This window comes from Spodoptera frugiperda, chromosome 21 (genome assembly GCF_023101765.2).
Source record: "Spodoptera frugiperda isolate SF20-4 chromosome 21, AGI-APGP_CSIRO_Sfru_2.0, whole genome shotgun sequence".
In the NCBI taxonomy this organism is placed as follows: Eukaryota; Metazoa; Arthropoda; class Insecta; order Lepidoptera; family Noctuidae; genus Spodoptera; species Spodoptera frugiperda.
This window is the reverse complement of record NC_064232.1, coordinates 4,984,497-5,056,585: the sequence shown is the minus strand read 5'-3', so window position 1 is coordinate 5,056,585 and position 72,089 is coordinate 4,984,497. Positions and strand designations below refer to the sequence as shown.

Below are 72,089 nucleotides of genomic sequence, written 5' to 3'. Positions count from 1 at the left end.
ATGCACTGTTCCTCTATTGTTTAAGTAGCTTTACTTTTTGTTTGTTAATAGCCGTTATTGTTGTGACAACAAAAATATTTACCGATTAAAATAAACCAATCTTAACACCATGGAAGATACCGAGAAAAAATTACTTTAAAATATGGTATTATTTGAACATCACTCCTTTATATGAGAAACAAACCACTGATTAATAATGAATGAAATGGAAACAATTGCATAAAGTCAAGTTTGCAACGGATAATACAATATAAATTGATCAAATTAACGAATGAGGCGGCATAATTGATGATTTCCTAAATCATACCTACATTTGAAATCATCTGAAATTAAAATAATACTAGTACTAAGTTGTGACTTGTGACACGCACTCGCCACATTAATTAATGGGTGAAATTAATGGATCCGTTGTATGTCCCATTGCCCTGTACATAATTGAATGCTAATAAAACTATAAATAAGTAATTCATAAAAAAATCGGGTTAAACGCTTTTAATAAGTTCTAATCTAGCAACATTTGATATCCACAATGGAGACAGTGGTGATAAAAAAAAATTATATTACTTTCAGCAGAGATTATATTAGACAAATATATACATACAGGTCAAACTGAGAAACTACTTTGTTTTTTAAAGTCGGTTAAAATCATGAAAGATGGCACAGCGATCCTAGATATAGATCTACTGTTACAAATATGGTATAGGTAAGTAATACAGGATGTCACGTAACAAACTGTAAAACCACCACATATTCGAATAGTTACGACAATGTAATTACTACTAATAAACTTAAATAGTCAAAACAATAAAGGGTGTACGCACAAACAAATGTTTAAATGTATTGTTTTATGGTTCCCACGGCTGGTATTATGTCAACTCACTTAAAAGTTATCAGTACCTGGAAAATTACCACACGCACTATCTTGGCAGTGGCTATCCCCACTCCAATATTTATCATTGCCAAAGTTGACGGACCAAATCTCATTTACCGAAGAGTCAGTGCTTGACTTGTCGTTGTCCCGAACAGTCGTCCGTCGCTAGTAGATTACTACAACTATTATAAAGAACAAGTGCAAAATGGTGTCTAACAGTGGTTTTGGAAAGCCTGGCTTCGGCTGTGACAGAAAAGGCAGCAAGGAGAGCAAGATCTTACTTGGAAGAAGCAGTGGTCACGTATCCAAATCTAGACAATTCACCAAACATAAAACCATGGGTACAATACCTGTACCTTCGGTAAAGAAAGGTCCTGTGGTGCATTCAGAGTGGCACTTTAAATCAGAGGACACAGACAGAATAATTGAGTGGAGCTCAACTTCCTCTGAAGATATGGTTTTATCACAAGAGGTAATGGACTCCATGATATTTGCTTATTTGCAGGCAAAGAAGGAAGAAGAAGAAGAAAGAAGTCAATCATGATCATGAAGACGTACTCACTACGGGGGGTAAAACAAAAGGCCCTTTTCAGGGCCACAATATATTTCGTCGATAAACATTAGTTTACATGACAGTTTCTATTTAACAGATATAGTCAAAAACCTGATCATTAACGTAGCTAATCATACAAAATTTCGTTAAAATAGTAATGGCTTTAATTTCAGATCCACACCCTAAAGAAATTTTATTGAAAATCACATCTTCGCTTCGCCGTCCTGGCAGTATGCGGGTTGGTGGCCTAACGCAATCTTATCAACGTAAAAAACATTTTCAAACCAGGTCTCGCGCCCGCACTAATGCATATCCGTACAACCTCATTGTCAATAGAGGCTATCAATGATTGTCGCCAGACAGGTGTTATAGACACAGATTTGAGCGAGGCGTTTGAAAGGGTTTCGCTACGTAAGGGTAAGTTACAGTCGTTGTTGTCAATTTCCATTAGTGCTGACAATTTCTTCTCCATTACAGAATATTATTGCTGGTGCTGGTTTCCTTTCCCTACATAAAACATTCTTTAAGTATTGTCAAGCTTCAATCGCGTGGGCTGTTTGGTTGTCTACTTTTTGTAAAGTATGTACTGGTAAGACTTTAGTCTTTTTTTCAATTTATTGGTAATTTAACTAAGGGGGCGACGTGAGTGTTCCTGGCGGGCGCGTTCGTAGCGGGTGGTATGTGATCTACGTAACATGTCGCACGTACGCACGGACGTTTCACACGTACGCACGACGACGTATCGCACGTACGCACGCCGACGTTTCGCATGTGACGGTAGTGACAAGGCGCATAAGCTATGTGTTGAGTCTGTCAGCCTCTTCCATAGATGCTCATGAACCTTAAATTTGAAGGACAGTCGACTGGTCGCCGTCCTGAAATCCGTAGGCAGCGCATTCCATAACAAAATTGATTGTATGAAGAATTACTTGTGGTAAAAAAACCGCAAGTGAAAACTCATACGGTTAAAGCCGCGGTTTAATCCCTAAGCTAACTACAAGCATAAACCGCAGTGTTCAACAATCAACAATAATCTTTCTGACTAACTGATCAGTTAAAAAACTTGTACGGTTGTACGCAAGTACGGTTTTTATAAATATTACTCTTTTCCTATATTTACATCCATGGTAGTATGGCTATACACGGGACCTTAATACATATACATAAAGTCAAAGTCAAAGCATTTATTTCAATTAATTCTAAATTAGGCACTTTTGAAACGTCAAATTGAATTGTCCGTCAGTCTGTCTGTCAGTGAAGCTAGGCGCTCGTTCCAAAGTGTAGCTTCGAATGGAGAAGAACGAGCAAGAAACTCCATCGTTACTCTTTTCACAAAATGATTTTTAATAATGCATCTGAGAATTATTTGTTACAGATGGTGTACAGCGTTACTTTGAACTATAATCGAATATCTCTGAGTAGTTCTTGGCTTTTGATATGTAGCCACCGTTTGTTCCACGTAATACGCCTTCTTTGATGCCATTTTTTCTACGGCTGCGTCTAATTTCTGTATTACATTGATTTTCCGTCCTTTGCCTTTACGGAGTATTGTTTTCTTTAACATGGATAATAAGCCCGTATCGATCAGTTGACTTATGTAACGCACGATAGAAATTTCAGTTCGGTCACTCATCATTGATATCATTTTAACTAGAAAATGTCTCGAATATTATAAACTGTACAGCAATAATGTTCCTAGTGATAGACGTTTTCGTATCAACGACCGGTCAAGAATAAGGATTTATTTCGAAATGAGGATTGAATGATCGAATATTTCTTCTCCTTTTCTTTAAATTTTATTGATTTATTGGTCTCTACTTTCCTACTGATAACATTTAGTCTTTTGTCCCACGCTAACAATGCATGAATCCTCTATTGTTTAAGTAGCTTAACTTTTTGTTTGTTAATAGCCGTTATTGTTGTGACAACGAAAATATTTACCGATTAAAATAAACCAATCCTTAACACCATGGAAGATCACCGAGAAAAAATATACTTAAAAATATCGTATTATTTGAACAATCACTCCTTTATCTGAGAAACAAACCACTTCATTAATAATCAATGAAATGTTAACAATTGCACAAAGTCAAGTTTGCAACGGATATGCCAATATAAATTGGATCAAATTAACGATTGAGGCCCACATAATTGATGATTTCCTAAATCATACCTACATTTGAAATCATCTAAAATTAAAATAATACTAGTACTAAGTTGTGACTTGTTTTAATTCGAATGGAGCAGAACATAGCAATATTTGAACTCCATCGTTACTCCAACAATTTCAAAAATTATTTTACAATATTCTGATAATTATTAGATCATTTTATTTATATAATTTAGGAACAAGTAACGACAATACGATTCAAAACTATGGAATTAAAACCAATTTGTAAACGAATATAAAATAAAAAAGTCAAGTGGTTAATCAAACATAGTGCCCACAATGTAAACTTACAATTTTGAAATAATGCTTCTAATACAGAATAAAACCGGTTGAATCTTTAATGATAATTTTTTAAATACAAAAATAATAAATAACTGTTGATGCCAAGGATCCCTAGAAACATTTGAATAAATTAATAAAACGCATAATTTAAGTGTAACGTAGTGATCGTATTAGAGCATTGTCTAGTGTGAGCGAGTGTATTCAGTGGAGCCGGACCAACATGCTGCCACACATTTTTATCTTCAATATAATCTGACAGTTTAAATATGCCTGTTTACACAGTTCACGCTTTATACAAGATTTAAATTTTTTCTCGTTCAGATTCAGTATGGTGGTTGGTAGTTTATTGTAACACTTAACACAAAATCCCATGAAGGATTTCTGCACTTTGGACAATCGGAATTGCGGTATAGCTAACTTATTTTTACCTCTCGTATTAAAATTGTGTCTGTCGCTTCTTTTTTCAAACAATTGTTGATTTTTTCTCACGTACATAATATTTTCGTAAATGAATTGAGAATTGGCACTGTAAGAATGTTTATAGTTTTAAATAGTTCTCTCAAAGATTCGCGACGGGGCAAGTTATTATTGCTCGAATAGCTCGCTTTTGCAAAATAAAAATTGATATCTACATCCGCAGCTAGCCCCCACGCAAAATGCCTAAGACATTATGCTGTGAAAATAACTAAATTATAAAAAAGGAATTTCGAAAAACTAAAAAACCCCTGCGTTTCTTTAGGTAAATTAAAATTTAAGCAGTCGGGACCATAACAAAGTCTTTATATTTAGATGGGTCCCGACTGCTTAAATTTTAATAAATAAAGAAACGCAGTCACAGGTTTTTTAGTTTACATTGGAATTACCTTTTTTATTTTAATTTTTTTAGTTTTATTATTTTTTTATTTTGATATATCTAGTGTCACTCTCACAGTAAATACGAATCAAACAACCCCTATCAAGCGGAAATCCATCGAGTCTTCAGGTTAGAGAGTGAGAAATATTCGAATTTGGCGCTTTAAAAACCGCCATTTTGTTTTTTTTATTATTTTGATAGTATCCAGTGTCACTCTCACAGTAAATACGAATCTAACGACACCTCTGGACAAGTCAAAATCGATCTAAGTAGTTTAGGCTAGAGAGTGAGAAATATTCGAATTTGGCGCCAAAAATCCGCCATTTTGTTTTTTTTATTATTTTGATATATCCAGTGTCACTCTCACAGTAAATACGAATCTAACGACACCTCTCAAGTCAAAATCCATCAAGCCGTTTAGGCTCGCAGAGTGTGCCAAACAATTATACTACATACATACATACATACATACACTCAAAAACATAACCCATCCTTCTGGCGCAGTCGGGTAATAAACAAGCCTTGCCGTACCTACGTCCGTTAGCTGCCTAATCTGTCTAACTGCATAAGCAGCTGAGCTTAGTCTCCCCGAAAGTGCTTTTATATGGGGCCCCCATTGTAATCTGTCATCTAATGTGATACCCAAAAATATAGTCTCCTTAACAAATTCCAACTTTTGTCCGTTCAAAGCAACATAACATTCGTTATTTTGTACGTTTGGCAAGCAAAATTTAATACATTTGGTTTTTTTCTCATTAAGCGCCAAGTTATTAATAGTAAACCACTCATAGATTCGAAGAATGGAGCTGTTTACGTCGTCAAAATTATTCGTACGTCGACCTATTTTAAAAATCAGTGATGTATCATCTGCAAACAGAACCATTTTTGGTTCATTTTCGAATATGAGTGGCAAATCGTTTATGTACACTAAAAAGAGGAAAGGACCCAATATTGAACCTTGATAATTCTCGGAAACAAAATTTAACGAAAATGTTAGAGAGTAGCTCAGGCATTGAAATTCATTTATAACAAACTAAAATACCGAATTACTCTTTCGTAGAATTAAGAATAGGTAGTTAGCCCCCAGGTAAGTTGGTTACGTTTTTGACTATGTCTGTTAAATAGAAACTGTCATGTAAACGAATGTTTATTGACGAATCATATTGTGGCCCTGAAAAGGGCCTTTTGTTTTAAGAATAGATCCTTAGATCGTATCCAGAATCGAGTTTACCTCTGAGCACGCATTGCTTTGATGTAAGCTAGAAAGTCTTCCCGTAGTTGTTTAGGACACTTTCTACGATATTCCTCGATTCCTCCAACACTACTGCTGTGAGTAGCATCTTTCTTCTTGACTACTCTCGTCGTTGCTGGCACCGCGAACACGTGTTCTGTCTTTATCTCGATTTCACTTTTGTGATCCATCTTGATATATATCAGACTTGATAGCAATCACTAACCACCGACAGACGACTGTTCGTGTCAACGACTAGTTAAGCACTAACTCTTTGGCAAATAAGATTTCCCTTTATATAGGTATCCACGGCGACATAGCAAGTATTGTTTCTTATCAGCTTGTTAACACCTCCCCCCACTCGAAACATGTCTCCTGCATTGTTCAGCTTCAAACTCGTGCGCTGATTGGTTGTCTACTTTTTGCAAAGTATGTACTGATAAGACTTTGGTCTTTTGTCCCACGCTAACAATGCACGAGTCCTCTATTGTTTAAGTATTAGATACTTGTTTTCAATCACGTATCGAATTACGTGGCACTGTTTCTTCCAAGTAATATCTTGCTGTCCTTACTGCTATTTCTCCCACAGCCGTATCCAGGATGTCCAGTACCGCTGTGCCGGTTGCCATTTTTCATCCCCATGGAAACTCGGAAAATTCCTCGCCTAAAGATTCAAGCGATACATAAGCCAAGTAGTCGTATGTGATCTACGTGACCTGTCGCACGTACGCACGACGACGTTTCGACTGGGACAGTAACGACGTGGCTCTCAAACTATTTAGTCAACTCGAGATATTTTCAACCTTAACTCCTACCAATACTCTATGAATGAGGGACCGTTTAATTTGTTATGAAAATTAGTTGTGGTAAAAAAATCTGGTTTCAAAAACTCACACAGTTTACGGAGTTGCGGTTTAACCCTTGAGCTGACTACAGGGCCAAACCGCAATGGTCAACTATTTTCAACAATCTTTCAGAATTATTGATCAGTCAGAAAAAAAAATGCACGTATGTAAGTGCAGCCGCAGTACTTGGCTGCACTTTCGTACATACACACTTTCATATTTAACACTACTATTGGGATACACGGGGCCTAATTACATAATTCTCGTAAACAAACATTGTTAGAGAGTAGCTCAGGCATTAAAATTAATTTATAAGAAACTAAAATACCGAAATTGTCTTTCGAAGAATTAAGAATAGGTTACTAATTATTCTTAATTCTTCGAACTTCGGGGGCTAACTAGTCCCCAGGTAAGTTGATTACGTTTTTGACATGTCTTTGTCGGTTAAGTAGAAACTGTCATGTAAACTAATGTTTACGACGAATCATATTGTGGCCCTGAAAAGGGCCTTTTGTTTTACCCCCCGTAGTGAGTACGTCTTCATGATCATGTTTGACTTCTTTCTTCTTCTTCCTTCTTTGCCTGCAAATAAGCAAATATCATGGAGTCCATTACCTCTTCTGATAAATCCATATCTTCAGAAAAAGTTGAGCTCCACTCAATTATTCTGTCTGTGTCCTCTGATTTAAAGTGCCACTCTGAATGCACCACAGGACTTTTCTTTACCAAAGGTACTGGTATTGTACCCTTGTTTTATGTGTTATACATTTCTTTGAGGTGGATACGTGGCCACTGTTTCTCCCAAGTAATATCTTGCTGTCCTTGCTGCTATTACTTCCATAGCCGTGTCCAGGCTTTCCAAAACCACTGCTAGACATCATTTTGCACTTGTACTTTATAATAGTTGTAGTAATCTACTAGCGACAGACGACTGTTGTCAACGACTAATAAAGTCAAAAACAATAAAGTTACCAGCCATATTCAAAGTTTAAACCTAAATAAATTAAACATTGTTATTAAAGAAAAACTTTGTAGTATAGCATTTTATAAAATAAAAGTCTACTTGGATAATAGTCAGGGTTGGAAATGAGCTGCTATAATGCCCACACAAGTCTTATTGACATGTTTGTAACATACAATTAATTTTTAATTTGTTTCTTGTTAATTTCTTTACCTGAAATCCTGTATCACGTGTACCATCTGAGTATTGTCCTGCACGAAATAAAAAGTCTTCCTGTAGTTGTTTAGGACACTTTCTACGATATTCCTCGATTCCTCCAACATTACTGCTGCGAGTAGCATCTTTCTTCTTGACTACTCTCGTCGTTGCTGGCACCGCGAACACGTGTTCTGTCTTTATTTCGATTTCACTTTTGTGATCCATCTTGATATATATCAGACTTGACAGCAATCACCGACAGACGACTGCTTGTTCAAGTTTCATGTTTACACTATTATTATAGATACACGATACACATAGATACATAATTCTCGTAAACAAAATTTTACGAAAATACTAGAGAGTAGCTCAGGCATTAAAATTCATTTATAACACACTAAAATACTAAAATTACCTTTCGAAGTCAAAGTCAAAGAAAGCATTTAGTACAATTAGTTCCTAAATTAGGCATTTTTGAAACGTCTGTTAAATGTCAGTTTCTGTCAGTGTGCTAGGCGCTCGTTCCAATTAGTTTGCTTCGAATGGAGATGTCTGCAAGAAACTCCATCGTTACTTTTTCAAAAAATGTTTTTTAAAATATCTCTGATACATTACTTTGATCATAATATTGTTTATATATGAATGTAACTACATACGATTCGTCAAAACTAACAATAAAACCAATTTTAAAGAATATTGATAATTAAAAAAGCGGGTTGTTTAACGATGCTGCCCACATATCTTACAATTTTGAAATAATTTTACTATACAAAGGTAAAAAATAATCTTTAATTTAATTTTTCAAATAGAAAAAAAAATGCACTGCTTATGTCCCTAGTACATTGGAATAAATTATTGTTTTAATTTAACGTGCCCAGTGATCGTTTAGAGCATTTCTAGTGTGAGCTCGTGTGCAGTGGAGCCGGAAACATGCTGCCACGACATTTTTATCTTCAATACTCCTGCAGTGAGCACTTCTCCAGGATTCAGCTCAACCTTGACTTATTTCTTCTTCATCTTTATTTTCTCTATTCTTCGCGTCTAAGTAAGCCAATATTATCGCGTCCATCGTTTCCTCCGACAACATCATGTCTTCGGAGGAAGTTGAGCTCCACTCCATGATACTGCCTGTGTCCTCCGATTTTCAAACAATTCTGATGCTCAACATGATATTTTCGTAAATGAATTGGTAAGGCACTGTAAGCCATGTTTTAGTTTCGAAATATTTCTCTGGTTCGCGACGGGCCAAGTTATATATTGCTCGAAGTAGCTCGCTTTTGCAAAATACTTGATTCTACATCCGCAGCTCGCCCCCACAGCAAAATGCCGTAAGACTTCATGCTGTGAAAATAACTAAAATAAACAAGCCTTAGCGTACTTACGTCCGTTAGCTGCTAATCTGTCTAGTGCATAAGCAGCTAGCTTAGTCTCCCAAAGATGCTTTTATATGGGGCCCCCATTGTAATCTGTCATCTTATGTGATTGCCAAAAATACAGTCTCCTTAACAAATTCTCAACTTTTGTCCGTTCAAAGCAACATAACATTCGTGTTTTGTACTTTGGCAAGCATGTAATGATTAATACATTTGGTTTTTTATTAAGCGCCAAGTATTAATAGTAAACCACTCATAGACTCGAAGTCCTTGTTCACGTCGTCAAAATTATTCGTACGTCGACCTATTTTAAAAATCAGTGATGGCTCATCTCCAGTCAAACAGAACCATTTTTGGTTCATTTTCGAATATGAGTGGCAAATCGTTTATGTACACTAAAAAGAGGATTGGACCCAATATTGAACCTTGAGGATTTTTTTTCTCAATACGTGTTAACACCGTTAATATGAACTTTTGCTGCCTATCTCCTAGTAGACTTAATAGATACAGCAGTGTTTAATTAATGATTTAATTTCAGCAAAAGTGTTCGTGGTCAACGCAATCAAATTTTTGAGAGGTCACAAAAAGTGACATATGACATTTCCTGTAGCTTACCTCCCAGGCACAAAAATACTTTTTTGGTCTTTGTTGTAAAACCTTTTAGTGAAATAATAGCTTGTGATTGGAAGAAGGAGTTTTTATTATGATGAAGCATTTCTGAAAGTTATAACTTTTCAAACACTTTCTAAGGATGCCTACAGGCCTCATAGCTGTGGTGCCATTTTTAAATTGTGGGATAACCTTGCCAGACGGGTATATAAGGTCAGATAAAATTCACCGTCATCTATACTTTTATTAAAAATCATCGCCATTAGTTTACTATAGTTTGAATAACCTGTTTTGCAGACTTTCACTGATGTCCCCAGAAGATCTTCAGTTGATTTTATTTTAATTTCTTTTCTGTACCTTTACTGATTTGAGACTCTGGCGTGCTATCAAAAATAAAGTCATGTTGACATGATTTTACATACCGGTAAGCAAACTAGCTGAGAGTGTAGCTGAAGAATTTAAATCTCTAGTTGGATTTTAATAGGACTATTAGTAAAAAAATTTTCAAACTCCTGTGGCCTTGTTCATCATTTTGAAGAAATTTGTCCAATTTCAGTCTTCACTTAATTTCTGAATTATGTATTTTTTCGAAGAATTAGGAATAGTTATAGCCTCCAGGTAAGTTGATTAGTTTTGTGACATGCTGTTAAATTGAAACTGTTTCCCTTTATATAGGTAAACTACGGCGTTTATTGACGAAACATATTGTGCCCTGAAAAGTTCTTATCAGAATTGCTAACACGTTCCCCCTGAAGCTTGAAGTTTTACTTCTAACTCGTGCGCTGATTGGATGTCTCCATTGCCTGAAAGTATGTACTGATAAGCACTTTGGTCTTTTGATTCAGCTCAACCTTGACAATGCACGATTCTTCTTCATTTTAAGTATCTGGATACTTCGTTTTCTGTGTTAGCCATTATTATGGCGTTATCGTTTTCTCCGACAACATTGTTTCGGCTGAACGTTTGAGTCCATCTATGATACTAGTGTCCATTAGACATGTCCATTGGGTCGGTAATTGTAGTATTGTCATTAGTATTTATGTATTGGTTAGGAATATTATATTTTGATTGATTTATGTTTTAGTTTTCGACTTGTTCTTGGATTCGTGAATCTTGTGATTATTTTGCGCTTTTTGTGTGAGATTAATATTTTTTTATACAGTTTTGAGTAATTTAATTTATTACATTCGTTAGGGTTTAATCTTAGATACCACAAAAGTGACATCTTTTTCCTACTGCACAGCTCAACGCCGGGGGATAACCATTTCGGGGTAATAATAATACTTTGTTTGGTCACGATAATTGGGAAACATAATTCTTAAAATATTTTGAAAGTGTCAATAAAAGCATTGTAAGCTTTATTAGGGTCGTTGGTATCATATATTTCTGAAAAACTTATATTATTTCACATTTCGTAAATATTTTGCTATCATAATCCCATCGGGTTATGTACAATATTTTTGTCAATTGTGGCTGTCAATGCTTGTCACCAGACGGGTGTTATAGATAGAAATTCGGGCAAGGGGTTTGAAAGGGGTTCGCATTAGATCTTACTGAATATGGTGATAACCTATGGAATTACAGTATCCGTGTCGGAATGGCTCAGTTCCTACTTAAGTTACAGTCGTTGTTGTCAATATCCATAAGTTTCCCTTCCCTACATGAAACATTCTTTAAGTATTGTCAAGCTACAATCGCGTGCGGTGTTTGGTTGTCTACTTTTTTTAAGTATGTACTGATAAGACTTTAGTCTTTTGTTTAATTTATTGGTAATTTAACTAAGGGGGCGACGTGAGTGTTCCTGGTGGCGAGTTCGTAGCGGGTCTTATGTGATATACGTGACCTGTCGCATATACGAACGACGTTTACGCACGGATGTTTCGCACGTACGCACGACAACGTATCGCACGTACGCACGCCGACGTTTCGCATGTGACGGTAGTGATAAGGCGCGTAAACTATCAAGGCAATCATTATCAATCGCCTTAACCTTAACTCCTACCACTGAGTACTCTATGAATGAGTGGCAATTTCATAAAAATTGGTTGCCATAAAAATGAGAAGTGCGGCCGTTTGTATTCTATTTTATTATTATCACGCGGTTAAAGCCGCTACGGCTTAATCCCTGAGCGGACTACAAGCATAATCCGCAGCGTTGAACAATCTTTGTAACTAATTGATCAGTTAAAAAGTTTGTACTGATGTACGCAAGTACGGCAGCGGTACTTGGTTGCAATTTTGTTTTTATAAATAAAACTCTGTTCGTCTAGTATTGGAATTTTAATTACATATACATAATTCTCGGAAACAAAATTTAACGATAATGTTAGAGAGTTCATGTTCATGCATTAAAATTAATTTATATCAAACTAAAATACCGAATTTCTCTTTCGAAGAATTAAGAATAGGTAGTTAGCCCCCAGGTAAATTGGTAACGTTTTTGACTATGTCTGTTAAATAGAAACTGTCATGTAAACGAATGTTTATTGACGAATCATATTGTGGCCCTGAAAAGGGCCTTTTGTTTTAAGAATAGATCCTTAGATCGTATCCAGAATCGAGTTTACCTCTGAGCACGCATTGCTTTGATGTAAGCTAGAAAGTCTTCCTGTAGTTGTTTAGGACACTTTCTACGATATTCCTCGATTCCTCCAACACTACTGTTGCGAGTAGCATCTTTCTTCTTGACTACTCTCGTCGTTGCTGGCACCGCGAACACGTGTTCTGTCTTTATCTCGATTTCACTTTTGTGATCCATCTTGATATATATCAGACTTGATAGCAATCACTGACTACCGACAGACGACTGTTCGTGTCAACGACTAGTTAAGCACTAACTCTTTGGCAAATAAGGTTTCCCTTTATATAGGTATCCACGGCGACATAGCAAGTATTGTTTCTTATCAACTTGCTAACACCTCCCCCCACTCGAAACATGTCTCCTGCATTGTTCAGCTTCAAACTCGTGCGCTGATTGGTTGTCTACTTTTTGCAAAGTATGTACTGATAAGACTTTGGTCTTTTGTCCCACGCTAACAATGCACGAGTCCTCTATTGTTTAAGTATTGGATACTTGTTTCTGCGTTAGGGTTGTAATAGTTTAAACTTATTTGATACATCACAAAGAATAGTCGCACTGTAGTTGACTTCGTACGCATCAAAAATAATATTCGCACTGGAGTTGACTTCGTACGCATAAATTGGCGGTTGCCGTTTTTCCCGTTCCCATGGAAACTCGGGAAAATCATCTATTAGAGGTGCAAGCGTTACATAATCCAAGTATTCGCATGTGATGTACGTGACCTGTCGCACGTACGCACGACGTCTCTTCGAGTGAGACAGTAACGACATGGCCCTCAAATTATTGTATTTTATGAGCTTGTTAAAGTCTTTTCATAGATCAATATCACCACATTGTTTACTCAATCAAAATTTATAAAATTTCCGGCAAAATTTAAGCGCTGTTCCTGGTGCATCGTAGACAGCAATACCTTTTATTTATTTATCAAAAGGTACATACAGTTTTTGATAAATAGTTTTTTGGTTGGCTTCCTGCACTTTAAGCCAGCAGAATGCAGGTGCCGCCTTACTGTTTACATAGAAACATCGAGTGCCGTTGCTGTAGTGCGCGTTGATAAAAACGGATCAGCCTTGTGCCTGGCTACGATTTCGTAGTGCCGAGCTGTGGAATTTGCCTTTGGTTTCGGCCCAGGTCGGCAATGTTCAACATTACCAGTCTCCGCAAATCTGTGCACCCATAACTGCACGGATTTCCTCTGTTAATACAAAAATAAAAATGTTATTTAAAACACTTTTCACTGATTGACATTTATTGTTGTGCAAAACAATTACTTCTGCCTTTATAAAATTTGTGAAATATTCAGACATGGTGGACTTTAAAAAACTTTGCACAAGAATTATGTGTTACTCATAAATTGACAACTAAGAATGCAATTATTTTGTAAGTTGGGTGATTTGGAAAACACGTTTTAAAAATTGTCGGTAGTTACTTCATAAACGGGCTAAATTAAATAACCTGAAAGTTCCATGGTCGCCACAAACTTAACGAATTTCAGGTATAGAATAATTAGGAATTTAGAATTAAATATTAGTTAAATATTATTGTGTAGCTCGAATAATTGTGTAGCTCGATCGTTCGGTGTTCGATTTATTTAATGTTCATTAAGTGTTATTTTTATCTCTACCCTCGTTTTTATTTATAAAAACTTACAAAATTCTTGCGTATACCGACACAAAAATTATAGTATGTACCAAGGGGTGCGTAATGGACAAACTTTTTAATACACATTAGTATTAAATTGCCCACACATGTATATTGTATAACTCTGTAAATGATAGTTGTGTCGATGTGTTGCCTGTATACCAGATAATGTTACTTCGTGTATGAAGTGCGGCCGCGGTAGTTAGTTGTTATTTCGTTTTTATAAATATATCTCTTTTCCTATACATAGTATGTATATCTAAAATATATCTCTTTTCCTATACATACTTTTATGGTAGTATTAGAATACACGGGACCTAATTACATATACATAATTCTGGGAAACAAAATTTACGAAAATGTTAGAGAGTAGCTCAGGCATTAAAATTTCTTTTATAACAAACTAAAATACCGAATTTCTCTTTTGAAGAATTAAGAATAAGTAGTTATCCCCCAGGCAAGTTGGTAACGTTTTTGACTATGTCTGTTAAATAGAAACTGTCATGTAAACTAATGTTTATTGACGAATCATATTGTGGCCCTGAAAAGGGCCTTTTGTTTTAAGAATAGATCCTTAGATCGTATCCAGAATCGAGTTTACCTCTGATGCACGCATGCAGTGCTTTGATGTAAGCTAGAACTTAGTCGTCCATGTAGTTGTTTAGGACACTTTCTACGATATTCCTCGATTCCTCCAACACTGTCTTTGCGAAGTAGCATCTTTCCTTCTGCCACTACTCTCGTCGTTGCTGGCACCGCGAACACGTGTTCTGTCTTTATCTCGATTTCACTTTTGTGATACATCTTGATATATATATCAGACTTGATAGCAATCACTGACCACCGACAGACGACTGTTCGTGTCAACGACTAGTTAAGCACTAACTCTTTTGCAAATAAGATTTGGTTTGAGAACGTTGACAAAGATAAAAATTGTAGTGGGGATAGCCACTACCGAAGAAATGCGTGTGGTAATTTACCAGTTACCGATAACTCTGAAGTGAAATAACTTAAAATACCAGCCGTGGGCACCATGAAACAATACGTTTAAACATTCGTATGTGCTCACACCCTTTATTGTTTCGAGTTTTGAAGTTTCTTATCAATTATACTTATTTGACTTATTGTCCTGGCTCAGTCAAATAATAGTGACAATATTTTAAAACAGTTTTGGTACCGGGAAATGAGTAAAGGCATTATGATTTTATCGTCGTTTTACAGTAGTTTGTGTGTAATTTTGTATTGAACTTGTACCATATTTGTAGAATGTATTTCTAGGATCGTTTCCCTGTACCGTGAATTTATAACATTGTTTCATTAATTTTTATTGAGTTGTTGGTAATTCTAAAATGTAGGTAAACCTAATATTTGTTTATCGTTAAATGTCGTTGTATGAGATAAAACATTTATTTCATACTCTTTTAATTGTATTAACTAAATAAAAAGGTTACAAAGTCAAAGTCAAAATTATTTATTTCCAATAGACCAGAAAGGCACTTTTGAACGTCAAAGCAAATATTAATGACGTCTGTCTGTCGGTCAGTCCTCTAGTGAAGCTATTTGCTCCAAAGTGTAGATTCCTATGGAGACGAACGAACAAGAAACTCCATTTACTCTTTTTCAGTCAGATTTACAATACAATTCTTGGTTAAATTGTTTCGATTGCTTCAACTCTGTGAGAACAATGTAAAACTAATATTCAGTCAAAGTGCAAAAATAAATAAGTAAAAAAACTGTCTGTGTATTTTCTACTCACAAAATCTTAAACTGTCGCACGTAACATATGAGATACGGCATCCATTGAGTCCGCAGGCACGAGCCCGCTGCGAGCTATTCGCAGGCTGTTCGTAGCGAGGCACGCTTAAATTACAACAGTTATATGTAACAAAATAAATGTATTTTACTGTGCACCGCCGTTATGAAGCATATTAGGTAGATGACTAATTATTATTTGAATGTAGACAACCTTAAAATATTAGACAGAACGACAAACTTATATTTGCGTTTTTTGAAAATGTATTATTTCTTAAAAACTAATAATGATATCTGGTTCAAACCAATTTTCGTTGTAAGTTTCTAATGAAATCTACAGCATATATTTGCTTGAGCTTTCTCATTCTCTTATTTTAAAGGTTAGAGGGGGAGGGGGATACTTTTTTCCACTTTGGAAGCGTCTAACTTTCAAACGATTGATTTGGACGAAATATCTTTTTTAAATCCTTTCCATAGACAACCGTCACGGATAGGTTAGGTGTTTTTTTTTTCAAAAAAATATTATTTTTTATTCAAAATTCGAATAGTGTTTACCGGAATACATCAACCTACAAAGTTTCAACTATGTAGGTCTAACAGTTTCGGAAATAAATGGCTGTGACATACGGACGAACGGACGGACGGACAGACAGACAGACATGACGAATCTATAAGGGTTCCGTTTTTTTGCCATTTGACTACAGAACCCTAAAAATACTTACTACAGAACGCGAGCTCAACAGCAGTAGCTCAATAGAGGGATCTCCTTAATGATTATGGGCCTAGCCGTATTTGGGTCTAATAGATATTTATAATATGTCATTGTCAGAGAAATAAAACATACACGCGAAGACCGACATCCGCGCGGACAGAGTCGCGGGAGGAAGCTAATGTCAAAAATAAATCAGTGAAACATAAAAATATTAATAAATCCTTAATTATGATGACCAATTTACGAGGAAAACAGAATCTAAATATTTTGTAACAATTTGTCCTGTTACCATATTTGTTAATTACGGTGTCTGCTGTAGCTAAGTAATTTATATCCTTCCCTCATTAATCGTTGACGTGTAATGCCAGTATGAGGTATAAAATTAATAATAGTGTAAAAGTATTGATTTTTTTCATAATATCAATATTACAATGTGATACTACAGGTAAGTTAATATTATCTTTTTAAATTTTATTCTCAGTGTGGCCTGCATCTACATATATGCATGTCTGTATGTTGGTCTGCACCCATCTCGCGATTGGCTCGAACGATTTTGATGAAGTTCTGTTGCATTCTAGTTTGTGGTGAACATAATATGTATAAATATTAAGTATCTTATGGCTAATAAGATGACCCACGAAATGATGAGTACACGTCACGGCGTTTTATTAACTTGGAGACAATATAAAAAGGCTGTAAGCGCGCTGCAAGCGCGCGGCCCGTGTGCTCATAGTCCTATTGTATTGACATTATGAAATATAACATACGACATAAGATTTAATGTTCAAATTTAAATGACAAGGTTGCTTGGTGGAGCGGTGACGTTTAAATGATATACATATGTCCTTTACACCGCACTTGCGCTGTGTACGCGAACACTTGCGTGTCGTGTCATGTGATGTTTCATATTCTGCAACCACGCCCGCGAGTTGCTGTACATAACGTCTCTGCCAATTTCCGATCCGATAAACCGATCAGTATACTGGATCCGCTATACTGTATTATGTGTGTACTGGCTCATACAACTACATACGCTAATAACACATACGTTTTAACGGACCCGTAAAACGGATTGCTGTTATTTTGTCGAATCGAATTTTGATTGGATACGGAATACTGTATTGTATGTGTACTGGCTCATACAACTACATACGCTAATAACACACACGTTTAAACGGACCTGTAAAACGGACGTTATAATTATGTGAACGCGCCCTTACCCGGCGCGAGTAGCCAGTACATTATAATTATATTATTCTGAGTTCTTTACAGTTGGTGTTTATATTACGTTTAAAATTGAAATATATGAAGTACTTGGAAAGCTGAGGCCGATGTGCGATCATGACATACAAGATATGAAAAGCTATACAGTTAGGGAAGGAGAGAATATCATAATTATGACGAACTACGACAAAGTAATTACTGATGCAAGGTAATAATTACTTGTTTTACATTCTACTCTATTTACACTCTATATGCTTTTGATAATAGTCATAATATTGGGTGGTGATAGGCGTTAAGTTGACAAACAGACTATGTAAATTGAAAATCTATTTAATCCATCCATGGACGTCGATTGTGATGATGACGATGAGGCCTCCAGTACTCTCGCTCACACGGCGAACCACAACATTGAAGAAATTTCACAACTCTGGCCGTGGTATCACTCCGGTCGAGCCGGCCCATTCGTGAGCGAATGGAATATCTTCTTAGGCGATCAATATTTTGTGAAACATTGTTGTCACATTGTATTTATTTACACAGAATATAAAGGTAGGTTTTGTACTGTTTGAAGATAGATCTGTAAGGACTAGTGCAGAAGCAGCTCCGTTTGCTAAGCCAGACAAGTAGATAGTCCAAGCACGGAGCAAAGCTCGCATAGAGAACTGGTATCAGTACTGTGTAGTATAACTAATATCATTTACGATGATTGTTTTATGATGTTTTTTTTTGCAGATGTTATAGTAAATACACTGATTATTCTTTTGGAACTGAAAGCCAGAATTTTTACAGGAATGAATCGATTGTAAGTAAAAATTATAATATTTGTTTTGCAACATATCTTAGTAGCCGGAATGTAGATCTATTTTTATTTATTTTGTTTATTTGGAGTCCCAAGGAAGGAAACACTTGCATCCTAAAATATAATTTACTACTCGTATACAGGGTGTCCCTGAAGTCGACGGTCAAATGGCACCAGATGATCGGCAAAGTTCAAACTGTTATCAGAAAAATATAAAAAAATCTGAGTCTCACAGTGTTTTTAAATTACAGTGACTTATGTGCTATCCACGAAAAAGTACATCCTGTGCCAATCTTTTGACTCTTGTTGCTATAAATCTTTATTTTTTCGTCTGTATTTTTGCAAACGTTATCCTGAAATAGTGCTTCAGTAATATGGAATGATACATTTTGAGCCAACTGCTTTAGTTTGGAAAATTATGTTATTTTAAGTCGAACCGAGTAAATGTTCTCTGGCGCATTTATTATTAAAGATTCTAAAACGGTATTTTACTTTTAATTTCTTGTCTAGGTGTTTACTCAAACATACAAGTTATCCTGAATAGTGCTTCAGTAAGATTGGTGCGGGATATCATTTTGAGCCAACCCAGCCACCGCGCCCCGTTTAGTTTGTCTTGATAAATTATGTTATTTTAAAACGTTATCGTAACCTGCTTTAGTACTCTCTGAATAAAAATGTCACCTTACTTTAATTGACTGTACTGAAATTACTGTATTGGCGCATTTATTATTAAAGATTCTAAAACGGTACATCATATAGCACATAATTTCTTACATTCGGCACAAATAAATATTTTTCAACGAAACTCCGTTTCGATCAATTTGTTTGGACTTGCTCTAATTTCTTCTAGTATACTCAAAGCATACCGAATAACCTCGTATGTACTAGACAACACTTAGCACTCGACTTGTCATCATCATGTTGACAATCAGCGAGGATTTCTTATCAAACAAAATCGTCTGTCTTCTTATGATTTCGCTAGTAGCATTCGTCGACATTATTATGTGTTTATATTTTTTCGACAGTATAAAGCGAAGAAAGAAATGGGAACGGTATGGGAGTGTAGTATTACTTCTTTGAAGAATGACCTAAATATATTATTTCATGAAATATTGTATACCAAAGGAGAGGACACTTATGCAAGAACTATTTGTACCATGAATATCCACGTTCGACGAGAGAGTAAGTATTTAAAGTTTTTTTACGAGCATTTATTTAACTTTCAATGTATGTGTGTAATGTGTATGTGTTTATTTTGTATATACGTTTAGTTTACATTACCGTACGTACTTAGCTTGTCGATTTAGTTAGACATATAATAAAATATATATAAAATAATAATATAGAAGTGTGGCTATTTTATTTTCGGAAAGCCCGACAAACAAGCTGACAGATCACCTGATGGTAAGCAATTGACACCGTTCTTAGACACCAGAGGAGTTACAAGTGCGTTGTCCATTTTTGGTATGAGCATTTGAGAGTTGGAGTTAGGGGAAGATTTGGTCTTAACATATGCAGCCGATATAACGCAAGCGTTGTTTCAAGGCGGTTTCCTCCGTGGTATGATTAGTGGTAGTATTCGTACTGAAACATGGCTTTCCTACTTCGGGGTTGGACATGAAGCAAAATAAGTAACTATAAATGCGAAAGCTTGTGAGGATGTATGGATCAACACTAGAGACATATACGCTGTGGGTCATGTAAGAAATTATCGGAGATTGAGTGTGGGAGGATTATGCTCCAGTGCGAAAGGGCCGGCTCGACTGGAGTGACACCACAGCTTCATGGAAAACCGGTGTGGTTCCCGGTGTCTCGGAACCCCCGAGTTATCAAACCACAAATTCCTGACCCGCAAAAAGGTCGGCAACGCACTTGAAACTCTGTCTGGTGTTTCGGTAGCAATCGGTGCGGCGCTGATTGCTCACCATCACGTGATCCGTCTGATCGTTTGTCGGCTTATTACATAAAAATGTCACAATCAAATAGCCGTTTTGATGTTATTCAAATAATTGATTTGACTTGTTACAGAGGCTCCTATGGTCATCCTCGTTAACAATATGCAGATGGCACTAAAACAAACACAACTGTCGGATGAAGAAGCCGACTTTACTGCCATCTACCATTATAAAGTTGGAGACAAAGTAAACATTACTTGCGTGACTGAAAACTACAATGAGCATGATACAATTAGCATGCAAAGTCCTAATGTTGGCAAAGTAACCCGTAAGTTACGTTTACCTGAAATAAGTAGAGGTGTACAAATTTAATGTTATTTTAATACAATTATCACTATCTAATGTCACGTAAAAATAACAAGAACCGCTAATTTATACAATTTCCTAAGAAAATAAACTTTTGTAGAATTCTAAACGAGAGATAGATTGGATAATTTTACGCACAAATTTTCACACCAATATCGCATAAAATAGTAAGCATACGCAAGAACGCGCTCTGATTGGTTGTATAAGCCACCTGTTCCTTATCCTTCCTCTCCTTGATAGCTTAGGGTGTATGTAAAAAGTACTTGCAGCATCTCGTTGCGGATGGGTTAGATTAGGTTAGAGCTGTACGTAGGAATCGTGCGATCCATGGCTTGGCCTCTGTTTGGGCAATGGACCCGACGGCCAACACTCTCGCCATTCTGCGCAAACCGCACCCTAGCGCCGGCCTCGCTACCGTCGAGGCGATTCGGCCAGTACTCGACGACTGGCTCGGGAGGAAGCACGGCTCCCTGTCGTTCAGGGTGACGCAGGTGCTATCGGGGCACGGGTGCTTCGGCAAGTACCTGTATAGACAGGGCGCCGGACGCTCGGTGCCACCACAAAAAGGTTAGAGCTGTAGCTCTTACTGAATTTGCATAATTATTATGTTGTAGATTCTAAACCATTTCAGGTAAGTTTTGAGTGACACAAGCATTGCCAATATCAACATTGTCCATTTAGACAGCAAGTGTCAACATCAACCAATCAGAGAGCATTATGTTATTTGCGGAAGTTTTCAAAGGGGCGTAAAGTGCAACTTATTTTACGATTTTTCGATCCGTTTAGAATCTTACGAAACGAATCCGTAAGTTTGTAAAATTACCACAAGTCGTCACAAATTGATTTTGTGATGTCCTAGCTGTAAAATAACACAATTTATATTATGTATTACAGATCCGGATTTACAATCAAGCAGAAGGCTTGGTATTAAAACGACGTTGACTTCATTGCATGGTGGCAAATACTATTTGTTCACACTCAAAAATCAGTCAGATTATACCTCAGTAAGACTAAGATTCATTGAAACATCGGGTGAGATGTCCATACTTGATTTGTAATTTTATTAAACAATCTAATCTGTTTCCACCAACTACCCATTATCTAAACTAAGAGTACTTCTCGAGATGCACCTAAACTAACTAAATTTGAATCATTAGGGGTAACTTATAGGTTAGTGAACACCAAAATCTCGTTAAGAATGACAAATTTTAGCTTAGGGAATCCTTAAAATTTAGGAGTGGTTTATGAAAACAGGCACTTCTTTTAAGTTCTGTGATAATTTTCACCTAGTTATTAAATCAGATTCATTCATTCATTAATGCATTCATTAATTGCTGATATTCTATCTTCATTAAAACTTTTCATTTTACAGATGATCCATTGAATATTACAATAAATGGAATACTAATGCGACCACAACTTAATAACATAATCAACAATCAATACACATTAACCTACGTACACAAGAGCAATAGTAGAATAGATGTCATTTGTGAAACCTCTCCAAATTACAAACTACTTATTTTGAATAAAGCGTTTAGGGGTATCAGATATTATCAAAATGGTAAGATTTTAGAGATTTATTTCAGTTTTAGGCTTAGATCACAACGCTAACGGCTAACGAGCAGATGGCAAGTAACCGGCATCGCTCATGCACACCCGCAACAACGGAGGAGTTATGAGTGCGTTGCTGGCTTTTCGGCCGTCTAGTTCTTCTCATTCACACGATTCTCGGACAAGATATTAATAAGTATGTTTTAATCTTTACTTGTTTCAGAATTAACACCCGAACAAAAAATTAACATACATTTTACTCCGTCACCAAATAAAACTCCAAATTTCAGATGTTCCGCAGACAATAGACGAAATGGGTATGTCGCACAGGCTTGTGATATAATGATTAAATCTGACGATAAATTACTGAATGGTAAGTAAACGAATCGAAATTAAATTGTACCCTGTCGCCAGAATACAGTGTTTTCCTTTAAGCGTTTAATATTGTTTGTGTAAATATTTTCAGATTCTAAAATAATGGAAATGGTGTTACCAGCAAACCGGACCGTGTTGGAAGTATCCAATGACACTTTGCAGGTTATCTACTACAAGGTCGATGTTGACGAAGATTTGGAAATAAAATGTTCTGTAGGCCAGCGACAACTTGACGTGGTGTACATGCACTTCCAAAATAATCGTAAGTAATGAGACAGTACAATGGTGGCTCTCCAGCCATACTTTGCCGCGAATGGGTCGGCGCGACCGGAGCGATACGCTTGCAACGCTTGCATTGTGTGAGTGCGGCTACCGGAGGCCCAATTACCCCCCTTTCCAATACCCAGTTCCCCAACAACCCTCAAATTCCTAACCCCCGAAACGCCGGTAACGCATTTGTAATGCCTCTGGTGTTTCGGATGTCTATAGGCGGCGGCGATCTATGAGCTCGTTTACCGGTTCATATCATAAAAAACATAAGTTGGTTGTTGGTGTTACGTCACCTAAGTAAGTTTAAGTATCTATAAACTGCTGAATGGCCATATCGAGTGTCCGGAACTATTAAGTAAAATAAAATTTCATATACCTAACAGGGTCCCACGCAAAGCCAAGCCATTACTGCATATGCCGAGAGTTCGAACTAATTTGGGTAAACATTCACCAATAGCTAGACTTACTTTGCAATATAACAGAATGTCAGAATCGTGTGATGATATCGATATCTTCCACAACTCTCTCCGAAAGTTTAAAAAAATAATTGCAGGTAGTTTCGATTGTTGACGCATCGAAAATTATCACAAATATGTAACTGTTAATGTGCATCGGGTGTGATTATTTTTAATTGATTATTTGCCTATATGTGTTTGATTATTTATTTGGTTATTTTTTGGATCATTATATTATTATTGTGATTTCAGATATTGTTATTTGTTTAAGTTGATTATTTTTCTGATATTATTTTGACTGTGATTGCATTTGTCCGATTATGTTTTTTTTTTTTGATGTGCCATATTTCACCTTACTAATTGTTCTATGAAAGTACTTTTCTATGTTGTATTTTTTTAGTTTTCGATATTGTGTATGTTTTTATATATTTTTTTTGCATGATGTGGCCTCCTATAATTGAGGAAGCACATAGTTTTAATATTGGTTGTATTGTTATTCGTGTTTTCAATGTGTATTCCTTGTTGGAGACCCTTAAATAAATAAATAAATAAGTCAACCGACAATTTAGTGGTGATTGGAGGAAATGGCAATAATTAATTAACTCTTCCTGAATTAATCCTTCCTAATGTTTGTTTATTTGCAGATACAACTGATGAAAATATGATTTCCAAAATAGTTACATTGAAATATAGTTCTACGAACCCTCCAGTTATATGCTATTTAAGAGATCAGGTGAACGACGTACAGTCTTTAAAACGTGATGAAATAATGTATCAGATTGAAGTAATATTTGTAAATAAAGATGTTTCTCCTCGACTTGGCGGGGGCACTGCCGTGTCCCCAGATTTAACATTTGAACCTGATCCTACTACTACTATTGCAAACCAGGAAACACGTAAGTTGTCTTAGTAAAGTTATTATAAATGCGAAAGTTTATCAATGAGATTGTTTGTGTGTATGTTTGTTACTCAATTACATCGAAACGGCTGAAGGGATTAGAATAAAATTTGGGACAGGGGTAGATTATGGTCTGGAATAACACATAGGGAGTGTCCGACCTGAAGGTCTATTTTTGGCCGAAGCCAAAGGAATATGATCTCTCAACTCTCAGTAATTATTTTTCTTCAATGTTGTCTACAAGCTACAATCAATATTAGAATTATTTCAAAACTTCAATACTACAGGTTTATATTGTCTGTCTCATAGAGAACCTGATGTAAAGACGGCAATAAAAGTTATTTATTTATGTAAGATAGTCTGTCCGCATATATTTGCAGTACTGAACAATTGGTCACTAGGAACACTGCTGGGAGTAATGTCCTTTTCACTTGTTCACTTGTAAATCATCACTATGTATTACAATTTAATTGATAAACTCAAAATCTTTTGAATATTATTAATATTAATATTCTTTTTCAGATACGTCGAACCTAGTCATCATATTTGGATGTATCTCTAGTCTTGTATTAACGATCACTGTTGTGGGCATAGTCTACTGGCGTAAACGAACGCAAAGACCAAAAAATACTAGCAATAGTGAGGTATGTTATCTTTCTTTTTATTTCCGAAGGGATACACAGAGGTGCATATTATAGGTACTGTTATATCGGAATAACTATTACCTAGAATATAAAATAAAATTGCTGAGTTTTCCATTGCATTGACGTCAATACAATAGGAAACCGCTGCTGTTGTCATAAGCAATTGTAATCGTATTTCGGGCAGATTGGATTGGACTTCCGTCGGGCATGGTAACTTGTAAAACGTGTGTCAATTACTCAATATACCTTACTTTTTAAAAACCATCGTCCGACCCGCTCCGTAACAGTTCGATGCCGACTGTAGACGTGTTGAGGAGTGAAAGCATGCGGCATACTTGGCATGGGCGGATGCCAGGCGCCGTAAGGCTGGCGACACTCTTCAGAAGAAGAGAGCCTTCAACCGGTCTGGTTCAACCACATTGGCCGAATAGGGAACAAACTGGTTTCTTACCCAGCGGGTAGTAAAGCGTTTTGATCCCTGGCCAAGACGGTTGAATCGAACTTCTGCCGCCCCTCACTTCGACCTCTCTTGGGGCCTCACAGGACGCTGGCTCACACCGCAGTAGAGAAAGCGAACCTGTTTGCCACCGCTTCATGGTCAGCCATTCGCACGAAGCGTTGGCTTCAAACTTCCTTGTGCGAACTGCTAGGGAGTGAAATTCTTTGCCGGAGTCTGTGTTTCCTGATGGCTATAATCTGGGTATATTCAAAGCCCGAGTGAATAGGTTGCTTATGGGCAGACGTGCCCCATTGTAGGCCGCATCATCACTTACCATCAAGCGTCTTAACATTCTTTGGCGCCGACACCACTCCATGTGCAGTTGGGTACGAATGTCTGCGGCGCCCTGTCTGTCTGTCTGTCTGTAATCTGGCGCCCTAGGCACTTGCCTAGTTGGCCTTAACAACAATAATACGGCTCTGCTAATAGTTAGTAATCAGATACCAAGTCGTGAGTCATTGAATATTCAGCGGAACCTAGTATACACAGAGTATCAAGCTATTTCTGTCTAATAATTTAGATTTTTTGTTTATATTCAGGTTCCTACATCGGAGCCATTTTACGGTAACAAAATGTTCCAAAACGACCCAAACAGGGGAATTTATGTTCTTCCAGAAAATAATGATCCTAAATACGAAAAAGCATCACAGGTAACACACATCTTATTTTGCTAAGCAAACCTGTTTTATTTCCAATGGCGGTTGATTAATTATTATTGCGACAGTAAAACATGGACAGTAATAAAAAAATGAATTAGTTGGGTTATTAATTATTATGTTATCGGCTTACTCACGTATTGTTTTGATGAGGAACTCGACTAGTTTCAAGCCATGCTAGAGGCTCATATTCATGAGCAGCATTACGCGACACACGTAGCAGTGCGACAATCGCCGCGTCGTGTGTCACTCATAGTTGGGTTATTTTATCATACAATGTCAATTCTAAAAGTAATTAAGCCGTTCAATAATCGAATGAGCGGTAAAAGTGACGGAATGAGCGTTATAGTTCGGCAGATTATAGCGAGCGGTGATATGTTACTTATGGTGACTTATGTAGGAAATGGTGGCGGTGAACTTGTAATGCCTGACCAAAGTAATTTGCTATAGTTTCTGGAACAATTAATTAATAATAACTTTTGTTAAAAATTTAGTATGCTGTGCAACAAAAGTTAGTGACAGAACCGATTTGCTACAAAACCGACAACACGTAGTCTTGTTTGTCCCACCCCTAGAGTGTAATTTTAAATCGCGTAGAGGCGCATATGTACGATGCGGCTCGGGGGCTAATGAGTAGGAGGCTGCTAGCGGTGGTGAGCGAAATCCGTCTGCGACGATTAGCACGCGTGGGGCTGCCGGAGGCCCGCAGCGCCGGAGTCATGACAGAAACCCTGCCTGCTGTTATTTCTTTTTCATTTTACTACCTCATTGTTTAAAGAATTGCTTAGAATGAGATTTCTTACCGACAAATTCCGATTTATTACTGCCCGCACGTAACCGCTCGCTTAATAATTTTTACCGCCCATTTAATTATTTTTCTGGTTAATATTCACTGATCCATTTCATTATTTTTTATTACTCATTTTTGTATACTTTACTGTTTAGTTTTAACTGCTGAACTAGTTATTAAACGTGCCATTTATATTTTTTAACTAAACAAAAAAATCCAAATTACAACTGCCTCTATAAATGAGTGCCATTGTTAAAACTGTTTAACATAAAACATATTTTTATGCATATTTTTATGTTTACAGGCACCTTGCAATCGTGTTAAAGAAGACAATGAAATGACTCCAATACCTGAATCGATGTACGACTCATGTTCCATTGAAAATTCCACTATACAACCAAATAATGACGTTCCGAAAAGTCCAGACTGTTCTGACCCCAATCACCATCACTACGAGGAAGTAAATTATTTGCAATGCAAGCCAAAACCAAGTGAACCTCAACAGCGATCGAGCAAAATTTATAATGTAGCTTATGATCATGTTAGAAGATGTCGCAGTGGGAAATAGTTTCGTAATTAGTAAACTACGTTTAACCGACTTTGACCACCATTTTTATATACTTTACCTGCGCCTGAGTGTTAAAATACATTTCCGAAACCACATCAAAATTGGTTCAGCCAATCTCGAGATAATGGTGACAAAAGTCGATTAAGAATCTGATGTATTCCTCGAATTTAAGATTTTATAATTCTATTATCTGTGACTGACTTATTGTTTTATGATTCAAGAATTGATTTTTACTAGAAAATCATTGGTGGAAACGGAGTTCGCCGGGTTTGTGAGTTTATAATATAAAAGGATAGTATTTAATTATTGGGTACATAGGGATAAAACAATAATAAATATATTAAATTTTTCTTTCATCATGGAGAATGTTAACATTTTTAGACATGTATGTAACTATGAAGCACTCGATGTAACGAATTAATCTGTATACTTAGTTTTGTCTTACAATCAAAACTGACCAAATTATATGCATCTAAGGTTTTGATGACTTGAATTTCTCATACAAAATTAACGTTGTACTGTGACGTCATTGTACAACGTCTTATATATTTAATTTTTTATACTTATAACTAAGAAGTAGGTTATCACTTAATAATATTTTAAAGTTATTTAAATATAAGAATGTGTAGGTATTTTTCCATTTCGTAGATTATATAAATTGTGACTGCCTCGATAGTCGAGTGGACGCAAGTGCGACTGCCGGACTATGGGTCTCAGGTCCGATTCCCGAGTCGGGCAAAGTATTACATGGATTTGGTGAAAAGCGGGTATACATTGTATTGTGGCACAACACGCTGTAATGCACCTCTGTCTACCCCTTCGGGGATAAAAAGGCGTGACGTTGTGTGTTTGTATATATTAATTGTTTTAAAATAATTGTAGGCTGAAATGGAACGTCGTTTATTAATGGCGAATGTTTAAAAATGAACGTATTTTTAAAAATGGCGAGAAATGATAATTTGAACTTTGTCAATGGGACGGATTGTTGTTCTGTAAAAATAAAGTGTGATTCCTGAAAAGTTACGAATTTCATTTGGTCGTCTTGCTTCTTGAAATATCACACAATTTGTGTCGTAGTCTATTCGTAGTCATACATTGTCTCTGTAAATAGTACATAAGTGTTGTCATGGTTACACGAGTATAAATTGGCTGTTAAATCTACGGAAAGATCATAAAAAGCGAGACCATGATAAACTGGTCACTAGATGGCAGCCGGGAAACAGGGTGGCGACCCCACAAACTTGGTGTTCAGCTTCTATTGACCCCTGCACATGTCCCAAAGGTAAAACTGTGTCCTCAAAATAACTACAATACTCGGTCCTTAAATTATAACATTTAACAATGGACTAGGTACTATTGACAAGACTTTGGTTTTTGGACAAGATTTTCTTTGTAAGCACTAGTTATACGTAAGTAGTCGGGACAACACAAAATTTAACGATGACTTTTGGTCGAAATATTATTTTAAAGCAATTTAAATACCGAGATAAAGAGGTGACGTGTCACATGTGGGACACCCGACTGGAAGGAAGTTCTTTTCATTTTAAAATAAGTATTATAGGAAGTATGTACAATTATATAAATTAACAATAGCTAGGAGTTAATATCTCAATAAATGAAATAAGTGAAGGAATGCTAATAAAAGTGTAATTAGAGTTCTTTAAAGTTATGTATATAAACGTTTTATTTTAAATTGTTAAGTAAATATCAACTTAATTATAAATTTCATCAGTAAATTCAATCTTAGTAACTTTTGGTTTATGTATCTGATATTTAAAATCTCACTCACAAAACGAAAAACAACGCAAGCCTTTTCTCACGTCGGCTTTCTGTGAGGCCGTTGTATCATTTCGGTGGGTTCAATAATAAATCATATTTTCATGTTACCCCATCCAGGGTCGAAGAAACCCTTAGATGAAGCCACACGCAAGTAAAATTTTAGTTTACAAGCCGCAAGTCACATACAGGCGGACGCCCATGTTTTCCTACCTAAGAGCGAAGCTGAATAACGTTTACAATTGAAATGATAGATAGATAAGTTTAGGCAGTGAATCATTCATCAGTTGGGGGGGTCAAGTATTCACCAAGAGTGCCCACCCTTGAAAAGAGGCCGAGTTTGGAAAAGGGAAGTAAAGACTTCTTTATATCTCGGAAAGTGTTCAAAGGTAAGACGCGAGGGAGTGACAGAAGACACGAAAGTCAACGTCATTCAGCTGCTAATGCCAGAAGTAATGTAAACAATGTTTCCTTAATTTTTCTTTTATTTATTTATTTAAATTTTTGCCAACTTTATTGTACGAGGGTGGGCTTAATGACTTATTTTCAGATGCATAAATTAGGAAATAACAGCAATTAATTTTTAGTCCTGTTTTGAATTTAGTCATCAGAAATGTCTCTGAAATTGTGTCATAATAACGAAAAACTTGTCTCAAAACCATATAATATCTGTAACTAATAAGGGAAAGTAAATAAAATCGTTTTTTGTTTTTTGAAAAATAAATGCATTTTAATACGTATTTACTGGTATTTGTAATCATTAGAAACCATTGTAGAATACAAAATTCTTACAATAGTTTGTCTAATTTTTTTTTATAGGCTAAACAAAATTAGTCGAGTTAGAGGGCGGAGAACTGCGGTCACTGCAGGCACATCAGTCTCGCGTTCGATTCCCTAACCTATCCGTGAATAATTGATGGGACTTAAAAAGTTTTTCTAAAATTTCTCAGTAGTAGCACGGAGTCTGAAAGAAATGTGCCAAAGTGTATTTATGGCAATTTGCGAACACCTAAACTTGGAGGCTTAAAGCGTAAATGAATGAAAAGTGGGTGTACATTATTGGAATTAAGTTCCAAATGTCACCTTGGTCTGACCCCTTCGGGGATAAAATGTAGTGAAGATATAAAAAAGTAAATTTATTAACAAAAAATCGACTTTTTTAAATTAACTTCTTTAATTGTTAATTTGAGGGCAAAAAGTTATGCATATTTGTAGAAAATCTACAAATTATGATTTTAGTAAAAGCTTAACCGATGTTTCCGAGTTGCAAAAAAAGGGTCGCCATCCTTTTTCCAAGATGGCGGCCAGGGAAAAGGGTGGCGACCCCACAAACTTTTTAAGCTTCTATAGACTCGAAACATGCATCGTAATAAAATTTTTAAAATGTAAAGCTAAATGGACTACTTGGTGATGTGAAACTAATTCAATTTTTTAAAAATGTAGAAAATGTATTTGAACTTTTTCTAAAATTGTTGTAATGGTGCAACTTTTTGCACTAATTTCTTTCGTCTCTAATTCTCTAATATACAGAATCTGAAATTTAATGTTTCTGTTTTTATCAAATTTTTCTTATTAAATTAGTGATCTAAGTTTTTTCCAAAGTTATCTTCGAGTTTTAATAAATAAATGACATTAAAAATCAGACCATATCTGCATTGTGCTTATTATGATTGCACTCCGGGACTTAGCTGACGAATTTTTTCAAATGTGGGGTAACAGCACTGACGCACCATCACTCTTCATACAACAAAAAAACTTCCGAATACTTACAAACATAAACAAACAGGGTTCGTAAATTATTTCCAAAAACATAAAATACTTATTACCAGCATTTACGTGTAAATTCGTAAGATACTTACCTTCTAAAGCTCGGAGACAGACACACAAATAGGTCACTGGTAATATGGTATTTTTAAGCAACCTACATCCAAAATTACACTCAAATAGCCCAAAAAATCGTTCTTTTAATTTTACCCAACAAAATATTGGGAAGTATGTACTTAGCGACACGAAGTGCCCACCCTAAAGTCAAGGATAAATAATTAATAAAGCCTACTATGTACGTATCAGTGAATATCTTACGGATAAACAAATAACATCATAAAATATTTTCTGAAAGAAATATAATCACATGTAATAAACAAGCAACCTGCTTTTCATATAATACATATCGGCATTAATATAAATACGTATATTAAAATTTCGTCACATATTGAAGTTCAGTGAAATTTAAAAATACCAACAAAATGTTCAAGTTGTCAAAAAATTATAAAATATTACAACCACCATCAAATAAAAAGTGAAATAAACAATAAATTAGAAGCTTAAACTTGGAAAATAATTACAAAAGTTTATGTAAACACCTACAAAAATACAAACATAATTTCACCATTGCTACCATGTTACAGTTACCATGTTATCTTTAGGTACAGTTGTGGATTACAAAAAGTTATTTATGAATTAAATAGATTGGTGTTTTTTGTTAATTCGTCTGATAAGATTAATAACTTTCCTTCATATGAGGACTTATAGGGGGTATAGTGAAAAATGGCTGTGTTTACATGTCTCATGAAATTTAAAATCTGTAGTACAAAACGAAAAACAACGCAAGTCTTTTGTCTTTTCTCACGTCGGCGTTGTTGAGGCCGTTGTAAAATTCCATTGACGTTCAATAATAAATATATTTTCATGTTACCCCAACCAGGGTCGAAGAAAAAAGGAAGCCACACGCAAGTAAAATTTTAGTTGTCAAGCCGCAAGTCATAGAGCCTGCAGTTCCTACCTAAGAGGAGGGAAAACGTCCCTTACAAGTGAAACAGATAGATAAGTTTAGGCAGTGAATCATTCATCAGGCTCAAGTATTCACCAAGAGAGCCAGAAAAGAGGAAAGAGTTTGGAAAAGGAGAAGTAAAGACTTCTTTACGGAAAGTGTTCAGAGGTAAGACGCGAGGGAGTGACAGAAGACACGAAAGTCAACGTCATGTCAGCTGCTAATGCCAGAGTAATGTAAACAATATTTCCTTAATTTTATTTTATATTTATTTATTTAACTTTTTGCAACTTTATTGTACGAGGGTGGGCTTAATGATTATTTTCAGATGCATAAAAGGAAATAACACAATATAATTTTATCCTGTTTTGACTTTAGTCATCAGAAATGTCGCTGAAATTGTGTCAAAATAAGGAAAAAAATAATATAATTACCTGTAACTAATAATAAGTACCTAAAATCTTTTTGTTTTTGACAAAATAAATGCACCTATACGTATTTACTGTGAATTTTATTTATTTAGAACATCAACGACGTTACTTACAATACGTTACAGACAAATGTAAACCAATTAGTAAGACTACAATGGCCGAGTGGTTGCAACTGCGACTGCCAGGCAATTGGTCTCGGGTTCGATTCCCGGGATACGGTATTGCTGGGCTTTTTCAGTTTTTCGAAAATTTCTCAGTAGTAGCACGGAGTCTGGAAATGTGCCCAGTATATGGCAATAGGCTGACCACCTAACACATGGGGCTTAAAGCATAAATTGTGAAAAGTGGGTGTATATTGTAGTGGCATTACGTGCCGTAATGTGCACCTCTGCATACCCCTTCGGGGATAAAAGGAGTGAAGATAAAAAAGTAAGTCTAGTAACCTAAAGGTTTCCCTTTTTAAAGTTTGAGCCTCAAATTTTTCAAATAGCCTGCGAACTGTGTTTTACTCCTTTTTTCGTAATTATATTTTTTTATATTTTACCGTAAACTTAGTAAATATTTGTTGATCTTTTTAAAGCTTTGTGTGTAAAACTGTCTTTGTTAAAAGATAGCACATTACTTATGTGTGTGCTCAAAGATATTATATAAAAAAAAATGCGTGTGTTCACATAACCTCTAATTTCTATTCTATATCTATAAGTCAGGACTTGTAATTAAGTAAGAGCTGGCAACGTTTTTGAGAGAGCATTTCAAGAAGGCCAGTTTTTAGATATAGTATGTGTCTCACTCTCCCAGACATCATACGGGCTATTACCTTTGGTTGCGTTCACCAGTATGACAATTTCAACTTTTCAAACCATTTTCATTATATTTCCGAAACTTTATAACATAGCTTTTTAATGTCGGTCCTATTCGTGAATAAAAAATAAAAATTTAATAATTTAAGGGGGCCACTTAATGGATTACAAAAATATTTTTTTCAGTTATACCGTGATGGTGTCTATGGATAGGTCTTTAAAAAATTGTTAAGGTTCCTAAAGCCGTTTTTCGTCAAAATAATCGTTTGAAAGTTAGCGCTTCCAAAGTGGACCCCCCTCTAACTTTTAAAATAAGAGAGTGAAAATTCAAAATAAATTTATGTAGTTTCAACAAAAAACGAGATATCATTATTAGTTTTTAAGTTTTTTCATAATGTAGAACAAGTTATTTTAAACTTTTATTTATTTTGCCATCTACTTGGTGCTACGGAACCCTTCATGAGCGAGTGCATTTGGGCGGTTTTTTAATTTTTTCTCTGCCAAGCAAATGAAATCTTTTTCCGTTTTTGATCGGTATTTGTTATAAATTAATTTTGGGTTTTTTCTTACTTAATATCATACAAAAAAGCATATTAAGTCATAAAAAATCATAGCTTAACATAGCCTGGCAAATTTGCTTAAAGTTCAATAAACATAATAATAATAAAAAACCTAATAGTCTGGGAGAGTGAGACACATACTATATCTAAAAACTGGCTTTCTTGAAATGCTTGTTTTTTCGACGTTGCTAGCTCTTGTACCATTATTTTGTCTATGAAATATCTCCTTTGTTGAGTCTTTATATAGCTGTAAGTCTTCCATAGTGTAATAAATCTTTATATATATAATTCTTCTGTAAGTGTGTATGTCACTGAACTCCTCTTAAACGACTAGATCGATTTTGATGAAACTTTTTGTGTGTGTTCAAGAGGATCTGAGAATGGTTTAGATTCACAATTTTGTCCGCTGGACAATGTTTTTTTAATTAATAAGACGTGTAGACAGGACAACGTCTGTCGGGTCCGCTAGTAAATAAATAAAATTAATTGTGTATACCATGCGAATGGACTAATATGCGGACGGAAAATAAATAGTAAAAAAAAAATGGTTTCTGACAAGTAAAATGATAGTAAAACTGGTTTTGCTAAATCTAATATTCGTTATAAGATAATATGAAAGCATAACATAATGAATCAAACATAGCAAATGCTTAACGGTACACAGGACCCAGTTGCTTAATTGTCGTTTTTATTATTTATAATCTTTTTAACTCGGGCTTTAAAACAAGGTTTTGTACAGTCAAATATATCAACTAGCCACCACGACATTGTGCCCGAACGCAACGCGCGCCTATGCTGCAATCTGTGATATTACCTTCATTCTGCTGGTTTACGTTGCAGCAAGTCAGCGCTGAACATAACAATTACAAATCTATAATAGCTCATCGATAAAACAAAACCAATTACAATCTGTTAGGTTGATCTCAATTTTGAAAACAATGTTGTAATTTAAGCGACAATAAAACATTAGATAAGTTGGATAAGGATAAAATATTATCGTGTAGAAGTTAGTGGAAACATGGTGAATCATTTGAATTTATTTTATTTAGTAATTGTAAACCTTATTTATATAGAGACATAACATTCATAATTGTTAAGCAATGTGAACAAAAGCAAATTTAGTAATAACTGAATAGGTACACACGTTGTCGCAATTTGCTGTTTTGTCCATTACTAGGAATATCGAAAGTCTAAAGGAGACGGTGAAGTGATGTTATTGTTAAGCTGTTGGAATTGTCATAATTTCTTTCCATTTAACATGTTGATTCACTTCACCACTCGTTTTGGTCTAATTAAATTTAAAGAGCTTCAGATTGTGAATGTTAAACGTGTCTGTATTAAATGATTGCACCCACGATATTTTTTTCCAATTTTCATCAAATTTTTTCATGTTTAACTTGCTTACTAATTAGACATAATAACACATACAAAATAAATTATTTGCAATAAAAAATAATGTTGTTTTATTCAAATTAATTAAAGTCGATGTGTTGCCTCCTAAATGTAAAAAAAATAATTAGTGTTGTCGAGTGTACATAAAACTAATAATAGATCCCTGAGACGACTAATTGACGAGGAAAACCGAATGTAAATATTTTATCTGGGGGCACGGTAGTGGGGCGCTACCGTCGCCAAGTCCAGCAAAAAAGCGGCACGACCGCACCATCCTTTTTTCGAAGCCATTCAGGCCAATTTCGACAACCTATAATTTGGTCGTGGATAAAACAAGAAACCTGAATTTTCAGATACTACCACAAACATATATTTAAATTTGAACCAGTAGTTTAAGAATTATAACTTGTCAAATTTTTGAAATATTTTTCACTGACTTACTGACCGATCATCAAAAGTTTAAGGCACTTCTAGCCGACATAGAAGTTTCAAATTTAGAATACAATTATTGTTTGTGTAGTACTTACATCAAGGGAAAAATCTAATATTATGTAAATTCGGTCCAGTTTTCTAGATAAATTAACTGCATCAATAACTTTGTAATCTTATACATTTATATTTATTCCATTCATTTAGATGTAGGTACGGTACGGTACAGGGTTCGGAAAAGATATGTTCAGCAACAACTGAACAACATTAAAGTAATAAAACCACTTTCAATACAAATTCGACTTACGTTTCTAGGGGAACGTGGTTCAGCTCGACACAAGTTACACCTTGTATTGTGATCAAAGTAATAATTTTAAAAGTTCATCGATCATTTAATGATCGATCGACACAGTGAAAAAGCAAGAATGGGACATGTCTTGAAGTACCATAATCTCCCAAATAGACTAAATTTCACGAAAGAAAGAACACTAATAAATAACAACAAACATACATTTAAATTTCCAATTTAAAAAGCTTTGAGTGCCTGTTGACGAGTGTGACCCGAAATAGGCAATAGGTATTATAGGTACTAACTAACTACTCGCTCTAGCGCCGCAAGCGAGCGCGGCGCGGTAGAAACACTGAGTTGCAACTTGGTCTTTTTCACAGGATGTTTTTGATGGTTAACATTTGTCCTGTTTTGATGGTTAATATTTGTTAATTACGGTGTCTGTATTTCAGTAATTTATATCATTCCGACATTAATCGTTGACGTGTAATGCCAATATGAGGTGTAAAATTAATAATTGTGTGAAAGTATTGATTTATTTCATAATACCAATATTACAATGTGAAGCTTTTGATACTACAGGTATGTCAATTATGTTTTTAATCAATTTAAAAAATAGGTTCTCAGCCGGACCTGTTTGTTTGTATGTTGAGGTCAGCTCTTTGAAACGTGATATTACGGAACTAGCTGTGCCCGCGACTAATATATATATTTTTTTTATATTCATGCCAGTGTTTCTTTATAAACAACATTAGCCGTGGAACGATCTGGAGTGTACAAATAAAGGTTATTGGGGTTGTTTACGCGTGAAAGAGCTACGTATAGTTGACTATGGGAAAAGCATCCAATACTTAGGTCCACCCCCGCAACGGATTATATCTGGCCCTGAGCTTTATTAATCGTCATGGCATAACAGAGAATGACTGGGAATTGCACTCGTTTGAAAGAAAAGGAAAATTGTTTGAAATTATTGGTATTTTTGAAATAAAACAATATCACCTGCACCGCAGCGGGTTAATATTTCAGCCTCTATTATGTTGTGCTGCAGATTTGTGAGCTTGAGTGGAGTGCCGTTACAAAGTTTGAATAATTCAAATATCTTTTGATAGACTGATCGGATTGCAATGAAACAAAAAGTAAATGTTACTTGAAGTGATGTTCAAATAAAATATATAAAAGTTATCTTCATTGCTTTTGTACATTTTACGTGATGTCTGAACAAATAAATAGACAAACAGACATGAATTCTAAAAATGCTGGAAATGGCTTCTGTTGGTTGCCCTTTAACACTTTGTTTTTTTTTTAGATTGATGTACCTACAAAAACGACTTTTCTACAGTTTTATTATATGAATAATGTATATAGATACATTTATTACTAGAATAGGGGTAACCACAACGGGTGACGTAACAGCCGACTAAGTACCGCGCGGCAGCGTTCTCTGATAAACCTGAACCTTTTATACTGCGATCTCCAACCGATCTACCGAGCAAGATTATGGCAAACTTCTCTCATGTTACGGAAGTCTGTAGTCCAGCAGTGGACTGTTCGGGCTGTTATACAACTAGCTGCAGTTTTGTCCGCGTGATATTCAATAGGTTTTTCTAAAGTATATCAAGGTACAACGTACCCCGTTACTTCTCGAAGTGAACTTTCCGATGATCGCAGGATTTTTCAAATCAAGCCCAGGGTTCTGGAGACTTTCCAAGGAAACAAACATAGAAGATAAAGAATATACTGCTGCTAATTCCTAGATGAATAGTACATTAATTAATTTTGTGTATTTTCAGAGAATCCAGTGATAACGCTAGAATACGGGAAGGATACAAACAACATAAATACGTACTACGTTGAACAAAATAAAAGTTTACAAATAATAATTAAAAACAGCCACGCTGGTTATGTAAGGTTTGTAATGTGCGATGCCCTGGGTGAGGCGAGAGGGAGTGCTGTTACTGAGTAAACACCACCCGTTCCTACTCCTGCTTTAAGCCGGATCACTGACTGGACATGTACGAGTTTGTTTTTCGTTAACGTGATGCCAACCAACAAGAACAAGAACGAAAGAAACCAACCAATTAGATATGTTCCGATGTCGTTAAACTTACTAAAACTTAAAAAAAAACTCGTACTAAGCCTTGTGATGGCCCTTTGAGACGCGCGGTCCGGGTCTGTTTTTGGTTGGGCAATTAATAAAACACTTTTAAAATTTTCAGGTGTTTTGATTATCTATCAAAATATGGAACTACGTTTATAGAAAAGGAATTTCCAAATAACGATAAGGACAGTGTCATTAATGTGAGTATATTATTGTAGGCAGTAAAGCAATAAGTGGGAAACTTGTGTCTGATTTGTTCAGTTTTACGTATACTTACAGGGGTCTACCTTTATTAGTAGAATTTTTTTGGTCATAATTTTATTTTGCATAACAACGCATTGTAATACGTTAAAAACGCATAATTTTGTAAGTCAGAATCATCTTTAGGCATAAATTGATACGCATAATAATTGAAAGGTAGAATCATCATATTGCAGAATGTTCACTGTCAGAATCGTCTTTTTGCATAAATTTCATAACCATAATAATTAAAAAGTAGAACCATCATATCTCAGAATGTTCACAGTTAGAATCGTCTTTTGGCATACTTTTAATATCCATAATAATTGAAAGACTCATCTATCACGCAAACATGGAGCATGCATGCACATGCAGCAAGCAAGCAAGCATGCAAGCAAGCAAGCATGCAGCAAGCAAGCAAACAAGCATGCAGCAAGCAAACAGCATGCAAGCAAGCATGGTTTCTGTCACGGCTCCGGCGCTGCGGGGCTCCGGCGGTCACACGCGCGCTAATCGTCGCAGACGGCTTTCGCTCACTACCGCAACTTCGGCTTGTTGGCCTCAGCAGCGGCGGCTCGCTCGTAGCCGCCTGCTCCTCAGCCCGCGGGCCGCCTCGCCCCTCCGCGCCTACGCGATTTTAAATTGCACTCTAGGGTTTCGGTTCTGTCACTTCACTAACTTTTATTCTACCATCTTCTTAATATGCCAAGTGACATTATGCCAAACAATCGTCGCTCTAAATAAACGTTATGTGAAACAAAATTATGCAAAATTAAGCTTCGCCAAACGTAATTATGCCAAATAAAATTCTACCATCTTAAAAGTATGCCCTTGTAAATTCGGACATATAAACATTCGGCAAAACAATAATAATATTAAATGATTTTTATGCCATATGTATATTTGTTTAAAGAAGATTCTGCCAAGTGTGTTATGTCAAACAAATTTCGGAGCATTAAAATTCTGCCAGATAGAGGGAACCCATACTTACAGTAATGCTTTCTTTTATTCTACACAAATATTATATTCCATGATCAAATTTAGCTTAACCACAAAATGTCTGATATTATACTGTTATGGTATAGCGTCCTCGCAGCAAACGAGCAAACGGATCACCTGCTGGTAAGCATCCCATGGGCACTCGTAACACTGAAGAAGTTACAAGTAACTTGGCGGCCCTTTAGGAATTGAGAAATGGGGGATTGGGGTCAAGATTTGGCTTCCAGTAACCTAACTCAAAGGACAAAACAGAACATATACGTTGTTACACCCCAGTTTCCTGTGAGGCCGTGGTATTACTCCGATCGAGGCGGTCCATTCGTGCCACAGCACGGCTCTCCTATGTTTAATATTTAAATACGTAACATGGTATTGTTTTAGATTACAAGTGTAACTCCTGACATGAGCACAAGATGGGCATGTAGAATTCTACAGAAATATCATTATTTTAATCTCCATGTGAAAGGAGCTCGTAAGATTTTTTTTCTTTCTTTTCCATACATTCCTTGCTTGTAAATAATGCTTTTTAATCCTGATCTGAGAGCACGGCAGTGCCCCCGCCAAGTCGAGCAATATTTCATTTATTTTACGTTTTAAATAAAATGGAACTCCTAAAACGCATGATTACGTGCGATTGCGATGACATAGTCGATCAATTTTATTTAAAAAAAAATGTAATATTCATATTACAATAATATGCTTTACACTTTTTTTTATAAACATACAATTTGACATACACATGTCACCTAGACCCGAAACAGCAATTTGTGGATCACACAAAGAGTTGCTCCGTGCGGGAGACGAACCCGTTACACGTTGCGAGGCAGCTGGTTGTTCAGTCACCGCTCGACAGTTTATTAACTTCGCAATTCATTTTCAGTATCTGTAAGTGTATCAATAAACGGAGACTCACTGAATTTCACTAAAACGGGTTTAAATGTGCAACACGATGGCGAGACCTTCTTTTCCTTCATTGATCATCAAAATATTGAACTCGTATGCGCCAGTGTCGACAAAGAAATTGAAGTGTCGTTGGAATATTTTAACCAAAATGGTAAAATTAAATTACATATGTTACTTTTAATATTTCCGAAGCATGGAATTAGTTAAGGTCACATGCAGCAACTGGATGCAGGTTGCTTCCAACCAGCCTATGTGGAAGTCATTGGGGGAGGTCTATGTACAGCAGTGGATGTCTTGTGACTGATAGGATGACGAAGGTGATGATGAAGCATGGAGCTTAACCATAGACTAAGGCTTACTGTCTAACACGCGTCACATGACGAATGCATGCAACCTACAAATGGTGAGAAGCGGATTTGAATGAGTAGTGAGTAACGCGACGTTGCCGCTTCGTGGACACAATTTTCAATGTTTCTATGCAAGATGCAAGCATTCGTCTTGCAATCGACGAAAGCGTGCGCTTTAAGTGCAGTTTACGTGGACAATAGGCATGTAAATGAGCCGTACGACGACAGCTCTGCACTAAGCGCTGCCGTTGTGCAAATAATGAGTAGACGCCATGCTCTATTACATTATATACATTTAATAACTGATAAAAATTGGTACAATACTTTTGGTTTCAGGAGAAAAGATATTGGAAATACCACCAAAACGTAACACGAGTATATTGCTCCGAACCAGACTAACTTTGAAACAAGACAAGTTTTATATAGACTGTATTTGTCACACAAACAATAAATATCGATACAGAACTTACTTTTATAAACAAGAATTGAACCACAACCCAGGTAATCAATCACTGTCACTTTATCATACTCGTAGTATAGAACAATATATCTCATTCAGCTGTCTGTCGCTGTGTATGCTTAGATCTTTGAAAGTAAGCAACAGATTTCGATGCGGTTTTCTGAATAGATACTATGATTCAAGAGAAAGGTTTATGTACACAATTACGCATGTAAAGCTGCGAGTATTTACAAGGAGTCGTCATCGTCAGTTAATGTTAACATGTAAACAGCAGCCCATGTAATGTAGATGTCCAGTCAACAAGGATGTAGCCTGGTTGACGGTCCAGGCGACACACGTACTTAGGTATTGTCATGAGAAGCTCTCAAGTGCTTTTTTTCTATTTCTAGATAAACAAGACAACATACTGATAGTGACAGTGAACGGATTGTTGGAACGTTACGTAAGAAGAAATGGTTCATATTTTGACTATCCGATATTCAAATATGTAGACGGAGAAATGATCATCGTCACTTGCGAAGCTAAACGACCGTATTCAAGTATTCCATTACAGTTTTATTTTGACGGTAACCAAGTAACTTTGTACAATAGAATCAAAGGTTAGTATTAATATAATATCATTAAAGACGGAAACATACGTACGTACCGTGGCGCGCCAGAAGCATATCGGTTTCATAAAACTATGGTTGAGTTAGACACACGTGCAATTATTGTATTGTCATTAGATTAGATGAGCATGCAGTATTAGGCTGCAATCGACGCGGTCTGATGATAGAATTGGAAGAGAGAAGACTGCCTCGTTGGTCGTGTGGTCGCAAGTGCGACTAAGCGGATAAGGGGATACCCCTTATCCGACAGCAGGCGGGTTCGATTCCTGAGTTGGGCAAAGTATTAAAGTGCTTTTTCAGATTTTCGAAAATTTCTCAGTAGTAGCACGGAGATTGGAATTGTGCCCAGAGTATGGCAATAGGCTCGCCTTCTATTAAATTGGACTTATAACACAAATGGTGAAAAGTGGGTGTACATTGTATAGCGGTATTGCATGCCGTAATGTGCAACTTTGCCTATCCCTTCGCGGACAAAATGCGTGATACTGTGTGTGTAAACATATAGAGTTTGGGCTCATTAGATCGACCCGTTTCTCCTGATTATCAGGACGTATAACTAAAAGCTTATTTTGCACATTTGTAACTAATTTCATAAATTAAAATATTCACTTGCAGTTAAGGAAATTGATGACAAAATAGTTGCTACTATAAATTCATCTGCTGTTTTCCTGAACAAGAAAACTCTTTCATGTGGCTTTAATAGTAGAAGTGAGAAGGAAGAATATGCCAGGATAACATTCGAGTCTGATGTTGCAGGTTCGTAAATTATATTAGTAAGTGAGGGAGAGCCATGTTTCAGCACGAATAGGCCGGATCTACCGGACTAATACCACGGCCTCTCAGAACACCTAGTAACTCCTCTGGTATTGTGGTATCCACGGGCGGTGCCAAGTGCTTACCATCAGGTGTTCCGAATGCTCGTTTGTCGGCTTATCCCATAAAAAGTAAATAAATAAAATATTGAGTAGTTTTTTAAATATTTGATGGGGATCTCGCCTGATGGTAAGCTATAAGGCAGCCTACGATGGAGCACGTCTGTCTATAAGCAACTTATTCTATATCAGGTTTCTATATACCCTTCAGGAAACACAGGCTCTGGCAAATATCTCTGACGGTGGATGAGGGAACATCTTGGTTCTTCTCAGTCAACGCTCTTAGCAGAGCGGTCATGGTCATGACCCTGAAAAACTTCGTACTTCTGAATAAAATTAATATAATAAAATTATATATTGAAATATAGTATTGCTTCTTTGAAATTTCCTATTTTCAGCTGGCACGGTACGGGTGTTCGGTCTGGCCCGATCAAATATTCTGTACCAGTACCGTAGCGGTGACGTGTGGACCACCGTCTACCAATACTCGGTAAACGAAACTATAAGCTTGGGGTGTGTTCTGAATATCCTGCCCTATAGAAACTATAAATTTAAATGGAATTTTAATGGTAAGTAACAAATAATAATCAATGTTTGAATGAGTATTCTTCTTCATAACAATCCTATCGGTTTAGGTCTATTAACGAATTTATTTTGATGGAGATTACTTCTACCTTATTAATTATTTCAATGAAATAAATTATTAAATAAATCAAGTATTAAATTCTGTTTGAACAGCTCCATGTTCCTTGACATGTTGTAACATGTAACTCTTCAGTGGATCAAACAAAATGTAACTCTTCACGGATGTCTGCAACATAGGAATGTTACGGACATGTGGCGCAGCTGTAATGCCGTATTTGTAAAGAGTTTGCAAATTAGTTTAAAGAGAAAAATGCACTTTGTGGCCAAACTATGGGACGTATTTCGCTCATTTTTCATATATTACCAGCCAATATGATAACATATCCTCTCTTAGTACTTCCGTACTCCCCACAACGAGCACTCATGCCACAGCACTCTACGACCAGTAGTTTCGGCTGTGCATTGTCTGTCATTACATTTATGTCACTCAGGAACGTCGCTTGAAGGAATTTTTGTTGGATATTTTTATGTATAGCGTTTTTTAATTTATTTTTACAGGAGAAGAGTCATCTAGAAATGGTTATAGATTATCGGGCACGATAAATTATTATGCAGATAAAAATTTTATAAAAACTTTAACTGAACAAGATGATAAAAAAAATATCAAATGCATTGTTTATGAAAACTACAAAATATTGAATTTTGCTGAAATACGATTACAACTGAAAGAGATATCAAACTCGGAGAACTTTGAGGATCAAATTAATCCACGTAAGTACATGACGGGAAAACAGGAGTGTTCACATTTGAACATATTGTCTATCTAAACAGTAAGGAGATCACTCATATGATTTAAATAAAACTTCAGCAGAAGTACAATTACAACTGAAAGATGGATCAAACGATACAGGTAAGTAACTGACCGAAACACCAGAGGAGTTACAAGAGCGCTGCCGGCCTCTTGAGGGTCAGGAATTTGAGAATTGTTGGGAATACAAGGATTGAGAAGATTGGGGAGGGGAGTAATTGGGTTTTCGACGTCTTTAATTCTTTTAAGTCGCTTGTATGAGGAGTATTAACGAGACAGGGCGTATGATAAACCTGATTCTTATAAACTACGATATCCAACTCTGTATGATTCTATGCAAGTAGATGAAATAATAGAATTAAAGTTATAAAATAACTTGGTTTTACATAGTGTTGCTGTAGTAGTAGTGCTGTCCCGGCAGCCCGAACAGTCGCGCATGCAAATTCTCCACTCGTTCGTGCATTGACGATGATCAATGCTCTCTTGACGTCTGCACCAGTGTGATTTGTTCGCAGCGAGATGGAAGGAGGTCGTGAATGTTTAAGGTTTTGTGAGAAGATGGTTGGCTGAATTAGTTTTAACTAATTAAAAATATTGTATTTCTTTTTTCTTTGTTGTCAATTTTCAACACTGTAACTGTATAATGTATTGGCTTAAGCTGTAAAATTATGCATGTTTTTCGAAATAATTAAATAGTGTTTGTATGAACCACAAAGTTATATTTGCGGTTTTTGAAAATGTTTTATTTCTTAAAAACTAATAACGATATCTCGTTCAAACCATTCTATTAAAATCTACAGCATATATTTATTTTCTCACTCTCTTATTTTAAAAGTTAGAGAGGACACTGGACACTCATTTTTCTACTTTGGAAACGTCTAACTTTAAAACGATTGATATCCAACCCTGTATGATTCTATTTTGATTTCTTTTTTCAGATACGTCCAATAACCTAATCATCATATTTGCATGTATTTCTGGTCTTGTATTAACGATCACTGTTGTGGGCATAGTCTACTGGCGTAAAAGAATTCAAAGACCAAAAACTACTAGTAATACTGAGGTATGTTATCTTTCTTTTTATTTCCCAAGGGATACACAGAGGTGCATATTATAGGTACTGTTATATCGGAATAACTATTACCTAGAATATAAAATAAAATTGCTGAGTTTCCCATTACATTGACGTCAATACAATAGGAAACCGCTGCTGTTTTCATAAGCAATTGTAATCGTATTTCGGGCAAATTGGATTGGACTTCCGTCGGGCATGGTAACTTGTAAAACATGTGTCAATTACTCAATATACCTTACTTTTTAAAACCCCATCGTCCGACCCGCTCCGTAACAGTTCGATGCCGACTGTAGACAGACTGAGGAGTGAAAGCAAGCGGCATACTTGGCATGGGCGGATGCCAGGCGCCGTAAGGCTGGCGACACTCTTCAGAAGAAGAGAGCCTTCAACCGGTCTGGTTCAACCACATTGGCCGAATAGGGAACAAACTGGTTTCTTACCCAGCGGGTAGTAAAGCGTTTTGATCCCTGGTCAAGACGGTTGAATCGAACTTCTGCCGCCCCTCACTTCCACCTCTCTTGGGGCCTCACAGGACGCTGGCTCACACCGCAGTATAGAAAGCAAACCTGTTTGCCACGGCTTCATGGTCAGCCATTCGCACGAAGCGTTGGCTTCAAACTTCCTTGTGCGAACTGCTAGGGAGTGAAATTCTTTGCCGGAGTCTGTGTTTCCTGATGGTTATAATCAGGGTATCTTCAAAGCCCGAGTGAATAGGTTGCTTATGGGCAGACGTGCCTTATTGTAGGCTGCATCATCACTTACCATCAAGCGTCTTAACATTCTTTGGCGCCGACACCACTCCATGTGCAGTTGGGTACGAATGTCTGCGGCGCCCTGTCTGTCTGTCTGTCTGTAACCTGGCGCCCTAGGCACTTGCCTAGTTGGCCTTAACAGCGATAATACGGCTCTGCTAATAGTTAGTAATCAGATACCAAGTGGTGAGTCATTGAATATTCAGCGGAACCTAGTATACACAGAGTATCAAGCTAGTTCTGTCTAATAATTTAGATTTTTTGTTTATATTCAGGTTCCTACATCGCAGCCATTTTACGGTAACAAAATGTTCCAAAACGACCCAAACAGGGGAATTTATGTTCTTCCAGAAAATAATGATCCTAAATACGAAAAAGCATCACAGGTAACACACATCTTATTTTGCTAAGCAAACCTGTTTTATTTCCAATGGCTGTTGATTAATTATTATTGCGACAGTAAAACATGGACAGTAATAAAAAATGAATTAGTTGGGTTATTAATTATTATGTTATCGGCTTACTCACGTATTGTTTTGATGAGGAACTCGACTAGTTTCAAGCCATGCTAGAGGCTCATATTCATGAGCAGCATTACGCGACACACGTAGCAGTGCGACAATCGCCGCGTCGTGTGTCACTCATAGTTGGGTTATTTTATCATACAATGTCAATTCTAAAAGTAATTAAGCCGTTCAATAATCGAATGAGCGGTAAAAGTGACGGAATGAGCGTTATAGTTCGGCAGATTATAGCGAGCGGTGATATGTTACTTATGGTAACTTATGTAGGAAATGGTGTCGGTGAAATTGTAATGCCTGATCAAACTAATTTGCTATAGTTTCTGAAACAATTAAATAATAACTTTTGTTAAACATTTAGTATGCAGTGCAACAAAAGTTAGTGACAGAACCGAATTGCTACAAAACCGACTCCACGTAGTCTTGTTTGTCCCACCCCTAGAGTGTAATTTAAAATCGCGTAGAGGCGCATATGTACGATGCGGCTCGGGGGCTAATGAGTAGGAGGCTGCTAGCGGTGGTGAGCGAAATCCGTCTGCGACGATTAGCACGCGTGGGGCTGCCGGAGGCTCGCAGCGCCGGAGTCATGACAGAAACCCTGCCTGCTGTTTTTTCTTTTTCATTTTACTACCTCATTGTTTAAAGAATTGCTTAGAAGAGATTTCTTACCGACAAATTCCGATTTATTACTGCCCGCACGTAACCGCTCGCTTAATAATTTTTACCGCCCATTTAATTATTTTTCTGGTTAATATTCACTGATCCATTTCATTATTTTTTATTACTCATTTTTGTATACTTTACTGTTTAGTTTTAACTGCTGAACTAGTTATTAAACGTGCCATTTATATTTTTTAACTAAACAAAAAAATCCAAATTACAACTGCCTCTTTAAATGAGTGCCATTGTTAAAACTGTTTAACATAAAACATATTTTTATGTTTACAGGCACCTTGCAATCGTGTTAAAGAAGACAATGAAATGACTCCAATACCTGAATCGATGTACGACTCATGTTCCATTGAAAATTCCACTATACAACCAAATAATGACGTTCCGAAAAGTCCAGACTGTTCTGACCCCAATCACCATCACTACGAGGAAGTAAATTATTTGCAATGCAAGCCAAAACCAAGTGAACCTCAACAGCGATCGAGCAAAATTTATAATGTAGCTTATGATCATGTTAGAAGATGTCGCAGTGGGAAATAGTTTCGTAATTAGTAAACTAAGTTTAAAAAACCGACTTTGATCACCATTTTTATATACTTTATACCTGCTCTTGAATGTCAAAATACATTTCCAAAACCACATCAAAATTGGTTCAGCCAATCTCGAGATAATGGTGACAAAAGTCGATTAAGAATCTGATGTATTTCTCGAATTTAAGATTTTATAATTCTATTATCTGTGACTGACTTATTGTTTTATGATTCAAGAATTGATTTTTACTAGAAAATCATTGGTGGAAACGGAGTTCGCCGGGTTTGTGAGTTTATAATATAAAAGGATAGTATTTAATTATTGGGTACATAGGGATAAACAATAATAAATATATTTAACCTCTTTCATCATGGAGAATGTTAACGTTTTTAGACATGTATGTAACTATGAAGCACTCGATGTAACGAATTAATCTGTATACTTAGTTTTGTCTTACAATCAAAACTGACCAAATTATATGCATCTAAGGTTTTGATGACTTGAATTTCTCATACAAAATTAACGTTGTACTGTGACGTCATAATACAACGTCTCATTTTTATTTTTTTATACTTGTAACTAAAAAGTAGGTTATTACTTAATAATATTTTAAAGTTATTTAAATATAAGGATGTAGGTATTTTTTAAGTTACGTAATATTAACATTCTCCATTTCGTAGATATATTTTCGTAGTTATATAAATTGTGACTGCCTCGATGGTCGAGTGAACGCAAGTGCGACTGCCAGACAATGGGTCTCGGGTTCGATTCCCGAGTCGGGCAAAGTATTACCTGGCATTTTCGGAATTGGTGAAAAGCGGGTGTACATTGTATAGTGGCATAACATGCCGTAATGCACCTCTGCCTATCCCTTCGGGGATAAAAAGGTGTGACGTTGTGTGTTTGTGTATATAAATTGTTTTAAAATGATTGTAGGCTGAAATGGAACGTCGTTTACAAATGGCGTATGTTAAAAAATGAACGTATTTTCAAAAACGGCGAGAAATGATTAATCGAAATTTGTCGATGGGACGGATTGTTGTTCTGTAAAAATAAAGTGTGATTCCTGAAAAGTTACGAATTTCATTTGGTCGTCTCGCTTCTTGAAATATCACACAATTTGTGTCGTAGTCTATTCGCAGTCATACATTGTCTCTGTAAATAGTGCATAAGTGTTGTCATGGTTACACGAGTATAAATTGGCTGTTAAATCTACGGAAAGATCATAAAAAGCGAGACCATGATAAACTGGTCACTAGATGGCAGCCGGGAAACAGGGTGGCGACCCCACAAACTTGGTGTTCAGCTTCTATTGACCCCTGCACATGTCCCAAAGGTAAAACTGTGTCCTCAAAATAACTACAATACTCGGTCCTTAAATTATAACATTTAACAATGGACTAGGTACTAATTGACAAGACTTTGGTCTATTTATTATCCCACGCTTACAATGCAATAGTATTGAAAGCTTCACATTTTCTTTGTAAGTACTAGTTATACGTAAGTAGTCGGGACAACACAAAATTTAACGATGACTTTTGGTCGAAATATTATTTTAAAGCAATTTAAATACCGAGATAAAGAGGTGACGTGTCACATGTGGGACACCCGACTGGAAGCAAGTTCTTTTCATTTTAAAATAAGTATTATAGGAAGTATGTACAATTATATAAATTAACAATAGCTAGGAGTTAATATCTCAATAAATGAAGTAAGTGAAGATATCCTAATAAAAGTGTAATTAAAGTTATTTAAAGTTATGTATATAAACGTGTAACTTTAAAATGTTATGTATATACTAGCGGACCCGACAGACGTTGTCCTGTCTACAAAATTTTAAACTTTTTTTAATAAGCTAAAACATTCTGGACCTTTTTGATGAAAATTGTCATTCAAATGTTATGACCATATCTAACGTCATTAATATTTGACACTGCGATGGTAGCGCCGTCTGTCGGATCCAATGTAAAACATTCCAAAATCAACAACTACTGATAAATTAAAAATTATATTAAAAATAATATAGATAAACCATTCTCAGATCCCCTTGAACACACACAAAAAAATTCATCAAAATCGGTCCAGTCGTTTAAGAGAAGTTCAGTGACATACACACTTACAGAAGAATTATATATATAAAGATATACCATACCATGTATGTAATAGGATGGTTATTTATCGAAACAAAACCCAAGTTGTTGCTCTGTAACAATAGAATTGTATTTGGTTATAAAATTTCTTACAAATTACTGATTACACTCATTCTACAACAGAATCTATGCTTAGCTACATATTAATTAATAACATTTACTAACCTGTAACAATAGAAACAACATTAAAAGCTATTGCTTCGATTCTTCTTACTTTTCTAAACCTTCAGTTTTACAAAGCTGAAGAGAAACCATATTGAAACAAGTGCTGCCACCACAAAGAACTAATCGTAGACCAAGCGTCAAATATGAACGCGCGCATATTTAAATTTGAATGAAGAACGAAAGGGCTTCATTTACATCTCCCCCCCCCCTCTCATCAAGGCGTTGCTGGAATAAGCTTGGTGATGTGAAACAAAGGGGATTGACCAACTTGTATGGGACTTTGGCTATTTTTGAACAAGCACTTCAGCTAATAATATATGTTTGATTTATTAGTTCATATCAGTAAGAATGAAGATACAAACTTAGTTTTGTATCAAGATTTGTATTTGGATATTTTTTTACATTTTATTGAAACTGGTTATGCATGAAATAAAACATTTTTTTCTATTAAAATGCATTATTAATCCGATTCATATGTAATTAAAATATGGTCAAGGAACTCGGCAGGTGGATTAATAATTTTCTGGTACCTTGCCCAGCTCAAAAACCAACATACATACATATCGTCACGCCTTTAATCCCCGAAGGGGTAGGCAGAGGTGCACATTATGACACGTAATCTCAAAAATCAAATAATAGTTATTATAATTATGTGCATCAACCTACTGTTCTATGACCCACCATGCAGTTGCAGCAATATGTTTTATGGCTGTCCTGCCTTTAGTGTTATTTTCATATAATATATATACAAAATATGTTAAAGAAAAATGTATTCTAAGAATAATAAATTACCTGGAATGACGCTATTGAATATGAGGGCGGACCTTATTTCCTACTAATGTGTCTACTTTGTATTTTCCCACGCAATAATCTGCAGTTGCAACACTCACAATGCAAAAGAACAAAGCGAATTCCATTATTTACATATACAGAATCTCCTACTTTTAATTTAATGTCCTTTCTGTTTTTATCAAATTGTTTCTTATTATAATTATGTGATTTTATAGTTCTTTCCAAAGTTATCTTCCTATCTTTTAATAGACGCTTCACTTACGCTTTTAGAGAATTAAAAATAACCACAGACCTACCAACTTCACTGAGTGCTTATTATGCTTACGCCAACAAATAACATGAAAATATTGATTATAAAGAAATATAATCACATTAATAAACACCTTTTCCTGCTAAAACCCATACATATAATACATATAACATATAATACAAATATAATGAATAATATATAAAATACGTAATACATATAAAGTTCAGCTTAAATATAAAAAAATTAACAACAAAATATTCAGTTGTAACAAAAATTATAAAATATTCAATACAATCACAAATATAAATAATACAATAAAATAAATGTAATAAATTTAGAACGGATAAACTAATAAAATAATGTACAAAAATATACTTATATGTAAACACCTACTAAAAATACAAACATAATAACAATAGTACCTAAAATATTGAAAAGGAATATGAATACTTGAGCATAAACAAATAATTCTATACTTATATACAACGCCTTCCTCTCTTCTAATTTTCTAATTTACTATTTGCTGTGCCCATCAGGGTCCACGATTGCTACCATGTTATTTATATTACCATCTTATCTTTACATTGTGGATTTGCAATAAAGAATTATGAATTATGAATTAAATCATTTGGTGTTTTTGTTCTTTCAATTCGTCTGGTAAGATATCAATAACTTTCCCTTCATATATATACCAACTTAATTATAAATTTAATCAGTAAATTCAATCTTAGTGAAAAATTGTTTTACATGTCTCTGAAATTTAAAATCTCTCTTACAAAACGAAAAACAACGCAAGCCTTTTCTCACGTCGGCTTTGTGTGAGGCCGTTGTATCATTTCGGTGGGTTCAACAATAAATCATATTTTCATGTTACCCCATCCAGGGTCGAAGAAACCCTTAGATGAAGCCACACGCAAGTAAAATTTTAGTTTACAAGCCGCAAGTCACATACAGGCGGACGCCCATGCCTGCAGTTCCTACCTAAGAGGAGGGAAAACGTCCCTTACAAGTGAAACAGATAGATAAGTTTTAGCAGTGAATCATTCATCAGGCTCAAGTATTCACCAAGAGAGCCAGAAAAGAGGAAAGAGTTTGGAAAAGGAGAAGTAAAGACTTCTTTACGGAAAGTGTTCAGAGGTAAGACGCGAGGGAGTGACAGAAGACACGAAAGTCAACGTCATGTCAGCTGCTAATGCCAGAGTAATGTAAACAATATTTCCTTAATTTTATTTTATATTTATTTATTTAACTTTTTGCAACTTTATTGCACAAGCACCCTTGTACAATAAAGTTGTTGGTTTAATGATTCATTTTTAGGTACTGTAGGTTGTGGAGTGTGAAGATTGAAGAATAAGAAAGTCTCTCACAGTAGAAATATATATAATTTATTTTTATACACAGAAGTTCATAAGAGTTCAGCACAACACAAGTATAGTTTATAGAAGGAGTGAAAGATTAGACGAGAACGGATAGATGAAAACGATAGTTAGGAAACACAGAATAACATATATAAAAGCGCGGCGAAATTATATCGGAGCCTGAAGCAAACGCGACTCGCCGATGGCCTACGTGCGACCCTTGTCATCTGTCACTTTATTTATTTATTTTATTAAATTTATTTCACATTACATAAAAGGAAATGCCACAATATAATTTTATCCTGTTTTGATTTTAGTCATTAGAAATGTCGCTGAAATAGTGTCGTAATGAGGAAAAAAAATGAACATAATAACTTAATAATACCAAATCTTTTCGTATTTAACAGAATAAATGTACTTATTCGTATTTACTGTGTATCGCCTTCATGTAGCTAATTCTGGCTCTGGTGAAATAAATCCAAAGATGAAATCATCGTCTATTTTACTTATTTAGAACACCAACGGGGCGTTACTTACAATACATTACATACAAATGTAAACCAATTAGTAAGGCTACGATGGCCGAGTGGTTGCAAGTGTGACTGCCGGGCAAGGGGTCTCGGGTTCGATTCCCGGGTAATCGAAGCGGGTAATCGAACCGGCATTGATGGTTTTTTTCGGTTTTTCGAAAATTTCTCAGTAGTAATACAGTGGCATTACATGCCGTAATGTGCACCTTTGTCACATTACAAGTTAGTGGAAACATACTTAAGTGTATCATTTCAACTTATTTTATATATAGTGCTCCTTACCGATTTCGGTAACGGCGACCCCACATAAGGGTCGTGGGTTCTGACGTGACTGGCCAGACCAAACTTAGTTTTAAAAATCCGACCGCAGTTAGAGCAGTAAAACTGGCCGGCAGAGTAGTATGTATAAATATAGGAGCAGCAATGCGCCAAGACTGTCGGCGAATAGCAAGCCTCTCCCATTCCTTCGCATGCGTTGAGATGCCTCTTCAGCACATCCTTATAATGGAGATGTTGACCGCCATGCTTACGTTTGCCCTCCATCATGTCAGAGTAAAAGACCCTTTGGGCAAACGGTTTTCTTTCATGCGAAGGATGTGTCCACACCACCCGAGCTGGCGCCGCATGAGTAGAGCTACCATGCTATGTATTGCGGCACGACGCAGTACCACGGTATTAGGAATTCGATCCATCCATTTGAAGTTAAGAATGGATCTAAGACATCTCAAGTGAAACGTGTCAAGTTTATGTCTTATTTATAAGGACACCAAGTTTCTGCGCCGTATAAAAGTGTTTGTAAATTATTGTACTTAGTAATAGTAAACTTTATTTATATTCAGACATAACATTAATAATTGTTAAGCAATGTGAACAAAAGCAAACTTTAGTAATAACTGAATAGGTACAGACACAAAAGGGTTAATAACCAGAGTATCACATGCATGAAACTATAGTTTATATAACGTTGCCATTTTCCTCAATTAATCTTCGGAACTTGTAGATAAGAAAACTTGATGATAATATATCGTCTTTTTTATTTATTTTCGGATCACTGCGTGTTGGGGATGGCAAAATATTGTATAGTAGATTATATTTTGTTTTTATTTTTGCTATTTCGTTCAACTAAATTATGTCTTAGTGTTGATTGTTGGGTGATTCCTCTTTTATGACGTCTGTTGAAAAGGTTTGAAATGTTTAACAGCTGAGTTAGGCAACTTTAGACTTGTTGACTCTTAACCAATCAATCGTCCACGAGCACTACGCCTAGTTCAGTGAAATGTTGAATCATAATTCATTGATTGTAAATATTTTTAACCTTACCCATGTTACCCCTTACACAGAACTTATAGTATATACCAGTGTGTGCGTAATGGACAAACCTTTTTATGAACTTAAGTATGAAATTGTACAATGGTGTAAATGGTAGTTGTGTCGATGTGTTGCCTGCTAACTAATTCGTGTTGTCGAGTGCACATGCAACTATTAATAAATCCTTTAGGCGGCCAATTGACCAGGAAAACCGAATCTAAATATTTTGTAGAAAGTTTTTTTTTCCATATTTGTTAAGTACGGTGACTGCTGTATTTCAGTAATTTATATCATTCCGACATTAATCGTTGACGTGTAATGCCAGTATGAGGTGTAAAATTAATAATTGTGTGAAAGTATTGATTTATTTCATAATATCAATATTACAATGTGAAGCTTTTGATACTACAGGTATGTCAATTATCTTTTTAATTAATTTAAAAAATAGGTTCTCAGCCGGCTCTGTATGTATGTATGTTGAGGTCAGCTCTTTGAAACGTAATATTATAGAATACATTTATTACTAGAATAGGGGTAACTCTACCAACGGGTGACGTAACAGCCGACTAAGTACTCTCTCTGATAAACCTGAACCTTTTATACTGCGATCTCCAACCGATCTACCGAGCAAGATTATGGCAAACTTCTCTCATGTTACGGAAGTCTGTAGTCCAGCAGTGGACTGTTCAGGCTGTTATACAACTAGCTGCAGTTTTGTCCGCGTGATATTCAATAGATTTTTCTAAAGTAGGTCCTGATTCTGTAGGAATATCAAGGTACAACGTACCCCTTTACTTCTCGAAGTGAACTTTTCGATGATCGCAGGATTTTTCAAATTAAGCCCAGGGTTCTGGAGACTTTCCAAGGAAACAAACATAGAAGATAAAGAATATACTGCTGCTAATTCCTAGATGAATAGTACATTAATTAATTTTGTGTATTTTCAGAGAATCCAGTGATAACGCTAGAAATAGGGAAGGATACAAACAACATAAATACGTACTACGTTGAACAAAATAAAAGTTTACAAATAATATTTAAAAACAGCCACGCTGGTCATGTAAGGTTTGTAATGTGCGATGCCCTGGGTGAGGCGAGAGGGAGTGCTGTTACTGAGTAAACACCACCCGTTCCTACTCCTGCTTTAAGCCGGACCACTGACTGGACATCGGTCCCGTCTGTAGTGGTCTGAGGGCTGTGTACGAGTTTGTTTTACGTTTACGTGATACCAACCAACAAGAACAAGAACGAAAGAAACCAACCAATTAGATATGTTCCGATGTTGTTAAACTTTGAACAAACTCGTACTAAGCCCTCTGATGGCTCTTTGAGACGCGCTCGGAACGCGACGTACCGTAGGTCCGGGTCTGTTTTTGGTTGGGCAATCAACAAAACACTTTTAAAATTTTCAGGTGTTATAATATTAACAAAAATTATGGAACTACGTTTATAGAAAAGGAATTTCCAAATAACGATAAGGACAGTGTCATAAATGTGAGTATATTATTGTAGGCAGTAAAGCAATAAGTAGGATACTTGTATCTGATTTGTTCAGTTTTATGTATACTAACAGTACTGCTTTCTTTTATTCCACACATATTATATTCAATGGTTAAATTTAGCTTAACCACAAAACGTCTGATATTATACTGTTATGGTATAGCATGGCAAACGAGCAGACGGATCACCTGCTGGTAAGCATCCCATGGGCACTCGTAACACTGAAGAAGTTACAAGTAAATTGGCGGCCCTTTAGGAATTGGGAAATTAGGGATTGGGGACAAGATTTGGCTTCCAGTCACCTTACTCAAACCTAGGGCAAAACACAACATAAACGTTGTTACACCCCAGTTTCCTGTGAGGCCGTGGAATTACTCCGATCGAGGCGGTCCATTCGTGCCACAGCACGGCTCTCCTATGTTTAATATTTAAATACGTAACATGGTATTGTTTTAGATTACAAGTGTAACTCCTGACATGAGCACAGAATGGTCATGCGTACCTCTACAGATATATCATGGAGGTGCAACGTATTATTTTAATCTCCATGTGAAAGGAGCTCGTAAGAATATTTTTTCTTCTCTTATACTTTTCTATCGGGAGGCATGTTGTGCCTCTCCTGTTAATAATGCTCTTTAGTCCTGATATACTGTAGTCCTTCGCTACTTTGACGTAACTTTTTTACGTGGGGAAAATCATGCAACTTCTCCTTCCGCCCTGGGAGTGTCAGACTTTTTCTGACTAAAACCGACCTGTTCCTACCTCTGCTTGGAACCAAAGTCCCGGTAACTCCATCGGAACCCGGTAACCCGGTTAAGTTTAGCCTTACTGGGCACCATATGCCGTAGGCGATGGTCTGGTTCTGGTCGGTCGGCGAGTTACCCTTGCTAATCAGTTTGCCCACTTACAGTGCGGTGGAATTGCTAATTCAGCTAGTTGGCTGTACCATAATTATCTGAAAAGTTTAATAACTTCGTCATTTATTTTCAGAATCTGTAATTGTATCAATAAACGGAGACTCCCTGAATTTCACTAAAACGGGTTTAAATGTGCAACACGATGGCGAGACCTTCTTTTCCTTCATTGAAAATCAAAATATTGAACTCGTATGCGCCAATATTGACGAAGAATGTCAAGTGTCGTTGGAATATTTTAACCAAAATGGTAAAATTAAATTACATATGTTACTTTTAATATTTCCGAAGCATGGAATTAGTTAAGGTCACAGGCAGCAACTGGATGCAGGTTGCTTCCAACCAGCCTATGTCGACACCAGCAATTTATACTATGCTAACTTAAAAAAGCGTACTTTACAGTAGAGGCGTTTAAAGGGAAAAACGTGATAACTTTTACATTAATTAAGATACTTTTTTGAAATTTGGTATGCTTAACCTCTTGTATGCCGTATATAAGACAACAATAGAAAATACATTGTATCTCGCGTGGATCCACGTTCCAAACATACGAAGGGTTAATAGTTAATTTATTCATTGTAATATCTCATATTTATATTTCCTTAATTATTTCTATTTTTTAATTTAGCGCAAGTTAGTCGTATATAAACGTAATTCATCAAAAAAATGTTACATCTTATACACGTCTAACTTATGTTAGCGTAGTGTAGTACGGGAGGTCGTAGTGCATGATCAATCATCTGATGCCTATTGGACGCCGACTTCAGGGACACCCTGTATAAAGACACGAATTCAGGATCATGAACTTCAGCAGGTAATGGCGACGATTCGACTGCACGGTTGGTGCGGTGGCTGGGCAACTGGCTGCCGCGCACCGGGTAGCGGGTTCGATTCCCGCACGGAGCAACTCTTTGTGTGATCCACAAATTGTTGTTTCGGGTCTGGGTGTCATGTGCATGTGAACTTGTATGTTTGTAAACGCACCCACGACACAGGAGAAAATCCTAATGTGGGGCAACGTTTTAATTAAAGAGAAGAGAGATTCTAAAACAATAGGTATAATGTATTGAAATCATATTTCAATATTTTTATAAAAAAACATGTTCTTACTTACAAAAGAAAATAGTCAACGTACCATTAATAAACTAATTAATACGTTAACACATAAGTATTTACTACGTAAAAGTCGCTAAGTAGTTCATTTTACAAACGAACAAGTATACACATGAACGTTGCTCGGACTTTGACCAAAGTGATCCCCGCGCACACTCCGCTAATAATGGCGCCATGCTCTCTTATAGTATATACTTATATACTTAAATACCTAATAAAAGTTAGGCTAACATTATAATACTTTTTATTTCAGGAGAAAAGATAGTCAAAATACCACCAAAAGGTAAAACGAGTATATTGTTCCAAACCAGACTAACTTCGAAACAAGACAAGTTTTATATCGACTGTATTTGTCACACAAACAATAAATATCTAGAATACCGATACAGAACTTACTTTTATAAACAAGAATTGCACTACAACCCAGGTAATCAATCACTGTCACTTTATCATACTCGTAGTATAGAACAATATATCTCATTCAGCTGTCTGTCGCTGTGTATGCTTAGATCTTTAAAAGTACGCAACAGATTTCGATGAGGTTTTAAAATAGATAATTTAGAATAGATAAATCAAGAGAAAGGTTTATGTACACAATTAACGCATGCAAAGCCGCGAGTAAAGCTAGTATTGTATAATTCACTATTCCACGCGACGAAGTCGCGGGCAAAAGCTAATACTAAATATATCTCTATTAGAACTAACTAAAGGACCGCCCGCAAAGCGCTAAGTCTTGCTCCCGGCAAAAGTGTTCACTTCTGCCGGCAGTCCCGCAGTGCAACCTGTTGTTTTAGGATACATAACTAAATTATTGTAGAGCATCTCTATAAACAACATTTGACGTACGTACCATTGCACATGCAGGGGGGCTCAAATTTCTGAGAAGCATTATCGGCGTGCCAACTTTTAACGATAGTTCATGAGGTGGTAGCCCAGCGGGCAAGTAACTTCTTTGGTTGATTTTTTCAGTTTGTGTCCGAAAAATCCAAAAATCTTACGGAACCCTATTTTTTCCATAATAAAATATAGTCTATGTTACTCGTGGATAATGTAGCTTTCGAATGGTAAAAGAATTTTTAAAATCGGTCTAGTAGTTTTTGAGTCATTCATTACAACCAAACAAACAAAGTTTTCCTCTTTATAATATTAAATATATAAATATAATTCCTCCTCTTTATAATGTTTGTCCTTTGCTTGCACGGGACCATAGGGTCCCGGCCTTTGGAAGGCATACGAGGGGTCGAAGCCAACGCGCAGAGGCCCGTTGAACAATTTTAATCTAAATGTAATGGGACATCAGCCGGCGATTATCCCTGTATGCACTATGAAAGTACACCAAAGGACAATCCAATGATGCAGGACTATTGTGCAATATGGAAGAAAAAGATTGGGTTATGGGTGTGGGTGGCTAATGGACTGGTATATATATGGTAACTATGGAATACTATAGCCGCTGCCCCTGACCAATATTAAAAATTCGGATTAACAGGCAGGGGGTGACTCGCAAACTCAATTAATGGGCCCCCGAAAACGGGCGCTAGCATGTAGCGACAAGGGGGCAACATATCTTGAGCTGCTTGAGGAAGGAGAGGCAGCCCACGGCTGTCAGGGCAATCCCGGAAGTACGGTCAAGACCCCTACCAGCATCTTACTGGGATACATCCTTCCCCCAAGTGGAGTTGAAAGCAACTCCACTCTTGCGATCTCCACTCAAACCAGCCGGTTAAGGCAAGAATGAGGCAGGGGAGGCCGCTCCGGATAGTCACAGGTACTAACCGGAGTTAAAAACTAGGGCCTCTCCCGGGAGTCAGGTCCGTGGGGTCGCCACTGCCCAACAGCTCGCCACAAGCTGCCTTGCGGACTAATTATATTATATTATTATAGTGTAGATGTAGATTTACATACAAGGTATCATCATGAGCTAATGTTCAACAAGGGGCTCATGTAGTGTAGATGTCCAGTCAACAAGGATGTAGCGAGATTGACTGTCCAGGCGACCCACGTACTTAGGCATCGTCACGAGCTAATGTTCACATGTAGAAGGACTCAAGTTTTTATATCTATTTCTAGATAAACAAGACAACACATTGATAGTAACAGTGAACGGATTGTTGGAACGCTACGTAAGAAGGACTGGTTCATATTTTGACTATCCGATATTCAAATATGTAGACGGAGAAATGATCATCGTCACTTGCGAAGCTAAACGACCGTATTCAAGTATTCCATTACAGTTTTATTTTGACAAAGAGCAAGTAAATTTTGACAAAGGAATCAAAGGTTAGTATTAATATAACATCATTAAAGACGGAAACATACGTACGTACCGTGTCGCGCCAGAAGCATATCGGTTTCATAAAACTATGGTTGAGTTGGACACACGTGCAATTATTGTATTGTCATTAGATTAGATGAGCATGCAGTATTAGGCTGCAATCGACGCGGTCTGATGATGGAATTGGAAGAGAGAAGACTGCCTTGTTGGTCGTGTCGTCGCAAGTGCAACTAAGGCGATAAGGGAATACCCCTTATCCGACAGCAGGCGGGTTCGATTCCTGAGTTGGGCAAAGTATTAAAGGGCTTTTCAGATTTTCGAAAGTTTCTCAATAGTAGCACGGAGATTGGAATTGTGCCCAGAGTATGGCAATAGGCTCGCCCCCTATTACATGGGACTTATAATACAAATGGTGAAAAGTGGGTGTACATTGTATAGCGTAATGTGCTCTTCTGCCTATGCCTTCACGGATAAAAGGCGTGACGTTGTGTGTGGGTGTGTGTGTACAATGAAACATATCAAGTTTGGGCTCATTAGATCGAACCCTTTCTCCTGATTACCAGGACATATGACTTAAAGCCTATTTTGCACATTTGTAACTAATTTCATTAATTAAAATATACACTTGCAGTTAAGAAAATTGATGACAAAATAGTTGCTACTATAAATTCGTCTGCTGTTACCCTGAACAAGAAAACTCTTTCATGTGGATTTAATAGTAGAAGTGAGAAGGAAGAATATGCCAGGATAACATTCGAGTCAGATGTTGCAGGTTCGTAAATTATATTAGTAAGTGAGGGAGAGCCATGTTTCAGCACGAATAGGCCGGATCTACCGGACTGATACCACGGCCTCACAGAACACCTAGTAATTTCTCTGGTATTGCGGATATCCACGGGCGGTGCCAAGTGCTTACCATCAGGTGTTCCGAATGCTCGTTTGTCGGCTTATCCCATAAAAAGTAAATAAATAAAATATTGACTAGTTTTTTAAATATTTGATGGGCATCTCGCCTGATGGTAAGCTATAATGCAGGCTACGATGGAGCACGTCTGTCTGTAAGCAACTTATTCACTCAGGCCTTGAGGACACTCATGTTATACCCTTCAGGAAACACACGTCCTGGCAAATATCTCTGACGGTGGATGAGGGAACATCTTGGTTCTTCTCAGTCAACGCTCTTAGCAGAGCGGTCATGGTCATGACCCTGAAAAACTTCGTACTTCTGAATAAAATTAATATAATAAAATTATATATTGAAATATAGTATTGCTTCTTTGAAATTTTCTATTTTCAGCTGGCACGGTAAGGGTGTTCGGTCTGGCCCGATCAAATATTCTGTACCAGTACCGTAGCGGTGACGTGTGGACCACCGTCTACCAATACTCGGTAAACGAAACTATAAGCTTGGGATGTGTTCAGTGTGCCTTGCCTTTTACAATCTATAAATTTAAATGGAATTTTAATGGTAATGATCAATGTTTGAATGAGTATTCTTCTTTATACCAATTCTATCGGTTTTTGTCTATTAACGAATTTATTTTGATGGAGATTACTTCTACCTATAATTACAAATATTTCAATAAAAACAGTGAATTTTAAAAAGCTAAATAAAATAAATTATTAAATAAATCAAGTATTAAATTCTGTGTGAACAGCTCCATGTTCCTTGAGATGTTGTAACATGTAACTCTTCAGTGGATCAAACAAAATGTAACTCTTCACGGATGTCTGCAACATAGGAATGTTACGGACATGTGGCGCAGCTGTAATGCCGTATTTGTAAAGAGTTTGCAAATTAGTTTAAAGAATAAAATGCATTAAGCGAAATACATTAACTACCGGGCGTATTACGCTCATTTTTTTTTATATTACCAGCCAATATGATAACAAATCTATCCTCTCTTAGGCCAGCCGTACACGGACTGCTTCAAGCAGTTATAACCGACTGCTTGAAGCCGCGACTGCGCGATAAACTATAGCCATTCATTCGCTGCCGTACACACGACTGCTCGAGCAATCGCGACCGCTTCAAGCCATCAACTGCATGATGAAATTCCATCGTGCCGTCGACCGCTCGCGAACGGTTGCGAGGCATACACGGACTGCTCGAGCCGTTGACTGCACTAGAGCAGTCGACAGCTCTCCGACTTCCCTCCTCCTTAATTGCAAAATTGGATAAACCCAAAATTTTCTCTTTTGACGTCACCGCCGTCGTCTCTGCAAAAGCAGTGCTTCCTCGTCAGAATCCATGACTCGATTGTGGTAGAAAATCAACTGCTCGACTCGACTCTAACTGCTCGAGCAGTCAACAACCGACGGCTCAAGCAGTTGACGCCGACCGCTCGAGCGGTCCGTGTATTTCGCACAGCCGCTAACTGCTCGAGCAGTCCGTGTACGGCCGCCCTTAGTACTTCTGTACTCCCCACAACGAGCACTCATGCCACAGCACTCTACGATCAGTAGTTTCGGCTGTGTGTTGTCTGTCATTACATTTATGTTACTCAGGAACGTCGCTTGAAGGAATTTTTGTTGGATATTTTTATGTATAGCGTTTTTTAATTTAATTTTACAGGTGTAGAGTCATCTAAAATTGATTATAGAGAATCGGACATCATGAAATATGCAGTTGAGAATTTTACAAAAACTTTAACTGAAAACGATGATAAAAAAATTATCAAATGCATTGCTTACGAAGACTACAATAACTACAAAATATGGAATGTTGCTGAAGTACAATTACAATTGAAAGATGGATCAAACAATATAGGTAAGTAACTGACCGAGTAACCGACCAGAGGAGTTACAAGAGCGCTGCCGGCCTTTTGGAGGTCAGGAATTTGAGAATTGTTGGGAATTCTGGGATTGAGAAGTTTGGGGAGGGGAGTAATTGGGTTTTCGACGTCTTTATTTCTTTTAAGTCGTTTGTATGAGGAGTATTACAGAGACAGGGCGTATGATAAACCTGATTCTTATGAACTACGATATCCAACCCTGTATCATTCTACTTTGATTATTTTTTTCAGATACGCCCAATAACCTAATCATCATATTTGCATGTATTTCTGGTCTTGTATTAACGATCACTGTTGTGGGCATAGTCTACTGGCGTAAAAGAATTCAAAGACCAAAAACTACTAGTAATACTGAGGTATGTTATCTTTCTTTTTATTTCCCAAGGGATACACAGAGGTGCATATTATAGGTACTGTTATATCGGAATAACTATTACCTAGAATATAAAATAAAATTGCTGAGTTTCCCATTACATTGACGTCAATACAATAGGAAACCGCTGCTGTTTTCATAAGCAATTGTAATCGTATTTCGGGCAGATTGTATTGACTTCCGTCGGGCATGGTAACTTGTAAAACGTGTGTCAATTACTCAATATACCTTACTTTTTAAAAACCATCGTCCGACCCGCTCCGTAACAGTTCGATGCCGACTGTAGACGGACTGAGGAGTGAAAGCATGCGGCATACTTGGCATGGGCGGATGCCAGGCGCCGTAAGGCTGGCGACACTCTTCAGAAGAAGAGAGCCTTCAACCGGTCTGGTTCAACCACATTGGCCGAATAGGGAACAAACTGGTTTCTTACCCAGCGGGTAGTAAAGCGTTTTGATCCCTGGCCAAGGCGGTTGAATCGAACTTCTGCCACCCCTTACTTCGACCTCTCTTGAGGCCTCACAGGACGCTGGCTCACACCGCAGTAGAGAAAGCGAACCTGTTTGCCACCGCTTCATGGTCAGCCATTCGCACGAAGCGTTGGCTTTAAACTTCCTTGTGTGAACTGCTAGGGAGTGAAATTCTTTGGCGGAGTCTGTGTTTCCTGATGGTTATAATCAGGGTATCTTCAAAGCCCGAGTGAATAGGTTGCTTATGGGCAGACGTGCCCCATTGTAGGCCGCATCATCACTTACCATCAAGCGTCTTAACATTCTTTGGCGCCGACACCACTCCATGTGCAGTTGGGTACGAATGTCTGCGGCGCCCTGTCTGTCTGTCTGTCTGTAACCTGGCGCCCTAGGCACTTGCCTAGTTGGCCTTAACAGCGATAATACGGCTCTGCTAATAGTTAGTAATCAGATACCAAGTAGTGAGTCATTGAATAGTCAGCGGAACCTAGTATACACAGAGTATCAAGCTATTTCTGTCTAATAATTTAGATTTTTTGTTTATATTCAGGTTTCTACATCGCAGCCATTTTACGGCAACAAAATGCTCCAAAACGACCCAAACAGGGGAATTTATGTTCTTCCAGAAAATAATGATCCTAAATACGAAAAAGCATCACAGGTAACATGGTGACATGTGGTAACACCTCGCTATGACATCTTATTTTGCGACGACTAAGCAGATGTATTTGTTTATAGTTTTAGTTCCAATGGCGGTTAATTAATAATTATTGCGACAGTAAAACATGGACAGTAATAAAAAAACGAATTAGTTTGGTTATTTTATCATACAATGTCAATTCTAAAAGTAATTAAGCCGTCCAATAATCGAATGAGCGGTAAAAGTGACGGAATGAGCGGTTCGCTAAATAGTTCGGCAGATTATAGCGAGTGGTGATATGTTACTTATGGTGACTTATGTAGGAAATGGTGGCGGTGAACTTGTAATGCCTGACCAAAGTAATTTGCTATAGTTTCTGGAACAATTAATTAATAATAACTTTTGTTAAAAATTTAGTATGCTGTGCAACAAAAGTTAGTGACAGAACCGATTTGCTACAAAACCGACAACACGTAGTCTTGTTTGTCCCACCCCTAGAGTGTAATTTTAAATCGCGTAGAGGCGCATATGTACGATGCGGCTCGGGGGCTAAGGAGTAGGAGGCTGCTAGCGGTGGTGAGCGAAATCCGTCTGCGACGATTAGCACGCGTGGGGCTGCCGGAGGCTCGCAGCGCCGGAGTCATGACAGAAACCCTGCCTGCTGTTTTTTTCTTTTTCATTTTACTACTTCATTGTTTAAAAAATTGCTTAAAATGAGATTTCTTACCGACAAATTCCGATTTATTACTCAATATTCACTGATCCATTTCATTATTTTTTATTACTCATTTTTGTATACTTTACTGCTTAGTTTTAACTGCGGAACTAGTTATTAAACGTGCCATTTATAATTTTTAACTAAACAAAACTGCGAATTACAACTGCCTCTTTAAATAAGTGCCATTGTTAAAATTATTATGTAAAGCCGTTTAATTTATTTTTATGTTTACAGGCCCCTTGCAATGGTGTTAAAGAAGACAATGAAATGACTCCAATACCTGAATCGATGTACGACTCATGTTACAGTGAAAATTCCATTATAAAACCAAATAATGACGTTCCGAAAAGTCCAGACTGTTCTGACCCCGATTACCATCACTACGAGGAAGTAAATTATTTGCAATGCAAGCCAAAACCAAGTGAACCTCAACAGCGATCGAGCAAAATTTATAATGTAGCTTATGATCATGTTAGAAGATGTCGCAGTGGGAAATAGTTTCATAGTTAAAAAACCGACTTTGACTTTTATTTTATACTTTTACTTTATACCTGCGCCTGACTGTTAAAATACATATAAGTTTTTAAACTGACATGGTCACTAACACTATTATTAGAACTTATGACGGGATATTTACCATGTTTATTAATTTTGGTGAGTTTCCGATATTTCGGCACTGTTGCAAGAGCCATGATCACGGATTAACTGGAGTAAATGCGGGTGGGTGTTTACGAGCAGACAAATCGGTCTACCCGCTTTCTCGTTCGTTTTTTGCTGACACCGGTAATACCACTACCATTGTCACTTGTAACTCGGCTTAACTCTCGACACACAAAACTCACTGTGTCCGCTCGCGAACTTTCTTCTTTCTTGGCAGTTTTGCGGGTTTTACATAGTTGGACCACTGGATTCCAAGCCCTCGACAGTTGAAACCCATCCTCCCGGTTGAAGTTTTTGTACTTGGTTATCTCAATCGCTTCTCTTACCAGTCTAGGTATATAGTGGCGTTCTGTCGAGATAACTTGTGGGTTTTGTAACTCAATCCAGTGGTTTGATCCAGCCTCCAAGATGTGTTGAGCTATAGCGGATTTTTGTGCGTCGTTGTTTTTCACCGCTCTAATATGCTCAGAAATTCTACAAGCCACAGTACGCTTAGTCTGACCGATATATGATTTGCCACAGCTACAGTCCACTTTATAGACACCAGGTCTTTCTAGAGGGAAGCTATCCTTCGGCGAACGCAGCATCTGGGAATCTTTCCGGAAATGAGTGAAGACAGTCTTTATGGTATATTTGTGGAGAATGTTTGCAACATTATCTGTCACTCCCTTCACATATGGCATAAATGCTGGTTGCCTCTCAACCTCGCACCTCCGATGTCTATTAGTGGGTTTCTCCTTGTGCATTTCGAACAGTTGGCTGTCTCCACTGCCACTACATCTATAAAGCTGTGGAAGAGGTATGTCAATGACGTTTCTGTATCATAGAGGGGGCGAACAAGAGGTGAAAGTATGCTTGGCACATCTAAACAACATGCACGCGAAAATTAACTTCACTTACGAGTTGGAAAATGAGAGGACATTGCCATTTCTGGACGTGAAGATTTTAGTTCGTGCTGACGGCTCTCTGGGACACTCGGTTTATTTCAGGAAATCGACTCACACTGACCGATATTTACAAGCTGATTCTCACCACCATCCCAGACAACTAAACTCTGTAGTCACCTCACTCACCAACCGCGCATATGATTTATGCGACGAGGAACATTTACAGGAGGAGCTGACACATGTGATGAAGGTGCTGCGGAGTAACGGATACAGGATTGCAAAGCACATATCAATCATAGTAGCTGCAACTTGTGAGATAGTATTGTCCACGAATGTGTTAACCTCTTTCATCACGGAGAATGTTAACGTTTTTAGACATGTGTGTAACTATGAAGCACTCGATGTAACGAATTAATCTGTATACTTAGTTTTGTCGTACAATCAAAACTGACCAAATTCTATACATCTAAGGTTTTGATGACTTGAATTTCTCATACAAAATTAACGTTGTACTGTGACGTCATAATACAACGTCTCATATATTTTATTTTTAGTACTTACAACTAAGAAGTTTAAGGTAAAGGTTATCACTTAATAATATTTTAAAGCTATTTAAATATAAGAATGTGTAGGTATTTTTTTAATTTACGTAATATTAACATTCTACATTTCGTAGATTATATAAATTGTGACTGCCTCGATGGTCGAGTGGACGCAATTGCGACTGCCGGACAATGGGTCTCGGGTCCGATTCCCGAGTGGGGCAAATTATTACTTGACTTTTACGATTATTCGAAAAATTTCTCAGTAGTAGCACGGAGTCTGGAATTGGTGAAAAGCGGGTTTACATTGTATAGCCCAAGGTATCCCCCAAGGTAGTGTCATTGGATGTCTTTTATTTTTGATATACATCAATGACCTCCCAAAAATCATGAATGAGCCATGTGTACTGTTCGCAGATGATATTTCTATTTTAACCTCGTGTAATGATAATACCAACTTAAATGAAAAATTAGACTTAATATTTAATAACACAATACAATGTCAAAGTCAAAGTCAAAGTCAAAGCATTTATTTCAATTAATCCTAAATAAGGCACTTTTGAAACGTCAAATTGAATTGTCCGTCAGTCTGTCTGTCAGTGAAGCTAGGCGCTCGTTCCAAAGTGTAGCTTCGAATGGAGAAGAACGAGCAAGAAACTCCATCGTTACTCTTTTAAAAAATAAGTTTTTTACAATATCTCTGATACACTATTTATCTATTGTATATATATGTAGGAACAATGTAACTACAATACGTCAAAACTAACGGGACAATAAAACCAATTTGTAAAGAAAATAAAATAGCGGGTTATTTCAAACATAGTGCCCACATATGTACACTTACAATTTTGAAATAATGCTTCTATACAAATAATAATAATATATAATTTAATCTTTCACATAAAAAAATATCTGCTTGATGCCACAGGATCCCTAGACTGCATTGGAATAAATTAATACTTTAAGTTAACGTGTAACTAGTGATCGTATTTGAGCATTGTCTAGTGTGAGCGAGTGTCCAGTGGAGCCGGACCAACATGCTGCCACGCATTTTTATCCTCAATATAATCTGACAGTTTATAATATGCCTGTTTACACAGTTCACGCTTTATACAAGATTTAAATTTTTTCTCGTTCAGATTCAGTATGGTAGTTGGTAGTTTATTATAACATTTAACACAAAAACCCATGAAGGATTTCTGCACTTTGGACAATCGGAATTGCGGTATAGCCAACTTATTTTTACCTCTCGTATTAAAATTGTGTCTGTCGCTTCTTTTTTCAAACAATTGTTGATTTTTTCTTACGTACATAATATTTTCGTAAATGAATTGAGAAGGCACTGTAAGAATATTTATAGTTTTAAAAAGTTCTCTCAAAGATTCACGACGGGGCAAGTTATATATTGCTCGAATAGCTCGCTTTTGCAAAATAAAAATTGATTCTACATCCGCGGCCCGACCCCACAGCAAAATGCCGTAAGACATTATGCTGTGGAAATAGCTAAAATAAACAAGCCTTGCTGTATTTACATCCGTTAGCTGCCTAATTTGTCTGAATGCATAAGCAGCGGAGCTTAGTCTCCCCGAAAGTGCTTTTATGTGGGGCCCCCATTGGATGGAGCAGTAGAATGGATGAATAAACACAATCTAGAAATAAATTATAAAAAAACTAAACTTATGACATTCCACCCATACCAAAAACCTTCACTACCAGTAAACTATTCAATAAACGGGACGAACATTGATGTCGAAAAATCTTTTACGCTATTGGGACTTACTATTGACTCACACATCGCCTGGAAAACCCATATCCAAAACATAAAATCTAAAATCTCAAAATTTTGTTATGCTTTTAGAGAAGTAGCGAGAACTACTGACCTCCATACATCACTCATCACCTATTACGCGTACGCACACTCTTGGTTTAGCTACGGGATCATAATGTGGGGTAACAGATGCCCCTGCACTTTTCATAATGCAAAAAAAAATTAATTCGCATACTAACAAATATTGAACAGACTGATAGCTGTAGGCCGTTATTTAAAACACATAAAATATTAACTCTTCCTTGTATGTATATCTTGGAAGTATGTAAATTTGTCAGAAAATACAATGGCTTCTTCATTAAGCGTGGAGACAAATATAAAGACCGCACCGTTAGACATAAAAATATGTTAGCGTACCCACGTAGTGGGTAGCATACCCACTTCTTGCATTACACTACACTCAAACAGCACATATGTAATGACAATAAAAATTTACAATAAGATACCCGACTCATTAAAGGACGAGATTAGTGACAAAAAATTCATTAGTAAAATGAAAGATATACTCATAGACAAAGCCTACTACTCCCTAAACGAATATATAAATGATAAATTATTCTAAGTATAACAGTGTTATTTAGTTATTTCATTATAAGTACATATATTGCATTTTCTGTTTTGTTGTGTACGTAAGTAGCTATTGTATCGATTTAATTTTGTTTTTTTTTTTCAATTTGTGCAATATTATGTAAGTAAAAACTGCTAAAATAGTATAGTAACCTAACCAAATAAGGCCTATGCCCCAATAAAGCCTATTTTGAAAATTTCCCTCTTCCCGATGTCAAATGGTCGCCAAAGTTTGTAGAAGTGTGCATGCACATTACTTAACTAATTTGAGCACAGCAAGCAACCCGTGCCGCGATTATGTTGGAACCTACAGACGAAAACAATCACGACGTGGAGCGCACTTTAGTTTTTATAAAATTCGAGTAGCGTAAACTGTTAGTATTTTTATATTTATCAGTATACAACGTGCCGTGTTTTGTCTGTATGACAATTATATACATTTAGCCATCTCCTCACATAAGAGAAATAGCTATAATATCGGTGTATTTCATATGATCGTTGTTTTGTTTACCTATGTGCCATGCCCTAATAAAGCCTACAAAAAAAACGTGTAGGCCTTATTAAGGCATAGTTGTTTTTCAGTAATTGCATAGAAAACGGATCACCAGCTTCTGTCAAAAAGAACGCCAATGGATTTTGCAAAAGATGGAAAACGCTGTTAAAATGTTAGAAAGGGGTAAACGGGGTGAATAGATACAGAAAAGGGGTGAATGGATATCGGGAAATTCTTCATAGTATCTATTCACCCTTCGAATTTTATGCACCCTGTTTTACCCGGTAGGCTGCTGCAGCCTGATATAACTTCCAAAGAAGTACGCACCATCTAAAGAGTGGTTCGACTACACGAAAGCTAGGTCGGTCGCTGAATTGGCTACATAACAAGAAGTTATTCTCATTCGTTTGACTGATGCTGGGGTACCGATGACTTCAAAGATGTTACTTGGGTATTACATGATGAGAAACTCGTTTAGCCTGATGTATAATGACCAAAATTAATTAATAAGATCTCATTACATTTATTGTAAGCATTGACAAAGTTTTATTATAATTAAGAAGTTGAATACTTACTAGTTTTTATTGAGGCCTTATTAAGACATAGGGTTCCCAATAAGGCCAAAGTGACACTTTAGTTATTTGTGTTTATAAAATTGTAATTTTTGTTTCTAAAGCCATTTTGATTCCATTATTACAAAGTTTAATAAATAAATATAAGATTTTGAAATTATCAGCCCCTTGTCATTTTAAACCTACGAGCTAGGCGGTAATAAAAATAAGGTAGGCCTTATTTGGTTAGGTTACCTTATTATTAAATTATTACTTTATTAATGATTAATGCCTAAGATTTGAATTTGATAGTATTCATTGATGTTACCAATGTTATAAATTTTAATATATTTTTTTTTTTTATGTAAATTTGCCTATAAATGTTGTAATTATAATTTTGATACTATTTAAACAATGTTACCAATTAATATGTAAGTAGATTAAGTTCTTTTGCGGTGCCCAATAGGGCCCATAGTTGGAACATATTACTATAAAACTGTCGACCAAATTGTACACTATGGATGCATTAAAGTGATTTGATTTGATTTGATTTGATAGCGGCACAACATGCCGTAATGTGCACCTCTGCCTACCCCTTCGGGGATAAAAAGGCGTGACGTTGTGTGTTTGTGTATATAAATTACTATACAATGTGATAGGGTTGGGACTTCTAACCCGTTAAGGCTGAGTACTACATCTAATTTTATCGCCAAAAAAAATAATATGGGTGGTTGAACCCCTAATTGAAAATATTGAAAAATAGTGATTTTTTCGGTAAAAATAATTCACAAATGATTTTTTTTCTCACCAAAACATTATCAAACATATGAAAAAAGTAATGAATTAGTTAGCCAAGGTTATTAGCTACCGTTTGTCGTTTTTTTTATGTTTCTATGACGCATACAACCTTTGATATCAAAAAAAGTAAAAAAAATATTAAAATAGCCATAATTTTTAGGGGGAGGGGATTCGACCAATTCGACCCCCGACTTTTGTCCATAAAATTAGGTGTAGAACTCAGCCTTAACGGGTTAGAAGTCTCACACCTATCACATTGTATATAATGGACTAGGTACTATTGCCAAGACTTTGGTCTATTTATTATTCCACGCTTACAATGCAATAAAAGAAATGTATTGAAAGCTTCACATTTTCTTTGTAAGTACTAGTTATACGTAAGTAGTCGGGACAACACAAAATTTTTAAGTGTGGGAGAGCCATGCTTCGGCACGAATGGGCCGGCTCGACCGGAGTAATACCACGGCCTCACAGAAAACCAACGTGAAACAACGCTTGCGTTGTGTTTCGTTGTGTGAGCGAGGTTACCGGAGGCCCAATTCCCCCCTTCCCAATCTTTCCCATCCCCATTCCCGAACAAAAACCCTTAAATTCCTAACTCCCAAAAAGCCGGTAAGGCACTTGTAAAACCTCTGGTGTTTCAAGTGTCCATGGGCGACGGCGATTGCTTATGGTGCTCCCACACAGCAGTTATATAAAGTTATACAACATTGTGTAACATTTATAACAGCATGTAACATACTCTACAACCACTGTTATAATTTGTTTAAACACAAACGTTATTGTTACACATTGTTGGATAACGTTATATAACCGCTGTGTGGGAGCACCATTACCATCAGGTAATACGTCTGCTCGATTACCGGCAC

At 36.6% G+C, this 72,089-nt stretch overlaps 4 protein-coding genes across 9 annotated transcripts; all 4 read left to right on the top strand.

Moving 5' to 3' along the window:
* Nucleotides 1-16,917: 16,917 nt before the first annotated feature.
* On the top strand, nucleotides 16,918-28,644 carry LOC118280450 (uncharacterized). 3 transcript variants are annotated; one of them, XM_050701896.1, is made up of 13 exons: nucleotides 16,918-17,077; nucleotides 17,905-18,064; nucleotides 18,589-18,658; nucleotides 19,681-19,837; nucleotides 20,684-20,878; nucleotides 21,811-21,870; nucleotides 22,289-22,480; nucleotides 22,694-22,843; nucleotides 22,937-23,107; nucleotides 24,215-24,466; nucleotides 24,991-25,112; nucleotides 26,151-26,261; nucleotides 27,362-28,644. In XM_050701896.1, the coding sequence occupies exons 1-13, from the start codon at nucleotides 17,002-17,004 to the stop codon at nucleotides 27,623-27,625; spliced, it is 1,980 nt and encodes a 659-aa protein (XP_050557853.1). In that variant the 5' UTR covers nucleotides 16,918-17,001; the 3' UTR covers nucleotides 27,626-28,644. The 3 variants fall into 3 exon arrangements, with proteins under 3 accessions (XP_050557853.1, XP_050557852.1, XP_050557854.1); XM_050701895.1 differs by having other exon boundaries at nucleotides 21,811-21,948; XM_050701897.1 differs by lacking the exon at nucleotides 22,289-22,480 and having other exon boundaries at nucleotides 21,811-21,948.
* Nucleotides 28,645-36,448: 7,804 nt separating this feature from the next.
* Nucleotides 36,449-48,617, top strand: LOC118280526 (uncharacterized). 4 transcript variants are annotated; one of them, XM_050701903.1, is made up of 14 exons: nucleotides 36,458-36,654; nucleotides 37,863-37,980; nucleotides 38,289-38,370; nucleotides 39,791-39,881; nucleotides 40,290-40,463; nucleotides 40,996-41,160; nucleotides 41,509-41,718; nucleotides 42,343-42,483; nucleotides 42,998-43,168; nucleotides 43,743-43,955; nucleotides 44,056-44,094; nucleotides 44,931-45,055; nucleotides 46,095-46,205; nucleotides 47,289-47,819. In XM_050701903.1, exons 1-14 carry the CDS (start codon nucleotides 36,570-36,572, stop codon nucleotides 47,550-47,552), a joined length of 1,989 nt encoding a protein of 662 aa, XP_050557860.1. In that variant the 5' UTR covers nucleotides 36,458-36,569; the 3' UTR covers nucleotides 47,553-47,819. The 4 variants fall into 4 exon arrangements, with proteins under 4 accessions (XP_050557863.1, XP_050557860.1, XP_050557859.1 ...); XM_050701902.1 differs by having other exon boundaries at nucleotides 44,053-44,094; XM_050701906.1 differs by lacking the exon at nucleotides 46,095-46,205 and having other exon boundaries at nucleotides 36,449-36,654; nucleotides 44,053-44,094.
* Nucleotides 48,618-54,340: 5,723 nt separating this feature from the next.
* LOC126912058 (uncharacterized) lies at nucleotides 54,341-61,581 on the top strand. Its single transcript, XM_050702234.1, has 10 exons — nucleotides 54,341-54,507; nucleotides 55,044-55,161; nucleotides 55,509-55,590; nucleotides 56,053-56,158; nucleotides 56,587-56,760; nucleotides 57,877-58,050; nucleotides 59,694-59,903; nucleotides 60,530-60,670; nucleotides 61,196-61,388; nucleotides 61,557-61,581. Exons 1-10 carry the CDS (start codon nucleotides 54,423-54,425, stop codon nucleotides 61,579-61,581), a joined length of 1,308 nt encoding a protein of 435 aa, XP_050558191.1. The 5' UTR covers nucleotides 54,341-54,422.
* Nucleotides 61,582-62,479: 898 nt separating this feature from the next.
* Nucleotides 62,480-65,412, top strand: LOC118280183 (uncharacterized). Its single transcript, XM_050701974.1, has 4 exons — nucleotides 62,480-62,668; nucleotides 62,925-63,049; nucleotides 64,087-64,197; nucleotides 65,129-65,412. The coding sequence occupies exons 1-4, from the start codon at nucleotides 62,515-62,517 to the stop codon at nucleotides 65,390-65,392; spliced, it is 654 nt and encodes a 217-aa protein (XP_050557931.1). The 5' UTR covers nucleotides 62,480-62,514; the 3' UTR covers nucleotides 65,393-65,412.
* Nucleotides 65,413-72,089: the final 6,677 nt, after the last annotated feature.

What these genes read in the sequence shown, in the direction of transcription:
- LOC118280526 (XM_050701902.1), top strand. Translation starts at nt 36,570, where the DNA reads ATGAGGTGTAAAATTAATAATTGTGTGAAAGTATTGATTTATTTCATA. An exon ending in ATAAGGACAGTGTCATTAAT is followed by an intron (nt 38,371 to 39,790) that starts GTGAGTATATTA and finishes GTATTGTTTTAG; the next exon opens with ATTACAAGTGTAACTCCTGA. An exon ending in AATACGAAAAAGCATCACAG is followed by an intron (nt 46,206 to 47,288) that starts GTAACACACATC and finishes TTATGTTTACAG; the next exon opens with GCACCTTGCAATCGTGTTAA.
- LOC118280450 (XM_050701895.1), top strand. Translation starts at nt 17,002, where the DNA reads ATGAGGTATAAAATTAATAATAGTGTAAAAGTATTGATTTTTTTCATA. An exon ending in ATTACAATGTGATACTACAG is followed by an intron (nt 17,078 to 17,904) that starts GTAAGTTAATAT and finishes AGTTCTTTACAG; the next exon opens with TTGGTGTTTATATTACGTTT. An exon ending in AAAGTAATTACTGATGCAAG is followed by an intron (nt 18,065 to 18,588) that starts GTAATAATTACT and finishes TTTTTTTTGCAG; the next exon opens with ATGTTATAGTAAATACACTG.
- LOC118280183 (XM_050701974.1), top strand. Translation starts at nt 62,515, where the DNA reads ATGAAATATGCAGTTGAGAATTTTACAAAAACTTTAACTGAAAACGAT. An exon ending in AAACTACTAGTAATACTGAG is followed by an intron (nt 63,050 to 64,086) that starts GTATGTTATCTT and finishes GTTTATATTCAG; the next exon opens with GTTTCTACATCGCAGCCATT. An exon ending in AATACGAAAAAGCATCACAG is followed by an intron (nt 64,198 to 65,128) that starts GTAACATGGTGA and finishes TTATGTTTACAG; the next exon opens with GCCCCTTGCAATGGTGTTAA.
- LOC126912058 (XM_050702234.1), top strand. Translation starts at nt 54,423, where the DNA reads ATGAGGTGTAAAATTAATAATTGTGTGAAAGTATTGATTTATTTCATA. An exon ending in TGAAGCTTTTGATACTACAG is followed by an intron (nt 54,508 to 55,043) that starts GTATGTCAATTA and finishes GTGTATTTTCAG; the next exon opens with AGAATCCAGTGATAACGCTA. An exon ending in AATGATCAATGTTTGAATGA is followed by an intron (nt 61,389 to 61,556) that starts GTATTCTTCTTT and finishes CTGTGTGAACAG; the next exon opens with CTCCATGTTCCTTGAGATGT.